The sequence below is a fragment of the Nuphar pumila genome, chromosome 2 (genome assembly GCF_984573655.1).
Source record: "Nuphar pumila chromosome 2, dmNupPumi1.hap1.1, whole genome shotgun sequence".
NCBI classification, from domain to species: domain Eukaryota; kingdom Viridiplantae; phylum Streptophyta; class Magnoliopsida; order Nymphaeales; family Nymphaeaceae; genus Nuphar; species Nuphar pumila.
The window spans coordinates 125,089,657-125,140,697 of NC_143250.1; the positions used below are offsets into that span (position 1 = coordinate 125,089,657).

General features: G+C 36.3%; 2 protein-coding genes across 4 annotated transcripts; one reads left to right on the forward strand and one right to left on the reverse strand.

The window, feature by feature from the left end:
• Positions 1 to 6,834: 6,834 nt before the first annotated feature.
• Positions 6,835 to 9,212, forward strand: LOC149847016 (uncharacterized protein At3g28850-like). The gene is made up of 2 exons (XM_089998255.1): positions 6,835 to 7,133; positions 7,309 to 9,212. The coding sequence occupies exon 2, from the start codon at positions 7,759 to 7,761 to the stop codon at positions 9,007 to 9,009; it is 1,251 nt and encodes a 416-aa protein (XP_089854381.1). The 5' UTR covers positions 6,835 to 7,133; positions 7,309 to 7,758; the 3' UTR covers positions 9,010 to 9,212.
• Positions 9,213 to 16,097: 6,885 nt separating this feature from the next.
• Positions 16,098 to 40,688, reverse strand: LOC149847017 (binding partner of ACD11 1-like). 3 transcript variants are annotated; one of them, XM_089998256.1, is made up of 6 exons: positions 40,635 to 40,688; positions 40,368 to 40,455; positions 28,822 to 28,993; positions 28,605 to 28,680; positions 28,260 to 28,370; positions 16,098 to 16,681 (listed from the first exon to the last, which is right to left on the reverse strand). In XM_089998256.1, the coding sequence occupies exons 3-6, from the start codon at positions 28,935 to 28,937 to the stop codon at positions 16,253 to 16,255; spliced, it is 732 nt and encodes a 243-aa protein (XP_089854382.1). In that variant the 5' UTR covers positions 28,938 to 28,993; positions 40,368 to 40,455; positions 40,635 to 40,688; the 3' UTR covers positions 16,098 to 16,252. The 3 variants fall into 3 exon arrangements, with proteins under 3 accessions (XP_089854382.1, XP_089854383.1, XP_089854385.1); XM_089998257.1 differs by having other exon boundaries at positions 40,372 to 40,455; positions 40,635 to 40,672; XM_089998259.1 differs by having other exon boundaries at positions 28,822 to 28,958; positions 40,635 to 40,669.
• Positions 40,689 to 51,041: the final 10,353 nt, after the last annotated feature.

Consider the following 51,041-nt stretch of genomic DNA (forward strand, 5'->3'; position numbering starts at 1 on the left):
AAGGTTCTTGTCCTTGGTTGTCTTATTCTCAAACCTAGTTTTAGTGGGTTAAAATATAATTTCTTGAGTCATGATATTTGGTATACCGTGGGCCATTAATTTTTAAGGCATTTAGAAACCAACTTATATGTTGCAAAAATATTATCCAAAACATTTCTTTTGCTATAAAAACTATGTATATCGCATCTATAAGGTTATATCTACATAAAATATGAAAAAAAAAACTTATTTTCTATTCGATTGCATGTACAAACTGTAGCAAATTTATATTAATATACACAGACTTAAAAATTATTTAAAAGAAAGTTAATCTATGATATTTTGTTTTTCCTTTTTAAGGTTTCCAAGAAGGGAAGTGAAAATGAGAAACATCAAAACAAAAAATGAGATTTTTTATTCATGTGAAATGAGAAATGAATGTGTATGTGGAGCAACAGTGAAAATGTCGACAATATGCATGCAAAATATTAAAAGTTTACATAAAACTATCATAAAGTTGGTTATAATTCATATAAACTAGTGCATAGTTAGTTTTCTTTAATAAAATATCAAATATCATATATAAAATATTTAAATGAAACATAGGATTAGATAGAATAAAGAAAAAAGAAAAAATAATGTAGTTACACTAAATTTTGAATTTTTTAATCTGATCCAACTTTTAATATTAAAAATATATATAAAACTTAGTTTTTTAAATAAGTAATTAAAATTTTAAATAACACATATTTCAACTTTTTATTTACAAAAAGACATTTCTTATTTAAAGAAAACTTGCAAGAAATATAAGGAAACATGTTTCTCAAATAAAGGAAATAAGTTTCCCAAATATAAAATAAGTAGGTTTTTTATGCACTAAATGTGAAATGAATTTCCCAGCATGTGTAGAAGTTTCCCATAAGTTTCGAAAGTGCCAAGTTTTCAGCGCCAAAAACAGTTTCCTAAAAATCGAGTTTCCTATATGTAAGTTGAGTTTTAGATAGCCCTACTCTTTTTTGTCGTTTTGGACCAACTCATTCTTTTCATGTCCAGATGCAACTATGAATAAAACAATAACAAATGAATGAAATAATGGGTTCAAGTACATGCATGCATTAACTCCAAAGAGTAGTAAATTGCATGCAAATTATAACCGACTATTGTTCAGACCACATGTTTATTGAAAATCCCGTGTAACTTTTGTTTTGATCTCCCATCAATTCCACTTTTACTACTGTTTTGGATATTATGAAATCAACTCTCTCTCTCTCTCTCTCTCTCTCTCTCTCTCTCTCTCTCTCTCTCTCCTTTTGTTAGGCTTTTTTTGGTTTAAATGCTCCAAAACATGTTTCCAAGCACATCATTATTTTTTTTCACATAGAGGCTTCAGTTAAGCACTTTATGTTTTTGTCTTAATATTTTTTAATATTAAATATATTTTCCCCAAAATAGTTTTGTCAAAAACCCCGTGAAAAGAAATTTTTTTTGCAATGTCTCGTCTGAGCAGGGCAAGAAAGAAGACAAACTTAGCAAGCTGAATACAATCGAGTGTGTTAAGGTTGCTCATAAACTATTAGTAGATATATTTTACATATATTTTATAAAATATAAGTAGGTGATTGAAGTATTTGACTTAGACGAAATTAGTTTAGAGTTAAAATCCTTATGCTTAAAATTTTGAAAGCAATAGTCACAACTTAATATATTGACAACTTATTATAGTTTGCCACCCATATTACATATCAGCTATATATAGCTTATATATCATTAATTTCTAGGTAACCTAGTTATTACTAAAATATACAACAAAAACCAATAAATTTAAGGCATTAAATAAGTTTTATTAGATAAAACCATAAGTTAATCTTAAGAAAAATAAAAAATAACCATACTACCCCTAAGAATAATAGTATTTCACATAGTGTCCACAAAATATTGCAATATGCCTCACATACCTACTTACTTGTTTTCGTTGAATTTGTGGTCATTTTTTACGATTTTACTCTTTTGCTAAAACATAATAGCGACTTTTGTTGTCAACGATATAGGGAAACTCAATTGTGATAGAATATTGAAACTTAGTTTCGATAGAAAAGCGATGCTCAATTTTTGATAGAATAGTGAAACTTAGTTTCAATAGAAAAGCGATGCTCAATTTTGATAGAATAGCAAAACTCAGTCACAATAGAATAGTGAAACTCGATCGCAATATGATAACAAAACCCGGTTGTGATAGAATAGTGAAACTCAATTGTGAAACCTAATTGCCACAAAAGTAGTGAATCCTAGTTGTGATAGAACTGGCAAAACACAATTGCGATAGAATAGTGAAACTCAGTTGGGATATAATAGTGAAACTCAGTTGTGAAACCTACTTGCCATGAGATTGATTGAACTTAGTTGAAATAGATAGTGAAACTCAATTGAGAAACCTAGTTGCCACATGACAAACAAATCTCAATTATAATAGAATGTCAAAATTCAATTGCAATTGAATAGTGAAACTTAGTTGTGAAACCTAGTTGTTTTAGAACTAATGAATCTCAATTGCAATAAAATTAGCAAATAACGACACTCAAAAGAGAATTAGACATCACAATAATACTTTCATAACAACAAGAAGATGTCATAAAATTCAAGGCAATTAAAATTTGGAGAAAAACAAGGAGCACAATTTGATCGGATATGATTACACAAATTTTTAAAATATATTTTCAATGAATCAAGATGTTTTAAAATGTTCTTTTTGTGCTAAATAAATTTTTAAAAATATTTTTTTGTGAGTTTGGATTTTTAATAATAATTTTAAAAAATATTTAAAAAATTCAATGAGTTAGTATTTTTAAATAGTTTTTTATGCTAGATGAATGTTTAAAAACATTTTTTCATTGGGTCAGGATTTTTCACAAAATTTTTACACCAAATGAATTTTAAAGATATTTTCAGTGAGTTAAGATTTTTTAAATGTTTTATGCTAAATAAAGATTTAAAATTAATTCTTCAGTGTATAAGGAATTTTTAAATTGTTGTTTAAAATGAAATTTTAAATAAAAAATTATTTTTTTGTGACAAAATATTTTCAATGAGTTAGGATTTCTTAAAATATTTTCTTGCACTAAATCAATTTTTAAAAATACCTTTTCAGTGAGTGAGGATTTTTTTTAAAAAAAATCCCTAAAAGAATTTTAGAAAATACTTTTACCATCATAATTTTTAAATGAGATAGGATTTTTTAAAAATAATTTTCTATTGAGTTAGGACTTAAAAAAATTTTTTGCACTAAATTAATTTTTAAAAATATTTTTATTAGCTTAGGAGTTTTGAAAATATTTTTTGTGATAAATGAATTTCTAAAAATGTTTTCTAATGAGTCAAGATTTTGTAAAATGGTTTTTTGTGATAAATGAATTGTTAAAATTATTTTTTAGTGCGTTAGGATTTTTAAAAACATTTTCTAAAAATGTGTTTTATTGAGTCAAGATTTTTTAAAATATATTATTTAACTAAATGAATTTTAAAAAATATTTTGTCAGTATTTGGATTTCTAAACATATATTTTTAAAATATTCTAAAATATTTTTTCATTGAGTTATAATTTTAAAATATTTTCATGAAAATTGAATTTTTAAAAATATTCTTTTAGTGAGCTCAAAGTTTTTTAAAATTATTTTTTATTGAGTCTTGATTTTTTAAAATATGCTTTCAATGGACCTGGATCTTTTAAATTTTTTGTGTCAAATGAATTTTAAAAATATTTTCCAGTGATTCTAGATTTTTAAAAAATTTAAAATTATTCTAAGATAGTTTTACACTAAACGAATATTTGAAAATATTTCTTCTGTGAGACTGGATTTCTAAAAATAAATTTTCAATGAATCCGCATTTTTAACATATTTTTTTGTACTAGATGGATTTTTTAAAATATTATGCGCTGAATGGATTTTTAAAATTAATTTTTCAAAGAGTATAGATCTTTAAAAATACTTTTCTAAATGTTTTAATATATTTTCAAAGAGTTAGGATTTTTAATTTTTGCACCAAATTGATTTTAATAAATACTTTTCAGTGTGTTAAGATTTTTTTAAAAAAAATTGCAGTAAATTAAATTTGAAAATACTTTTTCTGTCATATTTTTTAATGAGTCGGGATTTTTTAACATATTGTTTTCACTATATGAATTTTTAAAAATAATTTTCTAGTGAGTTAGGACTTTTCATTTTTTTTGCACTAAATGAATTTTAAATATACTTTTTAGTGAATAGAGGATTTTTTAGAATATTTGTTTGCGGTGAGTGAATGTTTAAAAATATTTTTTTTAGTGCATCAGTTTTTTTAATTATTCTTTTGATAAATAATCTTTTAAAAATATTCTCTCTGAGACTATGGACAATATGTACCGCAAGTGAGTTTCGCTCTTATATTGCAACAGTCTCTTCTCAGATATATCACAACTGATATATTTGCTAGTTATGTAGCACCTAAGTTTCGCAATACCATCACTAGTTTATTGCAATTGCATTTCGGTATTCGATCGCAACTGAGTTCCGCCATATCGTTGACATTGAAAGTTGCTTGTACGTTTTAGTGGAAGGGTAAAATCATCAGAAATTTTCATAAATTCAGCAGAAAATGAGTGGGTGAGATGCTATTAATATTGCGATATTTTATGGGCATGCTGTAAAATTCACTATTCTCAAGGGTAGTAGTATAGTTATTTTTTTGTTAAAAAAAAAGTAAACAAAGAAAGTTCATATATAAACTAGGGGTGGCAATCGGGTCGTGTACATACCTCAACACGAAACCGACCCGTTTATTAAACGGGTCGGCTGTGGCAAACATGAACCCGACCCATTTATTAAACGGGTAACCCGACACGACACGGTTAACCCGTTTAATAAACGGGTCGGGTCGGGTCAGGTAAACGGGTTGGTGGGTCGGGTTCGGGTAAACGGGTTGACCCGCCCGTCTAACCCGTTTATTAAACGGGTCAGCCGGGTTGGCGGGTTGGCATACCCCTAACACGAACCCGACCCGTTTAATAAACGGGTTAGGCGGGTTGACCCATTTATGACACGAACCCGTTTAAGCCAAACCCGAACCCGCCTAGGGTCGGGTTGGCGGGTGTGTCAGATTTTGCCACCCCTAATATAAACCCATGTGAACGGCCATATATATATTTATATAAAGACAATAAACTGCAAAATATGTTTTTTAGAAAGCAATTTCCAGTGCAACAAATGTTCAAGTGAAAAAAAATGAAGAATAAAAACACTCAAATATTGCAAGACACAAAGGAAAACTAAGTTTATGTCATAAACTAAAAGAATTTGGGCTTAAATAGGAAAGAATGACATGAGAAAATTAAAAAAAAGGCAAGTGGAGTGCACACATGCAAACCCACAAGGTGAAAGGAAAAATAATGGACAAGAAAAAGAAATATAAGAAATGGAAAATAAAAACTAATTACCTTTTATAAAAATGAATGTCAGAATATCAATAAATTGAGGAATCATGAACTTTCCCAAATGAAGACAAAATCTTGAAGAACCCCTTTATTTTATCACTAAAAAATAAAAGGAAAAAAAAGGAAAATATCATAGTTTTTATTCAAATCTTACTGATATATCCTAATACTTATTTTCTTTCGCTGTTTTGAGAAATTTTTAGGTTCTAAAGCAAATAGTTATGCTATATGTATGTATTTACTTTGTGAAGGAGCTAGTTTGAGTTTGGTTCAATAATATTTTTTTTTTGAGGTAAACGATTCAGCTCGGCTCGTTTAACTCAGCTGTGCCATGCGGGCCTCATATGTGGCGCACGTGTGTCAAATCTGGGGTCCGACGTGGCACAAAGTGCTTACGTGGCTGGGAGACGTGGCTGGAAGGGAAGTATTTCCAAGCTACGACTCGAGTCCACAATGAAAAAATCTATTTTTTTCAAAACAAATTGACTTAAACGCCCCTTGGATTTCTCATAGATTACTGCAGCGGTCTCTCTCTCTTAGTTTTGATCAAATTGATGATGAGGAAGGTGTATCTGACCGAGGCGGAGACATTGAAAGACTAGGCTGATACACTAAAACAATGAATCACGGCAGACGCTTTAGCATTTTTACAATTGTGCCAAGCGAGTGACCAAGAAGCTGTTCACACAGCACACTTGTTGATTTCTTTCCTAAATAGAAAATAAAAGAGAAAGGGTAATTTGGTCATTTAGGGTAGAAAGCAGCGTATTTGAATCATTTCTGATCACTACTCGGATACGAGAGGGTTCGGAGTAACGGTGGGAGGGTTTGAATACCGACGGTAACGGAAATCGTTGACGGACGTAAACTATGCAGGTGGCATAAAAAGCAAATGAAAACCGCACCCGCCGTTAAGGTTCTCCGGTGTCCGTCTCCACCTCTCTCAGAGACACAGAGATAGAGAGCGTAATAAGGAGGGAATGAGCGAAAGGGAGGAGAAAACGGAAGTAACGAGGAAGATTCGAGGAATGGGGGAAGTGTTTTTTTGTGGGCGTTCCGTTGTAACGCGGAGGTCGGCTTGATTCCTCGTCGTTTTCTTCCTCTCGGTTGACGATTTCAAAACCCTTTGGGAAGAGGAAGGATGGAATGGTATAAGGCGACGTCCAACAAGGTCTGCCCCTTCGCCCCTAACTATTGACTCTCTCTCAAAGACAAGAGAAGGTCGCGACGATAACGACGCTTTTCTTCGTCGTATTGGGACATGTTTTTCTCCTTTCCACATAGTAAAAGTAAAACGTGATTCCCGGTGTTCATTGTTGATTCTTAGAGTTTTGTACAACGGATTTCGATCCTTGGACTTTGTGGAGGAGAGTTTCCGTAGCGATTGTATCGAATTTCTCTCGGGTTTTGTTGAGGGCTTTCTGCCTATGGCCGACGATCTGAGGTCCCATCGTCGATTTGAGGCCGTCTAAACGTGAAACGGAATTTTTAAGGGTTTTTTTTTTTCGGGGACAGGGGTTGGTGAGATTGTGGTGAAATCCCAATGAAGGTTTCCTGATTGCTTCACGTGGAATTGGAGTTGGGAGATTGATGCAAGCAGTAATTTTTGTGGTCTTCTTTCGTTGATAACATCAAATTTTCGATTGGTAGCCTAATGACATTGTTTTCAATCGATTTTTTTTATTGGCTGGTGAGCCCCCCCAACTCTGTAAGAATTGTCGTTTCCATTGATAGATTTTATGGTGTTTGTCTAATGAGTTCTTTTGAATTCACCAATTTTTAGCGTTTTTTCTCCCATCACTTTCGTCGAATTACAGCGGGACATTTCTGATCTTTTTTCTTTGTTGTTCTCGAAATTTCCTCAGGATCGCTGCTGAAACTGCGAAGCGGAGAGTACCTTCCGTCGAGCTTTCGACGGCAAGGCAGAGGATGCTCTGTTCCTCATAAATACAGCGAAGACTTTCATTGTTGACGATTGGACTCATATTTTCTGGTGAGGGAAATAGTGGAGTTTCTTGTTTATTATGTGGAGAGTGAATGAGTTCTGAGATGACGAACCATTGAATGGAAATATAGGGAGCCGGCGGATTTCCCGGAATTTTTAATAGAAATTCTGGATTTCCTGGGGTTGACATCTCCCAGAACACCCGGAAATCATTAGAGATCTCAGGTTTTATTCCCCGCCCCCCCTTTCTCTCTCTCTCGTCATTGTTCTTGTTCTAGCCTCTCAGGGGGGCGTTCCTCTTCGTACAAACGAATTCATTACACCCATCTTCCCCAAAAGAAAAAATCTTTCCACCTCTCTCTCTCTCTCGATGGGTTGTGCGAGCTCGAAGCACGTTCGTCGGCAATGCAGCCCCCACTCGTCGAGCCTCCCTCTCCCTCGGAGCCGATCCTTGCCCGTCCACCACCATTCGGAGTGGAAGTGCCACAGCTGTCACGTCGTCGCCCTCACATCTACCACGCTGGGCACCCTCAACGAGAAGTACTACGCAGAAGCAGATATGGAGGAGGCAGAGAACGAGGTAGGAGATGATGGTGGCGGTGGCGGGTATGACGGGAGGGGCACCCCGCCGGCCAAGGGGGTCGACCTTGCTTCGGCCGAGAGGAAGGCGACACCGTCCGTGACGCCCCCCGGCGAGCCCGAGACCATGGACGTGTGGGAGCTCATGGAGGGCCTGGAGGAGCACTCCCCGCTCTACCTCCCAAGCTACCGCAGCGGAGCCACCGTCCGATCCTTCTCCTTCCACGCCATCCTCTCCAAGCCCGCAACGACCACCACTGGCACCGCGGCCTCCCCCGGCCCGGTATGGTTCCAGGTGGGCGATTCGCAGCCCTCGGTCCTCCCCGACTTCGACCCGGATATCATCGACACGTTCCGCATGGCCCTCGACGAGCTCTCTCCCCAAGAAAACCCGGCGTTCGCCACCGCCGAGTCGACCGAGAAACCAATCGGATCGGTTAAACCATATACAAACGAATCGGATGCAGAAGAACCGGATATAACCGAGTCGAATAGGTCTAGGGAGAACTCGTTTCGTGGAAAGACCGACGAGGGGTTGGCGAGGAAGATGTCGCCGGTGGCCCCACTGAGTGGATGCCCACCACATGGCGAGGGTCGGGTAGTTCTATATGTGACGAGCCTCCGTGGAATACGTAAAACTTACGAGGACTGTTGTGCGGTGAGGCTCATATTCAGTGGGTTCGGGGTGTTGGTGGACGAGAGGGACGTGTCCATGCACTCCGGGTTCAGGGACGAGCTCAAGGTCCTGCTGGGTGATCCCTGCCCGGGCCCATTGCCAATGGTCTTTGTGTGCGGCCGGTGTATAGGAGGCGCAGAGGAGGTCAAGCAGATGCACGATGCAGGCGAGCTCGGCGCATTACTGGAAGGGCTGCCTGTAAAGGAGGTGACCCGGTCGGCATGCGAGGGGTGCGGTGATGTGAGGTTCGTGCCATGCGAGACGTGCCATGGGAGCTGCAAGGTTTATGAAGAGGATGGTGATGGCTTTCTTAGGTGCCCGGACTGCAATGAGAATGGTATTGTGAGGTGCTCCTTATGTTGTTGATACCCTTTGCAGTGGTTTTTGGTAATTTTGGTTTTCCTAAAGACCGTTTTCCATCATTTTTTTTCTTGTTGTATGTGAAGTGTGTGGTTGGTTGAATTTTGTACAGGAAGAGTGTAGGGTTTAATATGAGATATCTGATAATTGGTGAGAGATGAACGCAATATTTCAATTGAATTAAGACAACTATTCTTTTCTTTTTTCTAGTTCAGGAATGGTATATATGTGCAGATGCAATTCTTTTGTGCAAGGCTAAAAGTGGGTGGGAGTGCATTGGTGCAAACTACAATATTTTTTCATCTATTCAAAACGTTATATTTCACCAGAAACTAATTTTTCCATTTTAAAAGAATTTTTCCTTTGTTACTATTTTTTTATCTTAAAAACTTTTTTCTGATATTTTGATAATAAAAATACGAAAAATAAAACATTTAAATAGTTTATCAGGAAAAGGCTTCGCATTACTTTTGGGTTTTAATCATCTGTGACTATGGTTATAGTATGGCAGGTGGTAGGGGCATAGTGACAAACGAATTTATAGGCAATTTCTCATTTTTCAAAAAAACTCGTGAGAAATTGAAAAAATTTCATAAATCTCGCATTTTTTTCGGAAAAATCTTGGCAATAAAAAAATAAATTAAAAAATATAAAATTTATTTTTAATAAGAAAATATTAATAAAAAAATATTTAAAAATAAAAATACATGATTTTTTTGCGATAAATAGCTGTTTAAAACATAAATATCGTGTTTAAATCGCGGTGTTTATGTTTTTTTCATAAATCTGGCGACATTTTGAAAATCTTGGGAGAATTTGTGGTTTTAAACTTTCTCGTTATATTATCCCGAGATTTTCATAAATCTTGCGATATTTGTCACTGTGGGTAGGGGTGAGGATTTGGGCTTAATCACATGGTTGTCACTGTTGAGCTTAGTTGCTTAGCCCACGAAATCAAATAAATATAGAAAAGATGGGGATTGGTGGGGTGGGTAAGCTTGAGGAGCCCTTGGTGGATTTGGAGCTAAAATCAAGTAAATGGATCATCTCTACGCTTATTTTCTATGACGGCAACTTCTTTTTTTTACCGTTCAAACATCATTACCGGAAGGAAACCTATTCTACTATTTTGGAATCCAAATGCATCGACATCTTTGTCTTTCGGCAAAAAATTGAACGACCAAACATGTCAATTTTAGCATTTGCTGATCTCCCTGATTGAAAACAGTCACTACAACCCCCCGTGACGACTCAATGATCAGCTGTTGCGCTTTCACTTCGCCAACTAATTGAGCAAAATGACAGCTTTTCTTTTTCCTCTTCTTGCATATGAGTTGGACCTATGTTGGATCTGGATTCTGGATGGGGATGGCAAAACCAGACCTGGGCCTGGGCTTAATCATCATGAATTAGGTTAGTCTAAGTTTATTGGGGTTCACTAGCTGGCTCATGTCCTCCTATCTTAGGTTTCTTCAATCTCGAGAGGGGGGTGGGGGTCGTGGGCGTACTTGCAAAATCGAGTGTGGCCTGATCATACTTAGCAATAAGTGAAATGACAAACACTTGTTAAACACCACTGCAGGGGTAGCCCGTGTAGTTGTAAGGGTGCTGAGATGATGGCACCAGATCAATCCCCACTGGTGCATAGGTGTGTCCGTAGCTTTTAGAGGTGGGCGGCCATGTAAGGCATGGGATTTCAATCGGGGGTTTTCCTCGTCATTTAAAAAGAACAAACACTTGTTAAAGTTTAAACAATGAATACAAGATGAAAAATATTTTGCATTAAAAAAGAGGGATGAAGAAAAGCATAAAACAATGAGCTTCAGTCAATTCAGCATTAATGTTTACAACAAGGTAAAAAAGACTCAAAAGAGTACGTATATAAGATTTTCAACCTGGTTTTTGGTGGAAACCGGGTTTTAGAAAACAAACTGGGTTTTGTGCCCATTTTGACACAAAACCTAGTTCTCACAAACCAGATTTTAAACAAAACCTGATTTATGAAAAAATCAGTGGCAATTAGGCTTTTTACTTGAAAAAAAAATGGTTTATCGGGTGCTCTCTCACCTTCTCCCCTTTTACCCACTTTATGCCCACTTCCCACCATAGTGACAAACGTTAAAAACAACAAAATCACGTTTTTCAAAAACTCGCAAGAATTGGAAAAATTTTCATAAATCTGGCATTTTTTTGGCAAAATCTGGGCAATAAAAATAAATATAAAAATTATTTTTATAAGAAAATATTAAAAAAATAATTAAAATAAGAATACATGATTTTTTCACGATAAATAGCCATTTAAAACGTAAATATCACATTTAAATCTCAGTAATTATGTTTTTTCATAAATCTCGTGATATTTTGAAAATCTCATTAGAATTTGCCGTTTTAAACTTTCAGGCAATTTCTCGCGATATTATCACGAGATTTTCATAAATCTCGCAATATTTGTCACTATGCTTCCCACCATACTTCCACTACCCATCACCACCGTCCGGCTATCTTCTGGCAAGTTGCTGGTCGGAAATTGGTGAGCTGGTATCATCCAATGCTGGACTTAGGTTATGGTTAGGCCGCACTATCAAAACCGAGGGGTCTGAGGTTCAGGACCCATGGGGGCTATCCCCCAGCTTGACTATCCAGCAAAAAAATAATAATAACAACAAAGGTTCCTAATTTCTTTTGATCTTGTTCTTTCTTACTTTTTTTTTTTTTTAAATCTTCCATGCAGATTCATAGCACGTTTCTGAAGAATTGGATTTTCTTCTTCCTACACCATTGTTGGGCCTTTGATAGCCTTAGAAACAGACTAATGGGCTGTTCAATTAGGTTTAACACAACCAATCAGCTGATTTTCAATTGGACGATGTTAATGTGGGACACATCATTCTATTACCAGATGATCTTGATGTGGGAATCCCACCACCACAATCTGGATTGCTGGTTTTAGAACTAATAGACCATAAACAGAGCCCATGCAGCAAAGGCACCAAAGTATAAAATGAACTCCTCCATAATGGAATGTTTGGATCCCCATATTGGAAATCACTTTCCAGGGCCATGGAATTCTCTCATCCACGGGAAAATTGATGAGCACCAAAATCATGACGTGGTTGGAGTTGGAACAATGGCAACGCTCACTAGAAGGAATTTACTTAAAAGTGGTAGTCTCTTCCTCTACAGTTAATTGTAAAGCACCTTGAATTGATCAAAATTGGGTTAATACAGTCAATCAATGAGATTGGCTTCAAACGAGCTGGGTCAGTTTTGCATTTGGGCACCATGCTACCAGTGGCTAGGGATGTCAGTGATTCGGACTCGGATCAGATGTGACCAATACCAGATCCAACAAATTGGATGGTGGCTAAATGGATTGGAATTCAGATTCAGATACGGACAGTGAAAAACTCATATCACTATCCACCTTTTTACATGTAAATGGATTCAGATATCCATCAAATTCGGATATTTGTTGAATTTGGTAGCAAAAAATTAAAACCACATCCACATCCAATTATAATAGGATATGGTTTGGCTAAACAAATACAACTAAATGGAATCAAATTCGGTCGGATATCGGACAAAATCTGATTCATTGACATCCCTACCAGTGGCTTACCCAATATCATAGGCAACAAAAATGACAAGTGCATAAGGGCGGCAACCTTTGAGGATACAACAACAACAAACAACTATGCCTTCATCCCAAAACAATTGGGGTCGGCGATATGAACCAAAAAAGAAAATCATTTTGGGTCTTCCACATGAATCCTTCTCCAATCATTTCTATCTAATGCCATGTCCTCGGTGAGGTTCAAAGCATTCATATCATTTCCTATCATCTCCATCCAAGTCTTCTTAGGCCTACCCCAACCTCTTTTAACTAATATATTTTTTCATTTCTCCATCCTTCTAACTAGAGCATCATTAGGCCTTCGTCGAATATGTCCAAACCACCGTAAACGATTCTCTCTCATCTTATTTTCAATAGATGCAATGCCTACCTTCTTACGTATCTCCTCATTTTGAATCTTATCTTTTATTGTATTTTCACACATCCATCTAAGCATACGCATTTCAGCTACACTCATTTTTTGAATATGATGTCTCTTGGCAGCCCAACATTCCGTACCATATACTAAAGTGGGCCTAATTGTCGTCTTATAAAACTTTTCCTTCAACCGCAATGACATTCTACGATCGCACAACACTCCAGTTGCACTTTTCCATTTCATCCACCCAACCTTTATCCTATGATTTACATCTCCATCAATTTCTCCATACTTTTGAATGATACATCCCAAATATTTGAAACAGTCATCCATCGGTATTTCTTGCTCACCAAGCTTCACTACTTCGTTGCTTACTAAACCGACATTCTATATATTTTGTCTTACTCTTACTCAACTTAAAACCTCTTGCTTCCAATGTCTGTCTCCATAATTCTAACTTAGCATTAACCCCTGCTCTAGACTCATCAATCAAAACAATATCATCAGTAAACAACATACACCACGACACATTTTCTTGAATTGATCTCGTAAGCTCATCCATCACTATAGCAAATAGGAAAGGGCTTAATGCAGAACCTTGATGTAACCCAACCGTTATAGAAAAATTGGTTGTCACCCCTCCACAAGTGCGGACATTGGTTACTACTCCTTCGTACATATCTTTAATTATACAAATATACTTGAGAGAAACACATTTCTTCATCATTGTCCACCAAAGAACATCTCTAGGTACTTTATCGTATGTCTTCTCCAAATCAATAAAAACCATATGCAAATCTTTATTCCTCTCTCTATATCTCTCAATAAGTTGTCTAAGAAAATGTATAGCTTCCATAGTTGATCTTCCAGGCATAAAACCAAATTGATTCTCCGATATCATGACAACCTTCCTCAACCTATACTCAATCACCCTCTCTTAAAGTTTCATAGTATGACTCATGAGTTTTATACCACGATAGTTTGTGCAATCTTGTATATCACCTTTATTCTTATATAGAGGTACAAAAGTACTCTTCCTCCACTCATTAGGCATCTTATTTGTTCGCCAAATCTTGTTAAAAAGATTTGTCAACCATTCTAAATCTTTTTCACCTAAGCATTTCCAAGCCTCGATAGGTATACCATCTGGGCTAACTGCCCTTCTTGATTTCATTTTCTTCAAAGCCTCTGCAATTTCTTTCTTTTGAATCTTGCGCATGAAGTCATGATTCATCTCATGAAAAGAAATGGAGAAGGCTCCAAGATCCTGAACATGACTTCTATTAAATAGCTTATCAAAATAATCTTTTCATCTCTCCTTAATATCCTCATATTTGACTAAAACCCTTTGTGTTTCATCTTTGATACATCTAACCATACACAGATCCCTCGATTTTCTATCTCTCATCTTTGCAAGCCGATAAATATCCTTCTCACCCTCTTTGGTATCCAACTTGTCATAAACCTCCTTATATACCTTATTCATCGCGTTTCGAACTACTTTTTTAGCTTTATTCTTTGCTATCATATACTTCTTCAAATTCTCATTATCACGACTCTTACTTAGATTTCTATAACATTCTCTTTTAACCTTAATAACTAATTTGACATTCTCGTTCCACCATGATGTATCCTTACCTAGCGGTGCACCGCCTTTAGACTCACTCAATACCTCCTTAGCCACCTTTCTCATGTCATCCGCTATCTTATTCCACATTGATTCTGAATCCTCCTCGAGACACCAATCAACTTTCTTAACTACCTGCTCTACAAACATTCTTTATTTAGCTCCTTTCAGTGCCCACCACTTAATTCTAGGATTTATCCTATGTCTATCCTTTTTGCGGCATTTTCTAATTCTAAGATTTAAAATTAAGACTTTATGTTGTGTTACACTTTCTCCCGGTATAACCTTACAATCGATGCAACAACCCCTATCTATCTTTCTAAGTAGAAAAAAATCTATCTAACACATATTAACCCCACTTTTAAATATTACTAGGTGAGACTCCCTCTTCCTAAACCAAGTGTTTGCTAAGATCATATCATAAGACAAACCAAAATATAAAATCCTTTCTCCACTTTTGTTTCTTTCTCATATACCATAGCCTCCATAGATAATCTCAAATCTATCACTACTAATGCCTACATGACGATTAAGGTCACCGCCGATGAAAAGCTTTTCTCTATAAGATATCCCTTGTACTACTCCATCTAAATCTTCCCAAAATTGATGATTAATGGAATCATCTAAACGTTTGAGGATCCTCTAGCTAAAAGGCTTCAGTAAGAAAAAAAAAAGTTGGGGACCGTTTAGGTTGTTTGTATGATTCCGATCTAGTAAGAGCACTACAAACCATCTTTAAAATGGACAACAAAATTTTCCAGACTTCCTGTAGTCAAAACATTGGCAGGTTCTAGAACCTTCAATTAAGCTACCAGAACAAAATCTAATGTTGTGGTTGAGTAACTAGTGTTCAAATACAATACACTGGCACAAGGAGAAACAAAAGTAACTCATCAGAGGATTGCTTAATGCATAATGCAGCCTTTCAATGCTATGTTTGGTTGCATACAAATGTAATTTGGAATCTCATGCAAATGAGAGAAAAAATCTCATTTGCACAGATAACCAAACATGTAATTTGGAATCTCATGCAAATGAGAAACATAATGTGATTTGAAATGGTGATTCCAAATCACATGAGATGCAAACAACATGCTATAAATTACCAATTCCTCTTGATGTATAATGCAGCCTTTCAATGCTATAGATAAACTAAATTACCAATGATCCAACTCTCTCTCTCTCTCTCTCTCTCTCTCTCTCTCTCTATATATATATATATATATATATATATATATATATATATATATATATGAGGTTAAAGAACTAAACAATCCGCAAATGTGTTTATTGAAGGAAAAAGAAAACACGCAAGACAGTCCAGAGAGCACACTAATAATATTGATATTAACATGCTAGGACATGAGAGCAAATCCAGATAAGGGTCTATACAGATTAGTCACGCCCATCAACCTCACTCATTCTCTGGAAAAAAGAAAAGAAAAAAAGAAAAGAAAACAACCAAAAGTTGTAACTAAATCTTTTTTGCAAATTCTCTAATATTATTATCATTTATTATATTATAACAAGTGGCCTTAGTCAGTAGGTTCAAGAAGTGAGAAGCTAACTCAGTTTGCTCATGCACGATACAATAAATACATAAAAACCTTAAATAGGAAGTTTCTGTGGCTCACTTTTTACTGCCATGACTTCCAAGATCAGCCGCAATTTTAGAAGCCTGAGCAAGAGCATCAGACACCCAAAGAGCACCAGCGGAGAAGTAGCTACTGTTAACAACAGCATTAGTGGCAGCAGCCACACCTCTTCCTGTAGCTGCCACTGCTGCTCTGGTAGTTCCATAAACATGGTACCTCTCATCCACATACTTGAATGTGTCCACTCCTGCATTGATTCTGTCGGTGAGTCCAATTCTCTTGCTCAATTCTGAAACTTTAACAGCTGCCGTGGATGAGACTTGATGAGATTCATCGAAAGCCTTTGCCTTGCTCAGTGCATCTTTGCCTAGAACATATCCTTTCACTAACATGGTTTTAACTACTTCTTGTGCCATCGTAACAGCTTCTCGTGGAGTGGTTGTGAAGTAGTTCTCTTGTGCAGCCTACCCAGGTAAGGGAAAATTTAAGAAATGGTACACCTATACTTCCAGATAGAACTTTGAATGCATGAAGAATCAATACTATATCAGACAAATACTTATTCAAAAACCCCACGTGGGCCTAATAGAAGCATAGCAACATCAGTTCATTTAGGCATTTTACATGCTGCAACTTAACTTCAGAAACTTTGTTCGCCTTTGCACTTATGAAAGTCAGCCGACAAGCAGCTGGCTGCTGCATGGACCACAGTTTATAGATCTTATTTGCTTGACCTGATTGTATTTTAATTTAAAGTTCTCTTAATAACTTCATGATTTGTTTACGCTACTTCCTGCTCATAACTCAAGAAAATATAAGCCTTGTAACAAACTAGACAAAGAACATACAACATAATCTGATGATCTGACCATTTTTTACTGCAAGCTTTCATGCATACACTTTCCACCCTACACAGATCTGAACAGACACTGTTACAATTAGTTTTAAGTCGCACACTCATGGCTAGATTGGTGACCAGCAGGCATGATCCGAGCTTGAAAAGAAATTCCTTGGAATAAAAGAGGCAATGGCCACATTTGATGGTTTTTATTACAAAGATTACTCTTGCATTTCTCTGTTTATTAACAAAAGCGAGAAGGGTTCCATGGTGACCATCAATTAAACACAAAGTCAAACTTTGCCAGTATAATCTATTTTTGTGCCACGTTTGGCTCACTACTAGGTGTGTACCTTTTTATATATTCAATTCATATTTGAGAGAACTTTTACAGTTTGTGAATGTTACTCTTCATCAGAATTGATTCAAAACGCAAAAAACATATCCTTAGCCCTAGAACAACTTGTATTGATTCATATAGGTCCTATAAATTCTTCCAACGTACTGATTCATTAATCAGACATTAAACACCCATTATCTATGTCACATGGGTGCGGGTGCTGCACTTTCAAAAAACTTGGGTGCGGGGGTGCAGCAAAAAAAAAAAAAAAATTATATATATATATATATATATATATATATATATATATATATATATATATATATATATATATATATATATATAAAGTCCAAAAGTTGGACATAAATGACCCTGGGTGCATTGACTGCACCCAGGGTCAGGTTGACTGCATTGGGTGCGGGTGCGGGTGCGGGTGCGGGTGCGACGCAGGTGCGGCACCTAGTTGAAGAGTCCCTGTGACATAGCCCATTATCATCATTTGACATGAAAAGAGGAGACTAGCTAACACTCTCCCCATTAAAAATGTGTCAGTTTATCAGGAACGACAGGAAGTGGAACACAGGTTCATTAGCTTAACATAAATAAGCAATCAGAAGAATATGTAATGAGTAATTACATAAGGAAACAGCTTATATTTAAGTGAAAAAAGGAAAGGCATTCAATGAAATGAAATAGGTTAAGTAGGAACAGAGCTCCTTAACCATGGGAAGCAGGCTGGACATAAGGCTGAGCCAGCCTTGATGGACGGACCCTGGGTTGCTCAGGCTTGGTTCCACTTTTGCACACATGAAGCTGATCAGGGCTTAGACCAAGCCAATTAGAGAGCCTAGGATGAGCTCAGCTTGGTCTCAGAACATAAGTCCAAATTCTTTCTAATATTTCTCGATAGGCTTGAACATATATATATATATATATATATATATATATATATATATATATCCAGAGAGAGAGAGAGAGAGGGTGGTAGCTGCTAATCACTTTTCTAGCTAACCGCCATGCTAACCGGGCTTTTGAAGGGTTTTCCATGTTTTCCTTAAATCTGACCATAATGATGCATTCTAAATGCTTGATTTTATAGGAATCGACTCTTGGATCATCTCATTCCAATAGTAGGTTTTTATAAGGTTTAAAAAATTGACGGTCTAAGATTTTCCTAAATATCCAAGGCTTAAAAAATCATGTTTTTCATAGAAAAAATATGATCCAAGTGTCATTTTTAAGTAAATCGATCGAGCTGAAGACATTGCATGGTCAGACTTAAGTAATACATGGGAAAAACCCTTCGAAAGCCCATTTAGCACGGCAGTTTGATAAAAAAGTGTTTAGTAGCTACCACCTTCTCTCTCTCTCTATCTCACTCTCTCTCTATATATATAGAGATATATATATATATAGAGAGAGAGAGTAATGCGCTGGTTCTGCCCCGTTCTGCCCCCTCAAAATCGCAAGTTTTTGGTTTTTTTTCTCACATCGAACACCATAGATGTGATCTATGGTTTTGTTCAATGGGAACCGACTTTTGGATCATCGGAATCTAACCTGTATACAGGTTTTTCCGATGATCCAAAACCAATGGCTATGAAGGTATTTGTAAAAACCGAGAAAAAAAAATGATTCGGGCCGGACCCGACCCGAGGCCACCGCCTCTCGCTGTCTTTAAGAGACAGCGAGGCAAGAGAAGGGTTACGAAACTCCTTCCCCTCTCTGCTCTCTCGTTTCTCTCCCGACTGACTCCCTCTCCTCTGCGTTGCTGAGCACCGCCACCGACGACCCCCCTCCTTCCGTCGAGCTCCCCTCCGGCGACCTCCAGGTACGCGCCGCCCCCTCTTCTCCTTCTTCGTCCGTCTCTCTCTCCCTCTTTCCCTGCGTTCTCTAGTTGCAGGGAAGGGGCAAAGCCCTTCCCTACACTCCCAGTGGCTAAGGGAGGGGTCGAGCCCCCCTCTTTGTGCCACTATTGGGAGGGGTCGAGCCCCCCTCCCTACTCCCTGTATCGGCAGGGGAGGGGGTCGAGCCCCTCCCTGCTATCTTTTACGGCAGGGGAGGGGTCAAGCCCCTCCCTGCATCCTCAGTTTGGCGGGGGAGGGGCCAAGCCCCCTCCCTGCGCCTTCTCCTTCTAGTAGGCAGGGGCAAAGCCCCTTGCCTCCCCCTTTGTGGCTAACGGGAGGGGCCTAGCCCTTGCCTCTTGGTTGGAAGGGGCAAAGCCCCGTTCCTCTCCCCTGGCATCAGGCAGGGGCTTCGCCCCCTGCCTGTTCACATAATTGCCAGGCAGGGGACAAGTCCCTACCTACTTGCATGCTTGACAGACAGGGGCGAAGCTCCCTGCCTCTCTTTCGTTGTTGACAGACAGGGGCGAAATCCCCTGCCTCTCTTCTACTTTGTCAGATAGGGGTGCAACCCTGCTTGCCCTCATTTTCTGAGGGCAGGGGTGCAATCTCGTGCCTCCTCGTAATTTGCTGACAGCAGGGTCTCGCAGCCCCTGCTTCTTGCGCTGATAGCAGGTGCGCAAGGGTACAATTTCCTTGCCTCTGTTTTCTTCACGTCAGGTCAGCGGCAGTGCCCATGATCTTCTACTTTTGGTGTTAGCTTGCTAAGACTTTCGCTTTTGCAGCTCGTACGACAGATCTCGCTCGCGCTCCGCGACCCGAGTCGTTAATCGTTTACACCCGCAGGCGCCAGCAAGTTTGCAACTCTCCAAGGTAGGGGAAGATTGCACGGAGGACTTGGACAATTGAATTGAGTTCAATTAACTAAAAGGGCAATTAAATAAATATATATGCATATATATATATATATACGAGTACGCATTTAACTCAAGGACGCGGTTTCACGATTCTTGTCCTTGTTAAATTATGTTGTTTTGATATGCATATATGTATATATGTATATATATACATATGCTGTAAACCGAAATACCCATCAAGGGTATTTCGGTACTTTCACTGTAATAGGCGTCAACCCAATAGGGGTTGACAACCCTTTTTTATCCCCTTTTTATTTTCTTTCATTCTTTTTTGTATTTTTTAAAGTTACTTTTTGGGTCATTGGGAGCAACTCCAGTATGACTGTTGGAGTTGCTCCCAACAGTCAGAATTCTGACTGTTGGGAGCAGCCCAACAATCACATTGGGCTGCCCCAACAACCCCCTCTTGTTCTATAAATTGGCCTTGAAGGCCTTGTATTTTTGTATCACTCTCTTGAGAGATTATATACAATATTAATTTTGCTAGACCCTTGTGTAAGTGGTTCGGTGATTCAATCAAGCATTCCACTTGATTGAAAGTGTCTTCTTACATGTTCTTGCATGTGTATCAGATTCAATCAACTTCATTACATGGTATCAGAGCTTTGGTGTTCCAAAAGACACTTGTTAGAAAGAAGGTCGTGATCAAAAGGAGGATCTTAGACTTGGGAAAATTTCGAGAGTCGCATCGGAAAGCGAACCATCTCCAAAAAGGCCTTGTATCACTTTCTTCTTCTCTCTTCCACTCTTCCCCATCTTCTCTTGTTTTTTTTTATTCCCACTTGTTGTATATGGAGAATGAAAGGGAAGTGATTGTCTCTGTTCCCATACGCCTAAATGACACCAACTATGTGATGTGGGCATCCATAGTTAAACATAAGATATGAGAAAAAGGGTTTTGGGGGTTAGTTGACGGCACCGACAAGGAGCCTAAACTCATCCTTACAAAGTTGGAGAATGGAAAAGAAATTGCGCTTCAAGTAGAGGAAATGGCTAAAGTCGTTTCCGAATATGAGAAAAAATGGAAAGAATGGAGGATGGGTCACTCCAAAATTATTGAATGGCTCATCAATAGTGTGGACATTCACAAATGTTCTAGTTTGGCGAAGTTTGACTTCGTTAGTGATGCTTGGAAATACCTTAAAGACATGTATAGTCTTAAGGATATTGCGCATATATATATATATATATATATATATATATATATATATATAATGTCCAAAATAAAGTAAGAACCATGATTCAAGGAGAGATGGGCATAAGAGAGTACTACAATGCTCTCTCTTTCCTTTGGGATGAATTGACTCTTCTTGAGCCAAAGTGGCATTGCCCACAAGATGTTTGAGCTCCATGAAAATCAAATCAAAGCGGAGCATTTTTATCAATTCATAAATGGGCTTAGGCCCGAATCTAAAGGAACTAAGTCCGCTCTTCTTCATAGAGGAGGGGTCCCTTCCATAGTTGAGACACTTGAAGAATTAACTATGGAAGAGAATAGGTTGAAAAGGCCATCCACTTTTAAGGATGAAGAATCCTTGCTTGCTATGTCAAAGCCCGAAAACCATACAAAGAGTTATAAACCACATCATTTTTGTAAGAAATGAGAATGGAAGGAACCCCAACAACTATGAAAAGAGGGGTGACCATGAGTCAAAGAAAGGTGAAAAAATTATTTGCTATCATTGCTATTAACCGAGACACATCAAACTTTTTTTCCCAAAAGAAAGGAGGAAGATTATAAAGAAGACAAAAGAGTGGCTTCGGTGGAAAGGAGTGAAGTAGACAACTCCAAATGCATTGGTTCGCTATCCTTGGCTCAATTGATGGAAGCATTGCAACCTATGTTTAAAGCTCAATCTCCCTCTTATTCGGGAGCGGCCATATCTACAAGTGACAACCATGGTAAGACCTCTTGGATCTTAGATTCTGGTGCTTCATTTCATATTACCCCTAATGAGTTTATATTGTCCGAATGCAAATTTAACTCAAATGATTCTTGTATTTCTACTGCCGATGGCATCTCTTTAAAAACCAAAAGTTTTGGCATTTATCAAAAAACACCTATATTTCACATACCAAATATTATAGTAGTACCAAAATTAAATTTAAACCTCTTATCAGTTTCTCAAATTGCGGACTATGGTTGCAAAATTGTTTTCTCATCTAATGATTGCCTAATACAAGATTTCCAGTCCGGGAAGCGGATTGGGCAAGGCCATAGAAGAGGAGATCTCTATGTTATGGACAATCTTGAATTGTCAAAACAATCTTTTTGTAATTTTGTGAAAAATAAAGATGTAGGAATTTGGTACAAAAGACTAGGACATCCTAGTGTGACCAAATTACAATTATTTTCATTTCTTTCAAATTGTAAAAAGAGAAATTTTGTATGTGAAGATTGCATTCTTGGCAAAATGAAGTCTTTACCTTTTGGAACAAGACATCTTATAACTAAGAATCCATTTGAACTTGTGTATTTGGATGTATGGGGACCTGCACCAGTCATATCCAAAAGAGGTGTTTCTTACTATGTTGTGTTTGTGGACGATTTTAGCCGACACTCTTGGATATTCTTTTTAAAACACAAATCAAAAGTATTTGATTGTTTTAAAAATTTTCATAGTTATATACAAAATCAATTTAAAACCAATATCCAAAATTTTAGAACTGATTCTGGGGGAGAATTTGTGTCAAGAGAATTTAAAAATTATCTTGACACAAATGGGATTGTTCATAAAAAATCATGTCCCTATACCCCTCAACAAAATGGTCTTGCCGAAAGAAAGCATAGACACATTATTGAAACCACTAGAACTCTTCTAGTATCTAGAAATGTTCCAAAAAAATTTTGGGCTGAAGCTGCCCTTACGGCAGTCTACTTGATAAATAGAATGCCTTCAAAAAATATTGAAAACATTTCTCCTATTGAAAAACTTTATAAAATGTCTCCCGATTATAAAAGATTGAGGGTTTTCAGGAGCAAATGCTTTGTTCTTACCAACAAAAATGATAAACTTTCCCCAAAAGTCATTCCTTGTGTGTTTTTGGGCTATGCCGAAAACCAAAAAGGATATAGGTGTTATGACATTGAAAGAAACAAGTTATATGTTTCTAGAAATGTTACGTCTCTTGAAAATGAAAGCAGGTTTACCAAAGATAATATCCAAGAGAGTTGTAATTATTCGTTCTTATTTGACCTAGTCAATGACAAGAGTGAATGTATTCATGAGAGTCAAAACATTTATGAGGCAAATGAGAATATGAGTAGGAGTCTTGACAACGTGGACCCACCTCACGATAATTTACAAACCTATGCTCGTCGTACTGAAGATCACCCACAAAGTGCTTTAGAAAGATACTCTCAATGTCAAGAAGAAGATTCTTACAACCTTAGAAAATCCATAAGAATTTCGAAAGCTCCTAGTAGATTTGTATTATATGATTCCTTTGAACCTAAGTTTAGATCCAGACTAATAGTCATTCACTCGTATTCTGAACCTCAATCATATCATGAGACTAAACACCGGCATGAATGGATTAAGGCCATGAATGACGAGTTGGAAGCATTAGAAAAGGTAAAAACTTGGGAGATCCAAACATTACCTAAAGGAAGAAAAACTATAGGATGCCGATGGGTTTACAAAGTAAAAACCAAGTACGACGGAACATTAGAAATATATAAGGTTAGGTTAGTAGCCAAGGGATACAGTTAAGAATATGAGATTGACTACGATGAGACATTTGCCCCAGTTGCTCGCATGACTACTGTTAGAACTCTCATTGCTATAGCATCAATTAGGAAATGACCCATATTTCAAATGGACGTTAAGAATGTTTTTTTAAATGACAACCTAGATGAAGAAGTATGCATGGATCCTCCGCCTGGTTTGTCTTTAGCACATGGAAAAACTCTCCGATTATGTAAGGCCTTGTATGATCTAAAGCAAGCTCCAAAGGCTTGGTATGATAGGTTCAGTGATGTGATGACACAACTTCATTTTAAATCTTGTTTTACCGATACTGCATTGTTTATTAAGTCTTCTAATGTAGGAAAGGTGATTCTACTACTGTACGTAGACGATATGATAATCACTGGAGATGATAAGCAGGGAATTAACCATATCAAAGATGTGCTTAAAGCCAACTTTGATATGACAGATCTTGGGTTTTTATGATGTTTTCTTGGAATAGAAGTTGCTTACTCAAATCGTGGTTACTTTTTGTCACAGACCAAATATGTAGCGAAGATCATTGAAAGATCAGGACTCTTGGATGAAAATTTGGTTGATACTCCGGAAGTTATAAGTGTCAAAATGAAGATAGATGATGGAGAGCCCTTGCAAGATCCAATGCCTTACAGACAAATGATTGGGGATTTGTCTTATTTTTTCATTACTCGTCCTGATATATCTCATGTTATTCATTCTGCTAGTCAATTTCAGCATGCTCCCACTACAATACATATGAGTGTTGTAATGAGAATTGTTAGATATATTAAAAAATCTATTAACCTTGGCTTTTTTTTATCATACGCATCCTCACTAGAAGCCATTGCATATTCTGACTCTGATTAGGGAGGACATGTCAATGATAGACGTTCAACCACTGGTCTATGTGTTTTTGTAGGTAATTCTCTAATCTCATGGCGATGCAAAAAACAACAGAAGGTGTCGCTCTTATCGACTGAAGCTGAGTATAGGGTTATGGCAACCACTACGTCGGAGTTAGTTTGGCTGAGACAACTTCTCAAAGATTTGGGGGTTCATAATGCAGAACCTTCAAAATTATGTTGTGACAACAAGAGCGTTGTTTACATTGCAAGCAATCATACATTTCATAAAAGAACGAAACACATTGAGATGGATTGCCACTATGTTCGTGAAGAGTTCCTGCGAAAGACTATCACACTACCTTATGTTCCATCAGAATTCCAACTCGCAAACTTCTTCACCAAAGCGCTACCATCTCCCAGATTCCACTTCCTACTTGGCAAACTCTCGGTGGTTGTGCCATGAGTTTGAGGGGGGGTGTTAAATTATGTTGTTTTGATATATATATATATATATATGTTGTAAACCGAAATACCCATCAAGGGTATTTCGGTACTTTCAGTGTAATAGGCATCAGCCCAATAGGGGCTGACAACCCTTTTTTTTCTTTCATTCTTTTTTGTATTTTTTAAAGTTACTTTTTGGGTCATTGAGAGCAGCTCCAATGTGACTGTTGGAGCTGCTCCCAACAGTCAGAATTCTGACTGTTGGGAGCAGCCCAACAGTCACATTGGGCTGCCCCAACAACCCCCTCTTGTTCTATAAATTGGCCTTGAAGGCCTTGTATTTTTGTATCACTCTCTTGAGAGATTATATGCAATATTAATTTTGCTAGACCCTTGTGTGGGTGGTTCGGTGATTCAATCAAGCATTCCACTTGATTGAAAGTGTATTCCTACATGTTCTTGCATGTGTATCGGATTCAATCCACTTCATTATAGTCCTTTACTTTCTGTCATGTCTTTTCTTTGCCGCCGCACTTTGCGCCTATGCTTCGCTCAAGTATTCCTGCTTTCGGTTTTTACTTTGCCATTGCGCTTTGCCCCCAAGCTTTGCGTTTGCACTCCTGCTTATAGTCTTTACTTTGTCGCTGCGCTTTGCGCCCAGGCTCCTGTTTTTGCAAATGTTTCGTTAATGTCTTGTCATTGCAGATGACGTTCAGGTTTTTGCTCATTGCAAGTGCTATAAAGACATCCTCGTGGAAGATGCAAGAGGCATTTACCGCTCTCCCTCTTGCGACAAGAGTTGAGTCGGGAGCTTAGCGATACATCCTCGTCTAAGGAGAGAGATCCCTAGCAGGGATCCTGGCTCTTCGAGCGAGCAGTCCTACAAAGTCGACTTGAGCGAACTTCTTAGCGGGGGGGTTCTGTTGAGAAACCTGTATCCCGTCTATCGAGGCTGGTATCGAGTCATGCAAGGCATGTAGATACCACGATAGCGGATGAGATTTTAGAAAATCGCATGCCGAATGTTGACACAAGTTGTTGGTTGTTTCGAAAGATAGATAATGTCAAAAGCAGAGCTTCAGAAACATTACATCTTTGTGAAACACCTTTGTTGAGGCTCCTATTGGGAAGCTATACTCATTTTATCCTAGAGTACTTGTAGTCGTGCACTACACGCTAGTACTGCGATGATCAGATTAGACGGTCGTGCGACCTCGAATAGTGCTAAATGCACAATGTTGTAATCACATAAAATAGTGACTGATCGCCTTCACAAGCTAGATGCTCGAGTGGTTGAAATACCACAACATATAATGTGTCGTTAGTTAAGCAACACCTAACACACCCATTCGCTTCTTGTTGTCTGTCAAGGGAGAGGACGGAACGGTACAAAACTCCAATTGATAGGTTGTTAACAACCACCCCACGGGCAAAGATCCGGCCTCCCCAGTCATTGGAGTTAGGGGAAGGGACTATCAGCTATGTCACATGGGTGCGGGTGCGGGTGCGGGGATTCAGCACTTCCAAAAAACCCGGGTGCGGTGGTGCAGTAGGGGCAAAAATGTAAAAATATATATATATATATATATATATATATATATATATATATATATATATATATATATATATATCATGTATAGTGTATATGTATGAATGTATGGTAGCTGTTAAGGTCCATGACATTTATGCATGTTAGCACGTTCACCACAATTTTATGCCCCTAACAAATTTAAAAATTGATATGGTGATTAGGTGTATTAATTGTCACAATTATGGACATTTTAGTAATTTTTATTAGGAAAACATATTAATAATTGTGCATTTTGAATGCACAGCTAATAAGTGTGTAACTTATTTTTACACAAAATTGCAAAAATAGCTACTGGTGTCCATTAATGCATCGAACCGCCAAGTCATTTTTAAACTTCAAGGGTGTATTTTATGGTCATGTGTTAACAGCTGCAGATGGCTATGGAAGTCAACACACTTATTAACTTCCTAGACTGATCCCTCTTCATGAGAAGCCTTTTGTTTTATGTTTGCAGAGGCATTGATTTTTTTTAGATGTATATCTGAATGTGTGCCCAACTTGCTTTTTACCATTTTTTTATCTTATATGGTTGTCTCCAATTAGAAAGACTTAAATAATTAGTTCTACTTCTAACAATTGCCATTAAGTTCCAAAGCTTGTTTTGAACCTGATGTCAGTCCCTTAAGTTACTGAATTTGGCTGACGTTATCGCCTTTTCTGAAGGTTGCTCATAGTCAGGATCATAACCCCAGAAGAAAATCCAATACTACATAAATAAGCTATCTTCATACAGATAGATAAATCGGCAGCATCTTCCTGCTATATGAATCTCATCTGCTGCAGATGATCTTCATGAGAACAAAATTGGTTAATGTAGATGTCCTCATCATCCATCTTCAATAAATAGTTTTCTTCAAAGTTTATCTAATTCTTGATTTTCTATAACTACTTTAAAAGCCTTTTGAAATCAAGATTGCAACATATGCAGGTTTTCTTCTCTTCCTTTCCTAGAAGTGTATCCAGATCCAACTTGCTCATATCAACTTGACATATAAGGGGGCACACTCTGTGCATTCTAAATGTGGGTCACTGATATATGTCCTTTACTAATGATCATGCACAAGATACTAAGAATGTTCATTGAACATAACATCTGAACTTTCTTCAATGTTCCAAAGTCATTATGCATTCCTTAATAACTAGTTAAGAATTGATATCTCTATTTTTCAACTTGATATATCTCCTTTTATTTGATTCAAACGTAGCACATGTATAATCAAGGCATTTAACTTTAGAAGTTGTTATAGTCTACAATCAGCACTTCAAACACATCCGACATAAATTTCTCTAACAGAACAGAAAATCAACTTGAAACTGAAGATTGTGAAAAGATATCTAGCACTGACAAGCCATCCAGTTAAACACAAATGAATCAAAATCATAATACATCATGATATAAAATTATGGACATATTTTTAGATACTAAATATTAACACTTCACAATCCCAGGGTATTAGTTGCCTTAACAATGGCATGAAAAAAGGAAAATAGGAACTGAAAATGTACAATAAAGTACCGTTGAGCTTGTGCCTTCCTCATGATTCCAAGAATATCCACCCCATAGAGTAGATTCATCATAATGACCCCAACGACCAATACACACCCGTTGATCTATAATTGTAGCACCCTGTAAATATTCAGGTTTAGTTCATGACTCTGTCACAGGAGGAGAAAGTGAAAGAGAGCAACTTCCTCAGATTATATAGTTCTGACAAGTAGCTAAAGCTTTCTATCAGGAATGATAGGTAGATCATGTAACTATGCATTTTAACCTAATTGTTTGATGGGTCTTTAATCACATGAAATATGATGCCAAATTTTTTACTTCACTATTAAGTGCCCTAAACCCGATAAAACTCACATTTAGTAGGACTGCCATCTCCATGGCATGAGAATCTTTGAAAGTAACATAACCGGTAGATGTGAAGTCTCCATGTCTGTCAAAATAGAAAACAAAACAGCATAAGGAAACCCATCCACTTCAATCAATAGGAAAATAACATTAGTTACACACACAGCACAGCATGAATGCACAGACACCTAAAAAAAACACTCAGAGAACACGAGGGATGCAATACCTGATGATCTCAACATGTTCAATTTTACCACACAATGCAAAGAAATCATAAACATCCCTTTCAGTAGCTTCAGGGGACAGATTAGTAACTTCTACTGTATAACCATCAACACTCATCCTGCTGCAGCGACTGGTAAACTATTGCTATAGGGCGTCAGTTCAGCTGATTATTACTATTCAAGGAAAAAGATAAAGAATTATTAGCTTACCCAATAAAAGGGTAGAAAACAAAAAAAAAACGCAAAAAGTTCTCAATTATTTTTTCAAAGGAGATGTGATGGCCGGTTCTCCTAAGATGATCCCGTCATCAGACTGTTGCTATACCAGCTTCCACAATATATGGGCAATGAGTGCACGTCTGGAGCACAATGACAACCACTAGATTGTGATAAACTGCCAGCAATATTGTTTTGTGATGTTCATATTGAGGAGTGGTTAGTAAGATGCTACTTAACTAGTTTTAAAGCACAATGAAGACAGTGAATATATAAGTTTCTAAACAACCATGGTCAAAGTAGAATATAGAAACAATGACCCAAACAAAGAAGACAATAATGAAAAGTGGCCCTGTAATTGTTACTTATTTTGAAGACAGTTCCCAAGCCCAAAAGTAGTTTTAACCACATACCTCAATGTGTCACATATTTAGCATATGATCTTGAGCTGATGATTTTCACACAATATATTGTTAATATATATATATATATACACACATTTATATATATATACATTTATATGTATATATATTATGTTCCTATGATTATAAATTAGTAATGCCCACCAGGGACGTTTTCATCATTTTTTCCGCATTGTAATCTTTTTTGTTTTTTCTGTTTGTTGTCCCTTTCACTAATGTGAAAGGGCATTATTGTAAACAGCCAATAGAGCTGTTGGGGCTCCCCAACAGCTCTTTGAGCTGTCTTGTGGCCTATTTAAAGAGGGTTTCAACCACTCTCTTGGTTAATGTTTTCTTAAGCATTTTAATACAAAATCCTATTTATTTTTATTGTGCTCTCTTGCTCCTATTGTGAGTGTCATGTGTTAGCCCTTTATGGCTTATTGTATTTTGCCCATTAGAATTTTTTTGTGTTTGTGCACACATTGTAGCCCTTAGTGGCATTGTTCGTGCAATTGTGATTTCATTACATGGTATTAGAGCCTCTAGGTGTCCTCACCCTTAGGCTTTATTGTTTGTTAGTGTTTGTGAAAGGTGTAATCTTCAAAACACATTTTTCTTCTTTTTCTCTTTCTTCTTTCATCATGACCGACAAAGATGCTAAGATAGATCTCTCCTTCAAGTTGAATGGAACCAACTACAAAATGTGGGTGGCCGCTATGAAGAACAACCTCAAGGGAAAGAAACTTTGAAGATACATTAGTGGTTCGATTACCGAATCACAATTAAAGCTTACTAAGAAGGAGGATTAGAAAATGCTCTATATGAAGAGGAGAAAGAGAAAGAAAAAGCTATACAAGATTATCAATCCAAAATGGTTGGGAAAGTGGGCATGCTAAGATACTAGCATAGTTTATGAGCAATGCTAACCTAAAGATATGCGTTAATCTTGCAAAGTTTAGAAGGGCCAACGAAGCATGGATATTCATGAAAGGTATGTATACGCAAAAAGACCTTGCTAGGCATTTCTTTTACAAGAAAAAATTAGATTCACGAGGCAAAGTGATATGTGTATACGAGATTACTATAGTACCTTATCTTCATTGTGGGATGAACATGCTCTCCTTGAACACCGATGGGAAGGAAGAGACATTGAAATGAGACAATGCCAAATTGAGAGAGAAAACTTCTTTAGCTTTTTACATGGCCTTCGTCCAGAGTTTGAACAAGTGAGAGGATCTTTACTCTATAGAACTTCCTCTCATTTTAATGAAGCATTTGCCGAGTTATGCCAAGAGGAGACTCGTCTATCTATGAACAAGGAAGTTGATAAAGTTCATGTGGTGTCTAAATCGAGGAACAACATGAAAGCATATAAGCCTCCTTATTTTGGAAGAAATAACTATAGTGGAGGGAGAAAGATTATGTCACTTTTGTAATGAGTCGGGACATATCAAGCCCGATTGTCCTAAGCTTAAAAGGAAAGTGGTTTCCGTTTCCGTAATCTAGTAATGTAACATAGTAAGCACCCATGTTCATGTGGTAAAAATTCAATTCATAAAAAGAAGCTTGACTACTGAAATCTACTAGAATATATAATTGCAACGAGGGAGACAATCAATAGTGTTGTAAAATGATGAAAGCTTTAGTTTGTGAGAGGGGGCACCCATAACTGGATTCGTGATTCCCATAAGCACCCACTAATCCAACAACATAGAATAAGTTGGGATCTTGTGTTGAACACTTGACCAAAACTACTATTTTTTTTTTACCTTTTTGAATAACTATCCAAAAAGCCTAGTTTTTTTTGAAATGCAAACTGGGGTTGCGTGTGAATTTTTAATATTTAAATATATTTTAGAAGCGTACACGTTTGCTTATATTTGAATTGTTACACATGACATTTTCATTTTGTCTCATGAATACAATATATATATATATGCATTGGATTTCAAATAAAATAGTTTTTGATATGTGTTATACTTTGAATAAAACAAATATATTTTAAATAAAATAATAAGTTTTGGTACGTATCCTACTTGGAATAAAATAATCATACTTCAAATAAAATAATAGTTTTTGTATGTACCATACTTTGAGGAAAATGATTATATCTCAATAGAATAAATAGTTGTTCCCTTCTGAATAAAATAATATAAGCATTATGTTTCGAATAAAATGGTAGTTTTTTGTATGCATCATACTCTGAATAAAATATTATAAAGATGCATGCATAAAATAATACTTTCCAATTATATTCCGCTTTTGCCAAGATAAAATATTTAAAGCATGCATAGCATCTCTGCTTAGCTCAAGAATAGAGCTCTGGGTTCAGAGAACCTTACCGACAATAGAATAGTCTGCTCCAAATAAAAAAGAATATGGTTGCAGCCCAAAAGAGGCCAAGGTTCTGAGAAACCTTTCTGGTACATAGTAGTGTGTAGAGAATACTTCTGTTCTAGGATTGGATCGTGTACGAGCTTGAAATAAATTAACTCTCGAAGTGCAAAATAAAGCACTATCTGATAAATAAAACATGCTTACACACAAAACTTAAGATATTGATCCGCTACATTGGAAAAGTGCTCGTATATACAGAGAAAATACTGATTGGGTCGGGTACACATACAGGACTCTGGTTATTACCCTGAAAACGGGTACTTGGGACACTTAAAAGAATCCCTATAATAAAGATAACCTTTCTGACCCATTCTGTTCTAATCTCTACCTTGGAGAAAGTAGATGGTACAATCTCGAGTGATTCAGTTCTGATTTTTAGGAGCGAGGCGTTTCAGTGGTCTCAACTCACTCGTAGGTCTATGGAGGTCGGGGCTATCCACGTGTCCTAGGTGATAGATCCCCAACTAATGCAGTAGTATAGGATGCATCCTACTTCCTATTTTGCCTTAACAGTGATTCTCTCGGTCACGGACCGCCCGCTTTAAATCCACTCCGAGTTTAAAACATCTGAGAATAATACTGTAATAACTGTAATTTTTCGCTAATTACTTTTGTTTATAAAATAAAATAATGCGAATTATGCAAAATGGGCCTGGGATCCGTATTTCGGATCTAGGATCCATAAAAGGGTATGTACGTATAGTATCATGTAAACCTATTAGAAAAGAAAAAAATAAATAAATAATAATAATAATATTATATATATACATATAAATATATATATATATAATAAACATAGGAAATATACGTATATAACTCAAGGATCCATTGTTGGATCCAGTCGGATCCAACTTGTGGATCCACATTGTATGAGTGAGGCGCGAACCCAACTAGAGGTTGGTTTTTGGGTCTCGGGTCTGAACTTGGGCCGCACCCCGTGAAGAAAAAAAATGGTTGTTTAAGAAGCCGATAGAGGCTTGCCCGATAAATCAGGTGTTAGGGTTCTAATGAACCCTAACACAACCGAGAACCCAAAGCGATGGGGAGGGGGGCGAAGCGCAACCGCCGGGGAGAGTTCCTCCCTTTTCGGGCATCCTCCTACAAGAGGGGGTCCCTGAATCCCTTCCTCCCACTCTCGACGGTGCTCTCTCGTTCTCCTCTCTGCTACATCGCCGACGTTGCTCAACGGAGCTCGTCGTCGCCTCCTCCCTCTTGTTCTGATCAATACCGTCGCCGCCATCACCGACGACCTCGCAGGTAAGTCGCTACCTCTCTCTCTCTCCACCTCTGTCTTCTTCCCCCTCTCTGTGCCATCGAGTGGTATCCCATGTGGTAAGCAGGGGCCCGCGTCATGCTGGAGGACTGGGATTAAACCCCTCTGCCACATGGAGGCCACTATTGTTCTGGTAGGGGTTTTACCCCGACCCCTCCTTCGCGGCAGACAGGGGTTCGTCCCCTATCTCAGTCGCCATGCCTCCTCCTTTCGCTCTGGTAGCTCGGTCAACGACCCCGAGCACACTAGTCACCTCACCTTCTCCTCCCTGTGTTCGGCAGACACCCCGACGACCCTCGCTTGAGTCGTTCCTCGCCGTCGGCATCCCTAGGCTTCCCCTCCAAAGTGTCGGTTCAAAGGTACGGGTCTTCTTTTGATCTAAGTAAGAAATCGAGTGTAGATGGGTTTTCCATGCCTGATTTAGATGGAAAAAGAGATCCATATGCCTACTCTAATGTATATGAAAGAGGATGTACAGATCCTCTTCCATGGATTTGTTTTTCATGTTTATTCACCCTTTCAAAAAGAAATTCTATGTATGTTTATTTTTAAGAAAAACATGATTTGTTATTGGTATTTAAAAGCAAGGTATGGTATGGTTTTTTATATAAAAAAAAATTGAGTTCCATGGATGATATATGTTGCTATTACATGTACATATTCTTGTGATAGCTCGCTTCATATGTGTGTATTCATCACAAAGTAAGGAATCGTTTAATGTAGATCTGGAAACACACGGAGTGTTAGCATGCTTATGCTTTCATATTTGCCATTGAGTGTATGTAATTTGTGAGAACGAAATCTTGTATAAGCATGCATGTCATCATGAGCAGTGTTGTGAAAAGTGTTGAGGCGTAGCGAGACGTTCCACCAAAATCTGAGGCGAGGCGTAAGCCTCGAGGCGTAAAGCGTAAGCCTCAAAGTTTTTTTTTTTAAACTTAAAAAAACTATTAAAAATATCTAAAATTATAAATAAATAAAAAAATCTTTATTGATGAAGCAACAACCCACAGGAAATAAAAAATCACAAAAAATAGTGAGTTCATCAAAAATAATAGTGAGTGAGTTCATCAAAAATAAAACTTTAAGCCTTTTCAAAAATAGTATTTTGTCATCATTTTTTCAAAACAATGAAAATTTGAAGCATGCAATGATATTATCATGAAACATTGTGATATTTCCCCTTCCTAGATTTCTGATTTAACATCTTTTTCTCAATTTCATATTATTTCTATCTATTATCTTTTTTCTATTTTCCATAGTTTGGCATGAAAGACAGCCTATTTCTATTATGTTTCCTGACTTTTCCATTTTTTCTCTTTATCCACAATTGCTAAGCTTTTCTCATGGAAAATAGGTGTGCTTGAGTTATCTCATCTAATCGACTCACTGAACATTGATAGTGATATCATGACTAGCTCAAAAATTATATCTTAGTCAGTAGGTTATGTATCCCCTCAACTTAAATGTTAAAAGTTTAGCAAAAACAAGCTACAAGATCAACAATAGCATGACTGCAGTCAATCATGTCAAAAGGCTCATCAGAAGCAGAAGAGCTGTGGCACTCCACAATCATCATCATGACTGATTGGTGACTATGCCCTCAAGTAGCAGAGGCTCTAAAATGAACAAAGTCCTTGACACTGTTAAAAGCTGATAATCCAAAAGCCATGGCAAAATGTCAGCCAGCCCTTTCTTTTTAATTTTCCTTTTTTTTATGATATGCAGGCTGGGGTTAGCCTATCAGGTCTTGAACATGAGACTCTTTGTTGTGATAGTGCTACTTTACAATCCAGCTATCTCATTCTTTTAGGCCTGTCAACATGTCACCTAGCCCATGTCGACAGACCTAAACAGAAATTCCAGAGGTTCCCATGTTGATCATCTATGTCACATAGGTGTGGTTGCGGAACTTTAAAAAAAATGGGGTGCATGATTGCGGGAGGGTATAAATTTGCGCGATGGAGCACCTTTACTAAGGGGCTTATGGTTTTCCACATTAACTGAAAACAAAAAGAATAAATTAGAATAGTTGAATGCATTTTCTGTGCATGAACTACAGCAAAAAGAGAGACAAAATCTGTGTATCTGTGCATTTTTATAGTTTCATGTTGTATCACGCGAGAGACGAGAGAAGAGATAAGAAGAAGAAGAGGAGAACGAGAGAGCAAAAAAAATCCATAACTGTTTCGGGGCTCCACCACACGAGAGAGAATGTTGTGAGCCTGTGAGAGAAGGCCGTGAGAAAAAAACAGAGATAGGGGGTGAGAAAAAATAAAAACACATAAAGGGGTCGGTAGGGCTTTGTTTAAGCCCTAATTTTTTGGTCGAATGAGGGTTTTGACCCTCATTTAACCAAATAAATTGAGGCGTGTACGCCTCAGTCCGAGGCGCGCCTCGCCTCAAGGCGTGCGCCTCGCCTCAAGGCGTGCGCCTCAAGGCCTATGAGGCGCACGCCTCATGGGTATTGTGCTCTATACCTGCGCCTCAAGGCACAAAGGCCCTCACCTTGAGGCAAGGCGCGCTTTTTGCGCCTTGAGGCGCGTTTTTAATAACACTGATTATGAGCAATCCAAATATGCATGAGTTCTTAATCTCGAATATGCATGTGCACTTGTGCTTAAATTTTTGGGTTGATGCATGTATTTGACATATACCGTGTAGTTGCATGCAAACTAAACATGCATATTCATGTGCCTGTATAATGGTAACCATAAGGTATATCTTGGTGTTCAAAAGAAAATCATAGCAGGCAGTTAAAAGAGGGGTTTAAGGTTTCTGTTAGCAGCCCTTCTTTGGGTAGGGGCCGACTGCCAGGCTTTGGCAGATTGCCCACCGGCTCGGCTGGGCCTGTGTGGTGACTGCCAGGCCCAGCCGACTGAGTCGGCTAGGCTGGGTAGCATCCCAGCCTGCTGGCTGGGTACAATTTAAAAAAAGAAAACGTATGTATATCTGAGTATTGGAATCTTGTTTTACACAAACTTTTATTATGTGAGGGGTATGTATTTGAAGCTAAGTGTACACTGATAACAATAGGCAATTAGATATATGTGGTCACAGTGCATTTACAGGTACATATGCATCTGATAAAAAGAACAGGCACTGATGTTCACTTCAATGAGAAACAATCATTAACAGTATGTGCATTGAGTTGTGTTTGTTCATTTTAAACAGAAACAATGCACTCATAGTCATGTAAACCTTGATTAAAAAAATTATTTACAGTGATGTACACATTTATTTCAAAGTGAAACAGTGCAGTTATAGTTATGTGAGCATTGATATCTCAGGCATTTGAAGGTATACATGTTGTTCCACAGGAAAACAGTGCATCAACGGTTATGTGCACACGTGATAAAATTATGCAATTAAGTGAGAACATGCTTTGCTATAGATATATATATGCAAGCTTGATGGGTATATGTATTGCTGTGTATATGCAAAATTTATGAGAGTAGGTACTGATAGGTATATGCTAATTGATTGAGATCGTGTATTGACGTGAACATGCACACTTGATGGGAATATGCATTCACACGAGTAAGCACACTTAAGGAAAACATGCATTGACTTGAGTATGCATATGGTGAAAATCTGCAATTGCCATGGTTATGTGAATATTGTTAGGCATGCATCGGTGAAATTAATGTAAATGGATAGCTTATGCTGAGTTACAAATGGTAACACTTGGCTGTTTTATTATGCATGAGTCTACATGGAATTGAAATGTGTCTATATGCGAATGGTTGTATGAGTATTCATATAGCTATCGTAAGTGTGTATTGCAGAAAAGCATACGTACAAATACTAAATGAAATCATGCATTTGACATGAATATGAAATTACAAACTCATGCGGATGCATATGCTCATCATTGTTTTATGGGCATTTTTAATTGGCATAAATGAATGTACATTATGAAGCATTCAAAAGTAATGCATTGTGGTATGTTATTCATGGTTTTTGCATATGGTGCATCGATGATCAAAATGAATCATCGCGGGCCTGAAGAGCATCGAGCTTTGGTTTGCTCATTCTTTATTTATTATAAATGCATCGCAAAAATCACATTTTTTTTATTGCACTATATTGCATTGTTCTATGTGTTTCTACGGGCGAGAGTCCCGTGATGGTTCTCGCAGGGGTAGATGCGAGATTTTGCCTTTGTTTTTGTATGCTGAATTGCAAAACTCAATAAGTGACTTTTAATAAAAAAAGTAATAAATAAGAACAGTGTAATATATGTTCTGGGATCTCTCATCGGAAGAATGAGAATCTTAGAGTTTCAATTTTGGAGGACCACGAGGATACAAAAACTCCATGTGTTTTACTTTGACCCATGAACCCGATATTGAGGTTCTTTCTCCTAACCACGGATTTAGAGAGAGTCTGTCACTTTACCTGGGGGTGGTGTGTTCGACACAGCTGTTATTTTGGTATACCAAGAAAGTGACACTTGTGGGCGTGGGGTGTCTCTACTGTCCCCAACATTAGATGTGGAGGTCTAATGTTTCGAAGGTGATTCGATCGAAGGCTAAGTTTAAAACCCAATAATAAAATACAACTTATGTGTTAAGCTACTCTGAGAACCTAACTTGACCTCGAGGATTTTACCCGTTTGGCGTATCCGTGGGCAACAGTAATTCAAAAGAGAAACTTAAATTGTATGCATTTAATAGGGCATGCATATGGAAAGAAAAGTTTTAATGAAAGATAATAAATTGTTCATGCATTGCACATAAATCATGCATATTCCTGCTATGCATTAGAACATGCATACTTTACCTATTCCTTTAATTGTTACATATTGGTGGATGCGTGATGTTTAATTTCTAATGCATGTTACATATCCTGCTTACTTAAATTATGATTCTTGTTATTGACTAATGTTCTTTCATGCTAATGAATGCTCCCTACTGCATGAATGCTTACTTGAATTAAGTAATTATCATAATTGCATTCCCTTGAACTATTGCATAAAATCTTATCTGTATTCTTTATGCTCATTTATTTCATTAGAGGAATCTGTACGCAAAATTCTTCAGATTTTTGACCCCCTCGTTCTATGGTTTTTCGCAGTTGCAGGTGATCAGTGAAGCGACTGGCTTCTTGAGAAGTTACGGGTGTCACACACTTGCTAGACACAGTACAGATGTACAACATGGCTCTGTTTTCTTTTATTTTTATTTTCGTTTCATTTATTTGTTATTGCATTCTGAATCCTTCATTTATACAACTGTGTCTAGACTTATTTATCAGTATTTCAATAAAGGTTTGGTTTGGTATGGATGATAAGTGTAAGCTCTATTGTGGTTGGTTGTTTTATCCAATTAGGAGTAGAACCGTAAAGGCCTCGGGTTTCTGCGAAGATTTCCGCAATTGATTTAAAAAAAAATCTGCATTTTCAAGGGGTATGAGTTGGGGTCGTTACAAATACACTTCCAAAATGCCTCAACTGTCTACAATGATTTTCTCCCACGTACCAGGGTAGACGGTTAATTATCGAAACAAAGACCCTTTTGAATCACAATTTGAAATGAAAATATGCCTTAATTATGTAAACAATTTTTTTTGTATTATGTCTCACTTTTCGATGAAAATGCTTTAACTGAATTAATTGCTTATGTTTAATATTGTGAATTATCGAAATTGGTATAGACTTACCACACTGTCAGAAGTCTGACCCTTTAATGAGTTTTGTTCAGGTACAGGTCAGTGAATGCAGCGGGGCAGGAGCAGCATCAAGGACTACTACTCTCAGGAGGATCCAGGGCCCAACTTGGGACTTTTGTTCATAATATTTTGTATTCCCAAGTTTTGAACTATCTGTACATTTTGTCAAAAATGATAGAAATAAGATTTTTGTTGCTACTCTGATAATAGCTTTGTCTTTTCTCACCCCTGTGGCTCGCTCAAAATTTTCAAATCCAGACTCAATATTAAATTGTTTTCCGCTGTCAATATTTAAAAAGAAGATTTTGTCAAAATTTTCGGTAAAATTTTGGGGCGTCACACATGGCATTAATCCATTTGGGCAATTCTTTAGCCTCATTGTAGGTTGAGAGTTCATAAAAATAAAAGAGAAATGGAGACATCAAAGACTCCATCGTTCAACTCACGAAAACTCTCCAACAATTTATGAAGAGTCACTCTTCTACTCCATCCTCTTTCGGAGTCGTTGTCTCATCACCTCTTGGTATATCTTCTTGAATACTTGCCTCGGGTGTATCTTTTCATATGACTGTGAATGCCTCTTTTCTATATGAACAAAGCACCAACTTTTTATAATATTTTGTTTATACGGTCAATGATACATCCTTAGATGTTAAAGGTATTGAAAATCTAAAAAAAAAAAAATCAAACAAATCAAAAGAATTCTTTATTCCAAAAATTAGAATCATTGCAAAACTAAATTTAAATCTTTTTTCGGTTTCTCAAATATCTTATCATGATTATAGTATCTTTTTCACTTATGGGTTGATCTGTGCAGGATCTCCGATCCAAGAAGCATATTGGGCAAGGTCATAGGAGAATGGATTTGTTGTCTTTACTATCTAAATATTTTTTGTAATCATGTCCAATCTAAGGATGTTATTTGGCACAAAATACTTCGTCATTCAAGTACCTGCAAGTTTTTTGCATGTTTATTTTTTGGTCTATTGCTAATTGTTGATTGATTTTATATTGCATACAGGTTTGTTAATAATTTTAGCAGTTCATTTGCATATTTTTTTATACCTTTTACTTTTTTAATTAAGGTACCGATCTTTTTAGGAGTCCACCCACTAGGCACCGCCGAATGCTTTTGAGTACATAGCCCGCAACTATGACTTGCTATTAAACAGTGCCATCCATTGTGCCAAAGATAAGCCCAAGTGATTTTGCAATTCTAAAAGTTCTAATAACGAGTTTAACCCTCTTTAACATTATCATCAGAAATCCTTCAGCACAAAGATACAGGTGACTATGTCCCAACCAAGCCATGTGATCAACTCATCCGAGCTAACTCCAAAGCTACGAAATGACCAAGCCTGTCTGCCAGTGTAATATAGCCCACCACCTACATTCCCAATCATATTCCACCCATGCGGCCAACTTGGGTGAGCTCAGTTGCCAGTGAATTAGACAGGAAGAGTGCTAATTCCTCCAGCAAGCACAAAAAAAATAACAAAATTATCGCTTAATCCCCTCAAATTCTGTCCACAAAAAATGATGGAACCCTAGCGAGAGATCTGACATAGAGAGGGAGAGTGATTACCAACCAAGCCCCAAGTAAAAGGTTGGGGAATTCGAAGGCAGAAGAATACCCAGGGAATCGAATTGCCAAAGAAAAAAGAAGGGGAATCCTGAAACACCCAAAAATCAAGAAGGGCAATCAGAAGGATTTTGTTAAGGGGGAACTGTGACAAACTTTGATGAACATATTAGACGCAAACCAGGAGAAGGAAAAGGGAAATCTTGCACATAAAAGATACATAAGTAACAAATGAAAATAAAACAGCCACCATGAATAAACCCTACGTACCTCAATTGCTCTCTGAGAGAGACAGTGAGAGTCTGTGTGTAGAGGAGAAAGAATGCATAAAGCGCTTATATTCTTTCTTTCACTCGCGTTGGGCGGTTGGTGCAAACGGATCGGATAGGTCTGGACCATGAATGTTAGTTTAGATCCAAATTTGAAGCATTATGTCTGAATCCAGATCCAGAGTCATACAGGACTCGATTATCAGAGTTGGAGACGGATCTAAATTTTTCGAACATGTGGTTGGAAGCAAGTATTTGTAAATGGAACGGATAACACCTAAATTAAAAAAAAAAAATCTTATTAAACAAGACTAAATCCAATCCAAATTCACATCTAGATCTTATCGTAAGACTCTCTCTCTCTCTCTCTCTCTCTCTCTCTCTCTCTCTCTCTCTCTCTCTCTCTCTCGTAGCACACACACCACACATCCGGAATCTGTTGTGGTAGGGCTCGTATGAGTTGTGTCCAGGATGGTGGTGCGATTTTGCAAATGATTATTTTTAAATAAGAACTGCACATCAAATAATAAATTTAAAATCAGTCCTTGCACTTGTGTAGAATGACAAGTCGGATCGTCTCCTTTGAGAAGAGAAAATAAGGTATAATATTTCACTTAAAACCTCACTTTATTAATACTTCAAAAAAAATAAAAGAATTACATTATCTCTTCAATTACAATGCAATAAGAGTAGACACAATTAAAATGAAAGCAAATCCTAAAACTAAGCTTGAGACTTTCTCTCTTCGTACTCAATTAAAGAGGCAATGATAAATATCCTCCTCCATAAGTAGCAATCTCTAAGAGAAACTATTTGTAAAACAAAATAGCACAACTATAGCTATACTAACAAGACTATTATCAAAATAACCAAACAGCCAGCGGGCTAAACAATTAAAAACTTAAACAAATTAAACCTAACTAAGTTTGAAAAAAACTAAAAGAAACGCAACAACTAATCAAATAATCAGCAATAAATCTATCTAATTTAACACTACCCAAAAACAAAAACAATGAGATTGTACTAACAATCATAACAAAAAAAAAACTAAAAAAAAAAACACCTCTATTTTTTTTGACAAAAAACAAAGCACACATACATGTACCAGACCTAACCAACACCAATATATTAAATAAACACAAAGCAATACACGAAAACAAGAGAAAAACTTAAATTATTCTACCTGATTTGCAAATCAAGAAAACCTGAACTCAGTAGAACCTATCAACTTTGGATAAAGAATGGGTAAGGTCAAAACAAATCAGAAACTCCTCAAAATTGGCATATACCTAGCTAACATCCTCTAATTACGTGTCCGCCTTGTCCCTAAATGAAACTCTATAAAAACTCACATGAAATGATGAGCTTAAACACAAAATTAACTTTACTGATATCTATTCTTAACTATTTCTAACGATAAAGCAATTAAAAACTAATTAAAACAAAGCAATTCAATCTAATTAACTACCAATCAAAATGCAGACCATACTAAAATCAATTCTAAGCTAAGAGACAATCAATAAACTTGATGACAAACTACTGGAAGTTAATTAAAAATGCAAAAAAACTAAACCGCATGATATAATTACCTACTGCTAATTTAAGCAAGAACTCAACTAAGATCGACTAAATCAAACCTAAAATGACGATGAATGGTAGAATCTAACGTAGAATAGCAAGACCAAAAATAAAATTTAATCTAACTAGTATTGAAATTAATCAATCAACAATCAAAATGAAATAAGGCACAACAAAACCAAATTACACGCTAACGCCTGATTGACACTATTCAATTAAATCTCTTTTTTTTTACCTTAATTGTAACGCCCCCAACTCATACCCCTTGAAAATGCAGATTTTTTTTTAACCATTGCGGAAGTCTTTTCAGAAACCCGGGACCTTTACAGTTTCACTCTCAATTGGATAAAATAACCAACCACAATAGAACTTACAATTATCATCCATACCAAACCAAACCTTCATTGAATAATAAGTGATAAATCTAGAGACAATTGCATAAATGAAGAATTCAGAGTGCAGTAACAACTAAATAAAACAAAAAAATAAATAAAAGAAGAGCCATATTGTCCATCTATGATCTGTCTAGCACGTGCATGACACTCATGACTCTTTCAGAAGCTAGTCATTTCACTGACAACCTGCAACTGCGAAAAATCATACAAAGAGGGGGTCAAAAATCTAAAGAATTCTGCGTACAGATCTCTCTAATAAAATAAATAAGCATAAAAAATACATATAAGATTTCATGCAATAATTTAGAGGAAAGCAATTATGATAATTTTATAATTCAATTTAAGCATTCATACAACATGAAGCATTTATTAAGCATGAAAGAACATTAATCAACAACAAAAATCACCATTTAAGTAAGCAAGACATTTAACATGTATTAGAAATTAAACATCATGCATTCACCAACATGTAATCGTTAAGGAAACATGTAAAATATTCATATTCTAATACATAGCAGGAATATGCGAGATTTATATGCAATGCATAAACACTTTATTATCTTTCCTTAAGGTTTTTATTTTCCATATGCATGCCCTATTAAATACATATAATTTGAGTTCCTCTTTTTAATTACCGTTGCTCGTGGATACACCATGCGGGTACAATTTCCCCGAGGTCAAGTTAGGTTCCTAGGGTAGCTTAACGCATAATTTGTATTTTATTACTGGGTTCCAAACTTAGCCCTCGACCGAATCACCTTCAGAACAGTAGACCTCCACATCTAATGTCGGGGACACTAAGGACACTTCACGCACATAAGTGTCACTTCTTTGGTATACCATAACAATAGTTGTGTCAAACACACCACCCCCAGGTCAAGTGGTGGGCTCTCCCTAAAACCGTAGCCAGAAGAAAGAACCTCAATATCGGGTTCAGGAGTCAAAGTAAAGCACACAGAGTTTTTGTATCCTCATGGTTTCCCAAAATGCAGATCTGATAAAATGCAGCAAATAAATTTGAAAGACAAATTAAAAATAACAAAAAAAGAGAAGAAGAAATCGTTAATCTAACTAACCTACATTTTGGATTGAAGGACGGTCAATCCAAACCGTAGATCTGATATTTTTTTTATTTTTCTGTAATAACAATAAATAAAATGCAGAAAAACACAGAATGCATACAGATTAACAAACATATGCTAATCTAATCTAATACATAAAAATGACTCACATTAATTAAAATGACAATAAAAATTATTCTACAATTAAATAAGAGAGGAGAAAGAACTACCAAACAACGGATCTGGTGTTCTCGATGGCCTGGGTTGAGGAAAAGAGATCTTTGCCTTTTTCAACATGCAGAAGCACTCCCAGAACGAACCTCCACACAGATCCTACAAGAGAAAGAAAAAGACAAGAAAAAGGAGAAGAAGAGAAGGAAAAAAAATCAAAAAAATGAGAAAAGGTGAAGGAGGGCATGGAAGAAGAAGATGAGAGCTAAGGAGAGGGAGGTTGCGTGAATTGAAGGCTCAAAGGCCCCTTTCACACAGCCTCTAATTTGGTTTTTATACTAATTAATTAAGGTTTAGAAAAAATTACAAAATTAATACAAAAGTTAATACCTATTTCAAAATACTACCTAAGCTAGTTAGATTTTACAAAAAGGGTTGGCGCCAACTAGGAGGTTTTTTTTTGGATATTTTTCACTTGGATTTGGATTTAGTGCATGCTGATCACGTTTAGATTTGATCCATGATCCATTTGACATGATTTGGACCGGATCAGGAACTGATTTGCCTCGAGATTCACTTCAAAACCATAAAACGACTATAATTTTATCGTTTTAACTCTAAATTGCTTGAAATTCGAATCGTAGCTCTGTGATACCTAAAACAACATAAACATGGGCATTATCACAATAGAAGGTACACAAATGCATGAATTTAATGATAATTATAAAGTCATTTTCATGCATTATCATATAGACTCACCAAATCGACATACTTTTTATCCATCTAGATCAACCAGTCATTAGACAATTTAGCGAAGTTATACATCCGAGAGATAGTTCAATTGCACGGTATTTCCTTGTCGATCATATCTGACCGAGATGCTCGTTTTACTTTTTATTTTTTAGGATAATTACATAAGGCACTAGGTATGCAGCCAAAGTTTAGTACAACTTTCCACCCCTAGACTGACGGATAGTTAGAGCACACGATACAAACCCTTGAGGATATGTTGTGAGCTTGGCTCTTGATTGGAAGGGTGATTGGGACACACATCTAGCACTAGCCGAGTTTGTGTATAACAATATTTATCATGCTAGTATTGAGATGGATCCATATCAGGCTCTCTATAGGCGACCTTGTCGATCCCTAGTTTACTGGGATGAGATTGGTGAGCATGTACTAGAATCACCCATTGCATTGCAACATTATATAGAGCAAGTTTAGAGGATTCATGACAAGTTGCACGCAGTCTAAAGTCTACAAAAGAGTTATGCGGATAGGCATCGCAGATAGCTCACTTTTGTGGTGGGAGATTTTGTGTTTGTTAGGGTGTCTCCTACCAAAAGTGTGTTCTGGTTCAAGAAAAAAGGGAAGTTGAATCCTAGATACGTCAAATCGTTCGAGATTCTAGAGCGGATAGGCAAGGCCTCATACTGAGTAGTGTTACATCCTCAGTACTCGCAGATACATGATGTCTTTCATATGTCTATGCAGAGGAATTATATTTTGGATCCCTCACACGTGATCCAATATGAAGATGTGAGCATCAGAGAAGATTTGACCATTGAAGAGAGTCTCAAATCAATCGTGGATCGAAAAGAACAAGTTTTGGGGATGAAGACAAAGTACGATGACAACATCATGGTATCAAATAGTGCACTTGGGAGCCTAAAGCTAGTATGTGAGAGAAATATCCCCATTTGTTTTGAGTCATGCATATATTGAATCTCGGGGATGAAATTCTTTTTAAGAGGGGGTAGGATGTAAAACTCAGGATTTTTCTTTGGCAATTAAAGTGAATAAATGATGAATTGTTCTTGCATCTATGACTATAGTGCGAATTCTTGATTTTCTTAATTTTGAATTATTATGAAATTAAGTCTCAAGTTAGGAAGAACATTGCAAGAATAATTGTAAAATTTAAAATATGAACGAAATAAGAAAGAATGATTTTAGGTTATGGACATTGGATTTGGGTCTAAACCCTAGCATTTGGATCCAATATGGATTTAAGGTAATATTTGGATTAGATCTAATTTAAAATATTAATTGAATCTAATAGCAATGGATTGAACGCTCATATGGGACACCCTATGTAGACTCCATTTGGATCCAAGAGTCCATGTGGTTCAACATCTTATATAATTTTAATTGAAAAATAAATAAATAAAATAATTAGGACTTTATTTAGAAATTTAGTTTTTTTTCAAAAATCTAAATAAATTATTAATTAAGAAAATAAAGAGGGTGGGACATCCCACACCTCTTGAATAAATTAAATAAGCTGGATATTATTAGTGGTTAGCTTGTGGAAAAGTCAATCATGAAGAATCCTAATCAACTAGAAATTTAAAGAAATTAATTAACCAATTAGGAAAGGAGTCTAGAAGATAGAGGTTAACTAGGTTAGGACTCCTCCCCCTTCCACACGATTTTGGAGGGAAGAGTTCTAACAACAATAGAACTTTGGGCCAGGTGAGAGAGCCATATAAACCCCCATCTCACACGCCCCTCTCATTCTAGAGTGTTAAAAAAAAGAGAGAAATAGTCTTCTCTCTCTCTCTTCTCTTTTCTTTTTCTTGCTCCTCTCCTATTCATGCCTAGGAGGTCTGGAGTGTGTGGAGAGCAACCATTAAACCTGCATAACCCTTTGTAACACCCCAATTTTTAAAACTCGAAAAATGGTGGATTTTTTTTAAAACACTTTAAACCATTTAATAAATAACAACGAAAAAACTCACCAGGTCTAAAATTTGGCATGCTACTTCTCGTATTCATCTATAACCATACAATTGTGAAAATAAATAAAATAAGGCAAGCATTCATAAAATAATTAAAGTTCACAACCATCCATAATTAATTACCATTACATTTGTCTGATGATAATTAATTTTAAAGAAATTAATAGGAGTCTAAAAAATCCTCGGAGGTATAAAAAAAGTAAGTTCAGTTCCCGTCGCAACCTCTCACCTTCACTTGCAAGCCTTTCTTATTTTTAATTATATGTTCTTTCTTAAATGATGCATGTTATGCCTAACTAATGTGTATACATCCTAAGGTTTCACTTCTTAGCCCTTTGGGTACAAACACAGGCAGACACCTAGATCAGGGCCATGGCTCAGGCGGTATTTTACATATAAGGGTGACTTTAGCTTAGTTGGATGCCTTTCACCAGTCCCGAGTGAGTGATGACAATTCGAGAGAGACTCTCAACACCTTTATCCTGATGCATCAAAATTTCACTCATGAGTTTCTTTCTCCTATGCTACAGTCTAATGTAGAGAGTTTCCCCTATCTCTGTGGGTGGGGAGGAGCAACCTTTTGTGCTAAAAAACATAATCCCACAAAGTCGGATGTACCGCTTGCCCTCTTCTTGCAAGCCTTTTACTTTAATGTCGCATGTTTCACTTAATTAACTTAATGTCTTACATGCAACATCATGATTGAATCCATCAGAAGGATTCAGCCACTTTTAGGGCAATGGATGTACTTATAAAAATATTTGCATTGATAAATATTCATTTCATGCTTTGCAAAAATACACATATGTACATAATCAATGCAAAATTCATTCATAACTTTGCATACATCTACTCATACATTTCATCATCATCATCATCATCATCACAAGAATATGCATACATAAACAGTAGGGATAACATTAAATATTCATATTAAATTATGCAAGTCGGACCTTTCGGTCCTTTACTTAGCGCGTAGCACTTTAGGAAAACATCTCTCATTAATTTAAGCATACATTCATACCTTAGCATGGGCATGTCATTCCCTGCATATAAACAATTTTATGCCACACATGAATAGTCTACATTCTACTAAAAAAGATACGCCCATTCATGAAAAACACTATGCAAGTTTCGAGGTTCAGTCCTTAAACCAGTTCCAATTTGCAAAATATTCAACTCTGTCCGACTGTTACAGAGTTTATAGAAAACTTTCCATTCATTGAAAAAAGCTGATTTTTTCATAGATTTAAGAAAATTTTGTCAGTTTTTCAGAGCCACAAACTGTTTATAAAAATTCATCTGTATGAAGAGGTTACAAATGTTTTACTACAGACATGCACTTTTAGGTTCTAACTGTCATAGAACCGTGCTCACTCCATGAACAGAGCCCAACTTCTAAAGTAGATGTAAAATTTTGTTAGCTTTCCAACACTACAAACCGCTCGTCAAAACTCCTTTGGATGAGGGAGTTATGAGCATTTTACAGGTCAGGTGTCAGGTTGTAAATACATAATATCGAATTTATGCATTCAGGTGAGGCCAAACCGGGTCACCTGAATCCGTACATCTGAATTTTTCTTGACATAAATGAAATTAGAAAATTAAATAAAATCATACATTCTAGACTAACGTAATCTATAATAGACAAATCTATTTTTCCTCAACCGTTTGACTGAAAAAAAAGACTCGTCTTATACATGGCTTAATTTCTCAAAAATAAATTCCGTAAAATACATGATTAAATAAATAAAACATGAAATTACTCTATGAATAAAAAATAAAAAAAATATAAAATAAATACAGAATATCAGCTTTCCCATACTCTACCAACTACAATTAAAATTTACATAAAATCAATTAACTATTTCACAGTTTTATTAAATTTACCAAATCCTTTTCTAAAAAATCTGAAAAGACTAAAAACATAATATCTAAGGATTCCGACCATGGATATCATTCAAATTTTTATAGAACGTCTATCATAACATATACTACTGACCCAAATCAAGATTTACAAAAAAATCAAAGCATAATCTAAGTATTTTAGAAATTTATTATTTTCTTTTATGAGAATCTGATTTTTGAGAAGAACTTGATTTCAAGAGGGGTTTTCTCTTGAAAACCCATTTTTTTTTCGTATTTCAATAGTCCTAAGCCAAACTCATGTGTGTGAGGTTTGGTTTAGGGTCTATACTTATGAAAAATTGATGAAAATCGTGCCACAAATTCTATTTTGCAAGTAAATTATAGATCCCCTTACCTTTTTGACGAATTTTGTTCCTACGCGATTCAGTTGGTCTTTTTGCATGATCCAGACATTCCACACAAACTTAAGCTTCGCATACAAACTCCTAAGCTTCCTCTTACATCCGTAGCACCCTTCCCTTGTTGAACCAAGGGTGAAAAACCAATGGTTTAGTGTTGGGAAAAGACAGAGAGAAGAAGGAGCTTTGGGAGTGAGAGAGAGAACTTGGGGGAAAAATCAAAGAAGAAAAATGGAGGAAAAAATCAAAGGGAAAAAATGGAAAAATTTAAAGGATAAAAATCAAGGGCTGGGATCAATCATAGCTCTTGATTCAATCAAGGCTACTTTCTTTTTTTCCAAAACCTCTCTTTCCTATTCTTTTGGATTTCTTTTTTTCTTTTAGCATAACTTATAATATAATGTAATATATTTCATATACTATAAGACATAGTATTCATATTATATCTTATGCTAATGGAAAAGGGTTGGTCGACACCCCCATGGGGTCCCAACTTTTCCATTTTGCAAGTTAGGAAACTTGATTGCTTGGCAAACAAGTTTGACTTGCCAAGATACTCATTCATTTATTTTTATCTAGCTTAGTATATGATATACATATATACACTATATTCATATGATATTATATTAGTATAATGTATGTACATATGTAAGGAAGGGGGTAGGTCAACCCCCATGGGTTGGCCTCCCTTTCCAAATCTTCTTTCCTTTCTCCCTTGTTTCCTTCATTCTCACCTTAGTCCAGCCCCTTCTAGACGTCTTTATGGTTGGTGTCCCTTCCCCCCCCCCCCCCTTTTATGGGGCTTGATTTTAGAAAAAGGAAAGTTTTGACTTTCTCTCCTCTATTTTGGTTTTTGGTAAGTTTTATTTTAACTCCAATTTAAAATTAAATTTTGTTTATTTCATTTTAAAGTTTAAATTATGATGCCACATAGGATGGGACGGCCCACCTATGGACTCCAACCATATTATAAATTTTAGTTAATATTTGAAATCCATTCCATAAAATTCTAATTAAATTCACTTTAAATTCAATTAAAATATTTCATAATTGAACTTGTAAATTCACATGAAATGCTACTAAATAAAATTTAGTTAAATCTATACCTAATTAAATTCTATTATTAAATTTTGAATTCTCCACATAATTAAATTACTTATTCAAATTATTCTTTTAAGGTTTAATTCAAATTTCTCAGAATTTATTTCTGAAAAATTTGAGCTCTATAGAGTCAGTGAGACCCTAGGCGTGTAGGGGTTCTTTTCACGTACGATTTTTTTTTTCTAAACACTATAAACCCTATAGCATTATCATTATGAAAATTTTCTTCTGAAAATATCATTTTTTCAATAATGCATTTCAAAAATGATTCTTACCCGAGTCGGCAGGACATGTTGTCATATTGACTATTTGATTTCATTTTGGTTTCGTAAACCAGGTTTCAAACTTGAATTAACATTTGATTAAGTCTTAATTTAGATTTGAATCAAACTCAAATCTAATTATAATGTTCAAGACATATTTATTAAATTTGTATTCAAATCCAAATCGAAATTCGAATTGATAAAACTTCAGAAATTGAAATCAAAATTCAATAAGACTTCAAATTAATATATACACTTAGTTTGAATCCTGACTAACATTAAAACCCAAATTAAGTTTTCATTTAAGTTCATCTTAAATCTAGATTAAAAATAAAATCCTGATTAAGAATAATTTCTTAACTTGAAATTTATTCTGAATCCCTATTAATACTTGAATTATAAATAAATTTATAGCTTAATTTTGAATAATATTTTAGCCTTAATTTACTATTATTTCTCATAAAGTATTAAAAAAGTGTGGGTTTTACACCCTTGGTGGTGGTGGTGGTGAAGAGATCGGATCACCCGATTTCCTTTTGGTTTAGCAAATCTATCGATTTTTCAAGTAAAATTTATGTAGTATATGCTTTGTACATATACTAAGCATGCATATATGTATAATATATTATCTCAACTGTGTATTTGCCTTATTAGATTAGTCATACATGTTTTCTTTTGAGAGAAAACTGCTTATTTGGATTTGCAAAACACAAATCAAGGGTTTTTCATCAAAATGTTTTTGAAGAACATATCTAAATAGTGTTTCATTATTGATTCAGGTTAGATTGAGCCATAACATTTTTTTTGTGATATTCATAAGTTAGTCCTTTT

What these genes read in the sequence shown, in the direction of transcription:
- LOC149847017 (XM_089998256.1), bottom strand. Translation starts at nt 28,937, where the DNA reads ATGAGTGTTGATGGTTATACAGTAGAAGTTACTAATCTGTCCCCTGAA. An exon ending in AGATGGCAGTCCTACTAAAT is followed by an intron (nt 28,371 to 28,604) that starts GTGAGTTTTATC and finishes GAATATTTACAG; the next exon opens with GGTGCTACAATTATAGATCA. An exon ending in AGGAAGGCACAAGCTCAACG is followed by an intron (nt 16,682 to 28,259) that starts GTACTTTATTGT and finishes TTACCTGGGTAG; the next exon opens with GCTGCACAAGAGAACTACTT.
- LOC149847016 (XM_089998255.1), top strand. Translation starts at nt 7,759, where the DNA reads ATGGGTTGTGCGAGCTCGAAGCACGTTCGTCGGCAATGCAGCCCCCAC.